At 33.3% G+C, this 72,089-nt stretch overlaps 2 protein-coding genes across 2 annotated transcripts; both read left to right on the top strand.

Moving 5' to 3' along the window:
- Positions 1 to 3,272: 3,272 nt before the first annotated feature.
- On the top strand, positions 3,273 to 6,950 carry LOC128550206 (bile salt-activated lipase-like). The gene is made up of 2 exons (XM_053528737.1): positions 3,273 to 4,975; positions 5,389 to 6,950. Exons 1-2 carry the CDS (start codon positions 3,408 to 3,410, stop codon positions 5,612 to 5,614), a joined length of 1,794 nt encoding a protein of 597 aa, XP_053384712.1. The 5' UTR covers positions 3,273 to 3,407; the 3' UTR covers positions 5,615 to 6,950.
- Positions 6,951 to 47,226: 40,276 nt separating this feature from the next.
- Positions 47,227 to 51,343, top strand: LOC128550204 (bile salt-activated lipase-like). Its single transcript, XM_053528726.1, has 2 exons — positions 47,227 to 48,912; positions 49,368 to 51,343. Exon 1 carries the CDS (start codon positions 47,360 to 47,362, stop codon positions 48,320 to 48,322), a length of 963 nt encoding a protein of 320 aa, XP_053384701.1. The 5' UTR covers positions 47,227 to 47,359; the 3' UTR covers positions 48,323 to 48,912; positions 49,368 to 51,343.
- Positions 51,344 to 72,089: the final 20,746 nt, after the last annotated feature.

Below are 72,089 nucleotides of genomic sequence, written 5' to 3'. Positions count from 1 at the left end.
ACACACGTATTAAAAATCTTAATTTTCAGATGTTATCAAAGTACTCGTCGCATTTAATTGCCTTTAGCATGTTCTTAAAATATCCGTATGCTTTAACATTCTATTTTGATATTTGAGACATTTCTGGCATTGCCTATCTTCCGCGCGACTCGAACAACACGACATGTGAAGTTTCGTTAATTTGTGTTCGTCCATGGCTCTTGTGGCGAAGGGGAAGAGTGTCGGAGTGACTTCTCACCAGGAGGTCATCGTTTCGAATCCTGGATTATAGGGTATGTTGATCGTTCATTCGACAGCCGTTTTCGCTGCTAGCGAATACTGGCTAGAACTTCAAGCATACAAATAAGTTACACTTCTAATAAAAAAAGAACAAGCTTGCGATACAGATCCTCTAGCTTCTTGTTCATAATATTTACGGTATATATATATATATATATATATATATGGGCGTTTACATATGTTTTAATGTAATTTATTGCAGTATTAAGATTGATAAATACAATTGACAATAAAACCATACGCCATGTAGGCAACTTCAGATAACCAATATGGCGCTCATTTTTCAAAATGGCTGCCAAAAGTCAGTATGTTAAGGTTTCTTTGCATACATTATAGAGTTTACATAGTTGTTTTATGTAGTTTAGTATAATATTGTGATTGAAAAAAACATTACTATTTTAAATCAGGTTGACACAATCTCAGACAACCAATAAGACAGCCATTTTTCACAATGGCCATCAAGAAGTCAGTATGTTCAGTTTTTCTAATATACTGGAGAATATGCATAAGGTTTTATGTAAGGGTTTGCAGTATTTTGACGGATAATTAAACAATATACTATTTAAAACATATACTGGGTTTTCAGATAGGATATCCTGGATTGGTATCAATAGTATACTTGGTATAACGACTGGGCACCCAATATATCTGGAGGTATGGGGAAGGCAACTATGTAGGAGGTATATCGGCAGGCACACTTGGCTTTTCATACAGGCCACCATGGATATTCTTAGGATACAGACAGGCAAACTGTGTATCAGTGATATATAGTCAGGCCATTTTTGGTATCATTTGTTTACAGACACTCCATCCGGGCTAATTGATGCCACTATCGTATCGAGGGTATATAGATATGCAACTCTGGGTATCCTGTGTATACAGACTGGCCCTTCTTGCTATATATACAGACATATAGTCAAAGCCTGGCTAGACATATAGGCAACAATACGTAGCCTGGATATAGTGACAGATAAAATAGGTATCTTAGTTATACAGGAAAATTATCCTGGGTATACAGTCATGTACATTCCACTTGGGTATCTTAGTTATACAATCATTCACTCTGCGTGTTTTGTACACCCTGGCTATACATACAGTCCACTAAGGGTACCTTGGCTATACATACAGGTCACTATGGGTATCATGGGTATACAGAAAGGCCTATCTGGGTATTCTGTGCATACAGACAGGTCGTATTTGCTACACATGTATACATACTGGCAAATACTGGTATACTGAATATACAATTCTGGGTATTCTGGGCATACAGAAGGGCCAACCGAGTTTCCTTACAACTCTGGATATTCTGGGTTTACAGGCATGTCATCCTGGCTATACAATTGTATATATAGACTACTAAGGGTATCTTCTATTTACATACACACCATTCTGGGTATCTTGGGTATATAGACATGCCATCATGGCTATACATTCAGGTCACTTTGGATGGCATTGGAATACAGACAGGTTACCTATGTATCCAAGGTATAGAGCCATGCCACTCTGTGTAGCCTGGATATACAAACATGTCATCGTGGCTATATACACTGGCCATTATGGATATCCCGGTTTACATATAACATATAAGCCTTTCTGGGTAAAAAAACTTGGGTATACAGGCACACCATCGATGCTATACACTAGGCCAGTATATGCGTTGAGTATGCTTTGTATATGGACAGGTAACCTGAGTACATCCTAGGTAGGCCACCTTGAGTATCCTGGGTATAAACTCAGACCATCCTGACCGTTTACTTATTGTCACCACTATGAATATCCTGGGTATAAATACATTCCACCGGTGTACCTTAGGAATAGAGACAGGTCTATCTGGGTATCCTTGGTATACTGTCAGGTCGTCTTGGCTATAAGTACAGGCCACTATTTGGTCCTGGGTACCGCTATTTGTAAACTTGCTATACATTAAGACCACTCTGGGTATACTGGGTATATAGGTCTTCCTGGTTATATATACAGAATATTATGGGTATCCTAGGTGTACAAACAGGCTTCCCGTGGTATCCATTGTATACATCGAGGCTATCAATATACATGTATACCGATACGGATATCATTGGTATTCAGAAAGACCGCCAACGTATCCAGGGTATACAGGTCACTCTGGGTGTAATGGATATACATACAGGTCAGGTTAGTGATACAAAGTCATGCAGATACACTATAAATGTCCATGGCATACAAAGAGGCAGCTATCGGTACCTTAGGTTTAGATGCAGGCCATTTTGGGTATCAGGGTTATACAGACTGACCACATGTGTATCCTGTGTAATCAGACAGACTATCATAGCTATAACTATATGCAAGTTTGGACATATACTAATTACGCTTCACAACTTTGCATCGATAGAGTAAAATAATGAATCTAAGTTTGCATGCATACAAAGGATACCACGGATGACATGTATGACTGTACTGGTATAATACCCAAAGTAACATATCATATACTCGTACTAATGTGAATTGCAAGACGAAATGTGGCAGTTCAGTGTGCAAATTTACCGATCCAACCAGGTTCGCATGTTTAAATGTGCATGCGAGGCTATTTATATACCAACTGTAGAAACGAGGACAATAAAGTTGTGACATTTTTAAAACAATGTCCTCTGGTATTGCGTATAGAGAAAAGACTATGAGCAAGATTGAACTGTGTTAACTCCGTTGTGCAGTATTTGAATATAGCTGAAAATCTCTAATACCGTGTCAATGGAATGTTAGCAGTTAGAGTCTTACAGATAACACATTTTTTCAAATCATTTGTTCCTCACTGCAAGCTGAACAGGCAGAATAACTTATTCCGTTTTCTGATGGAATACATTGACTCTAATTAACACAATCTTATATTTATAGACACGAGAAACTATTAATCTTTCAGATATTGCAACTGATTTATCATCTTAAACCACTGAAGCTGCTAGCATTGCATACAACTACTGACATTGACCTTGCTTCGATTAACATGTAGATAAACAATTTCAAGGTTGGTTTACTTACGTGGATCATCATTTATCATAAGACTTCTGTTAAAGGTTGAGCAAACACATTTATCTTCAGTAAGGATATGTAATAAGCCTGTGCATCGTGAAATTGATTTTAAAATTCACTACAATATGGCATTCTATATATCAGTCGTATTACTTTTTCTCGTGAAGTTTACTGCGGCAATGGAAACGGTTACAGTAGAGACAAAGATTGGTGAAATAAAGGGATACGCACGGACGATCGAGCCATTTGGGAAGCCCGTTCGAGTTCGACAGTTTCTTGGGGTACCTTACGCCGAACCACCAGTAGGTGCACTACGGTTTCAGAAACCTGTGATGAAACTAAGAATGGATGGCGTTTATGATGCCACGAACTACAAGCCTGCCTGTTCACAACTCTATATGGATCTTTTAGGAGAGCGGAAGGATGGTTCGATACAGTACTCAAACGACTGTTTAGTGTTGAATGTTTACACACCAGACAATCTAGGATCGAGTGCGAATGTACCAGTTATGATCCTTATTCATGGTGGGGGTTTTGTCATTGGATCATCAAACATATACTCTGGTCATATAACAAGCGCATATGGAAACGTTGTCGTGGTAACTATCAATTACAGATTAGGCCTATTTGGATTTTTGAGCACTGGGGATTCAAGTTTGCCGGGAAATTACGGACTATGGGACCAACATATGGCTATACGTTGGGTTCATGAAAATATTGCAGCCTTCGGAGGTGATCCTGAACAAGTGACTTTACTAGGGGGTTCAGCCGGTGGGGCAAGTGTGATTTTCCAAGCAATGTATCCTGGTAATAAAGGACTGTTCAAGAGAATTATTCCCCAAAGTGGGAGCATAACATGTCCATGGGCTTATCAACGCGACTCATTACAGAATGCCAAAAGAATGGCAAATATTGTTGGTTGTGCGACTGACGTAGATTCGTCACAACTCGCATCTTGTCTTAGGAAAATTCCTGACGAAGTTTACATGGAAGCTATGAATAATCCTGCGAATAATTACAGAAGATTTCCTCTGGAATTCGTAGTTTCTGTTGATGGAGAATTCGTTCCATTATCTACTTGGGAAATGCTTCATAGCGAGGTTGATGTTGCAAAAGAAAGGCGGAATTTTTTCCGCAGTATTGATATTATGGCAGGACTCGTGGAGGACGAAGGATTCATGATGATTACGCCTTTTGTAGGCGTTGATAATACAGACACATTTTCAACGAACAGATCTCACTTTGAAAATGAATTAGTTCCGGAGATAGTACGTGTAATGTATGGAGAAAACGTTCCAGACAGTATAAAAGCTGTCATTGTTTCTGAATACACGAACTGGAATGACCCAGAAAATAGCGATAGTACGTATGACTCTTTCATAACTCTAAGTTCCGATTATGTGTTCAACAGTCAAACAATGGACATTACAAAAATCCATGCCACAAAAGATGGGGACAGTTCCAATACGTATCTTTACCTGTTGAACGCTTTTTCCTCTCAGCACATCCTATGGGTTCCGCCCACGTGGAAAAGGGGATCAGTTCATGCTGACGAGTGGTCATTTATTTTAGGGTACGATTCTGATACAGGATTTACAAGCGCGACAGCTCCATATGGTCAGGAACCGGAGGAATGGGAAATGGAAATGTCAAAAGTAGTTATCAAGATGTGGACGAATTTTGCGAAAAGCGGGTATGTATTATCTGTTCTGTCATAGAAAATTTCAATAGCAATAACACTCGTGTTTCATGATGTATAGTTCGGAAATTTTGAAAATCAATTTGTCTAATTACTTATTTAGAAAGAGCAGTAGTAATGTTTTACTGAGCAATCCAAAAATTGTAGAATGGAGAATATTTTCTATCATAAATGTACACCATCAAAGAAATGTCAAATCCTATAGGTTTCCAGAATTAGTACAGTGTCCTTTAGTCTCTTAAAAGTAGCGGCACACATAATTATGAATTGGTATAATATACCAATAACAAACTGTATATAACGGTATTTGGAAGAATATTTTCCATTTGAAACGAATTCTACTATACTTATTAGCCACACAGGAAGCTCTAATAGGTATCCCAACCATTCCTAAATTTTAATTTCAGGGATCCAAACAAGCCTGAAAGTATTCCGGTTGTATGGCCAAAGTTCACTTTAGAAAACCAGCTGTATCTCAACATAAGTAGAGATATGTCAGTAGGACAACGGTTATTTGAGCGAGGATACAACTTTTGGACAAATGTTCTGCCTGAACTTGTCAAGATGACAAAGGCATATAATACGATAGAGAAAAAGATGTATTGCAATAAAAGCGGTGATTGTCCACCATAGTTACAAAAAGAGCCTGACGTACCGTTAGTGAACAAACAAACATATAAATAAGACTCTCATGGCGCTCTTTCCGGGAACACAAAATAATGCAATAGTTTTTTATGAAGAAGAAATTTATTAGAAATACTGTAAACTAGATCAAATTTGTAATAACACGTGTAAGAAATGTAAGTCAATAGGGACGCTGAAATTTCGTTTTCATTTGGCTGTAAAGAAAATTTAAAACATGCAACCTCAATCATGTCCCGCCAGATGGTGAGATCCGAAAGGAATATTATGTATTCTAACAGGACCAGCTGATAAGCAGCTAATAACCTACATACTTGTAGAGCAAAATCTAACTCTGATTATTCTGCAATAAGCCGACTTTGAATTATGCTGCACGCGCACCGTGTTTCCGCTATGATGCGGCGTAGCACGCAGTTGTATTTTACGTTTGATAAAAATACTCATCTAATTCTCGTCTAACGTTATTTGAAGAAAGTCGTGTTAGAATCGAAATGATAAGTATCTAAATAAGGTTTATCGTAGAATAACCCTCGTTTGTCATTCTTATGCGTAGAAATATATCATATTCATACATATAAGAAATCCAAATTCAAGTTTTTCTACGATAAACCTTATTTTGATACTTATTATTTCTTAAATGACGTAGACAATGTTTTCGCCTTTCTGTCCTTCTGTTGGCCATTTCGTTTCCACTCAAACATTTAAAAAATCTTTGACTTGTTATCCTTAAAATTGATATAAATAGTGTTGCTCATAGGCAGTGAATGGCCCTGTTGCATTTGAGATCACTGGGTCAAATGTCAATGAAAAACTTCGACAAAGTGACACTGTTTATGCTTAATATATCCAGAAGGCCCTGATTTACGATCCTCTGACTTGAAATGCAGATTTTCAAAGCGCAGTCCATGATCCCAACTGATTTGGAGGTCACAAGGTCTGAAGCCAGGATAACAGTCAATGTTGGTACAAAACTCATTTCTGGTGAAATTCTTGTGAACCCTTTTCTCTGAGATCCTCAAATATGGCAGATTTAGTGCTAAGAATTTTACCTACGACTCTCAAACTTTAGTACAAGACGTTGTGTACATTGGCAGTCAATTATCCTGAATTTCTTTGATCAGTTGAATTTAAAATCGCAGTAACAATTACATAAATAGAGATATGGAAGTTTCTTAGTCAAATAATATGGTCATATTATACGATTTTTTCAGACGAACGCATTTATTGTATGATTGTGAAAATATCCATACAGTTTTTTCGCTATATATATTCTTCAGAATGCCTTGACCAATGATTTTCAAACATGATAGGTACATTGCTTCGGAAATATAGGAGAGATCGTGTTTGTATACAAATCCGTTGTATTTTCTATTTTTAGAATTGATAATGAAAAGGTATGGTGGGCAGACGCCAAGCGTCCATGTGTTTTTGTAAACAGTGATGTTTTCTAACAGCCTAAACTTTCTTAAAACACAAATGATATCAATATTTTTTTTTTGATCAATGGAAAGGATATAAAACAAGCAATTTATTGCCTAAACTTTCTTAAAACACAAATGATATCAATAATTTTTTGATAAATGGAAAGGATATAAAACAAGCAATTTATTGATTACTTTTAATAATTATTTCGAAATAAAACGAATTAATTATGAACGCTTAACTTACAGTGTTTTTTTTTCTAAAACTTTGGAGCATCGTTCGCCGCTATTAAAATCATATATCATTTAAAGTGGGTTTTCATTTTAAAAAGTTATTTCAATAAGAAAATATGAAAATCGTAAGCATCTCAAACCTTTTTGAATTTTTAACATTCATAAATTAGCGAAAAAGTTATTTAAAATTAAAAATTCCGATCCCATAACCAAACGATGTAAAACATTTGTTTAGCCCACCACCAGATAAACAGATGTTAATGCGTGACGTCACGGCGATCTCTCCTATTATACACTGCGGTAATCTTGTTTTATTGGATTGGTATGACTGCCTTGTATGTAGCAAAAAAACATGGCGGAGGCTAAAGAAATACGTTTGGCTATAGTAATCTTGTTTAAACTCATCAGTGGCGGTTATGCTCGTGGTCATTGCAAGGTTGTGTTCTGCTATGTTAATTCTTTATGTTGAATTGTGTCGTATTTTTCCTACTTTGTTTTGTTATTACTTTTATATGCATGAGCGACTTGATTTCTTTTGTTGGTTATTTGTCAATGCTTTTTCATTATACCGGGTATCTTCAATTTACGAGATGTTGGAACAGTCAGACTGAACATAAAGACTGAATGTCCGGTAAAATGAATCAGGAACTGAATAGCTAATAACCCATCCCACAGACGGCTTGTAAAGTCTGTTATGCGCGTAGCGTTACTCAGCTGAGTATCATTTAAGATCCAAAAATAAAAGATAACAAGAAATATCGTTAAAAATGATGGTCGGCGAATTGTAATAAGGAAAGAAGTTTATGAATTTTTCATCTAACATTCAGCTTTCATCTAACATTTTTCAAATTACAAAACTAAACACCGCACTTTAACAATTTAAATGGTTCTCTTTTAATTTTTCTCAAAGGTTTCGTAGGGTTGCAATTTTGTTTCGTTTAGACGAATAATTGCAGCAGTAGTTTGATGAAGATTCATGAAGCGGTTCATGAGAAGAGGTCATTAAACGTGTTTATATTTTTAGCTAAATTGGTCCCTATCCTCATTTGTAACAAAATAGCAGGAGACCTTACGATATTGTTACACATCGAGTGTGATAAAAATCCATTACATTTTAGTGGTTAATGCGAAGAAAGCCATATCTACTTTTAGCTATAGTGGTCCCTAATAGGGCCCAAGTTCCTATATAAATAAATTTGGAAGAGGACCTTATAATGATGCTCCAGACCAAGTATGACAAAGATCCACCAAGCTGTTTATGAGACGCTGTATAAAGACATTTCTAGTTTTAGCTCTAGCAGCCCCAAAAAGGGGTTAAATGTCCCAGCTGAACAAAGTTGGCTGCGGGCCTAATAAAGATGCTACAGATCAAGTTTGATTAGAATGCATGAGAAAAAATCAATTAAAGGATTTTTTTATTTATTATTTTTATTTATTTCTAAAATAGGCCAACTGATCCCGCTTTAACAAATGCATATTCGCTATTCATGAATCTTTGGACAATGACGTCACACCTATAAAAAAGTGAAGGTCAAGCAAAACATACAATTGTAATTATTTCAATAGCAAAGTTTGACCGTAGTCATATCACATAGATAAACCTTCATTTCAGCGTAATGAGATTCAATCATTATATAGCATATATATAATAAAACAGATTTCAACCGAGTTCAATATTTGCATCCATACTAAAGAAAAATATTCATATATAATAAATCAGTTAAATAATTTATAAAAAATATATCAAAGCAAACAAGTACTCATTTTAATATGCAATCTGAATAAGTCAAAAAAGCAAGAAACCTTTTCATATACAGACGATAATTGTAACAAGGAAACTCTTTTAAAAAGCACTTCTCTACATAAAAGATTCTTATTCATGTGATACGCAGACCGTATTCAGCTCTTTCTTTAATTTGATATATGTTGGTATTTGAACAGGTTTTTATCATATTTATTAAACTTACTTATCATTTTGAGATATATCAATATTCTCGCTAGATATACTGAGCCAAAGTTAGCTTTAAAACTGTGAACAGCGTCGTTTAGGATAAACGCTTTGTCTACATTTCACTCAGCGTAGCACAATCAACAGAGTGAAAGAAATTGACACTATCGTCCAATCAGGCAGGGTGTTGCATAAATCTTCCATTTTGATAAATTATCTATAATGCGTTATCAAGTAGTTTGATTTGCAAACTGAAGTCACGTGGCATAGGTAACGAAAACGAATTTAGACGGCGTCGCCGAAAAAGGCTAAAAACTCCATAGAAGCAATAAAAAAACTGATCAGGAGTAGGTATGGAGGTAGGGACAATGTCATAGCATATGAGTATGCTGTTGTCTTGGTCCTTGACTTTGTTATATTTTTTTGTGACGGCAGACTGCTGTTGCTCTTTTATCAAAATTTCTATCAAAATTTCTAAACTTTGTTTTTTCTTGCTCCACTTGCACTTGTTATTGTAAACACTTATTTAAATCTAAATATATTTAAAATTCTAAATACACATATGATTTCAGATGCATATATACTATAGCTGCTATTGACCATAAGAACAATTTGCTTAATGTCAATAGTCCATCACTAGTAAAATTTAGAAGGATAAACAGACAGACAGATACTTTATTCACCCAAGGTATATAAAATACAACATGATGATATGCAATATGTGTTTTAACAATGTAATGTTTGTTCCGGTAGCAGTCAACAGAATATAAGCCTAATAATTTAGTAGTATGCACAAGTGTCAAGGGGGAACTCATAGAATCGTATCTCATAACTCATATACATAGGTGCAAATTACTTGTAGTCATTCTATTCAAGATTATATCTGATCATATCCGGTTCATTAACACACATATTTAATTATAAACACATGTATCCAATACACCAGTAAGCAAAGTTATATTACTATAATATGGGTAACTATTTTCTTGCGCGGAGTAGACGAATGACTAATGTAATTAGGTCTGTGAATGAGGACATTTACATATGCACGCAAAAAGCAGAAAAAGTGAGTTTTACATTGCTATATTTAGACTGTGTCTGTAAGAACTATGAATTCCCAAGTATTCTAACATGGCTCGATTTGATTTCCAGTTAAACGAAGAAGGAAATGTTGTGATTGATTGTCTAATTTACCACGGTTCAGATGCTTCAATATTTAACCACTCGGGCTAACGCCTTCGTGGTTCAATTCCTACGCATCTGAACTCTGAACCGTGGTAAATTAGACGATAAACCACTCGAAGGCCTTGATTATTTGTTAATTATTTCCTATTTCGCTACGCTCAAACAAAAATAAATTATTTATCCCATAATCAAAGAGAATCAACGGGAGCAAAAAGAACAAATTCATAAATTAACATTTAGGCTTTGTTTCCCGCATTGCCATAGTATAACACTCAACATCAGTCATTTAAACTATCGGTTCATTAATTTCTACCTTATGAATGTACTTTCTGGCTCATTATGCTAAGAGGCACCTACTTAGCCCTACTTCACCCAGTCGTGGGAAACAAAGTTTCAACACCAGTCACCTTCTTCTTATGCCCTGACACCCATTTCCCAAAATTTATTGCCGGAAAAATACATCAATCAAAATTATTTAACGCATGAAATAATTATACATCCTATACCTCAATACCTTTGAAATACGGTAATACCTCGATTTCTTTAAACCTAGGATACACATATGTAATAAATGCTCATAACCAGCATTTACGGTAAATTCTCTTTTAAATATTGCAGTTAAAGAATAATGTTGTAAGCATTATATTGATTTCTAGACCAAGATTATTGTAGCCATCTGTTGCATGTTTACAATGTTTACAAGTTGCATGTTGCATTTTAATATAACAATCGTCCGTGCCATGAACATTGATTTTCAAAAAAATGTATCTCTACATCCTTGTAAATCAAGTAAATAATGATAGAGAGACAAAAGTCTTGTGACAGATGTTTAGGCCGCAATATAAAATCTAAGTTAACGAAACGATAATAAAGGAAATGTGCAGACGACATTAGTAATTAAATATTTGTACTTGAAGAATGAAATAAGAATTTACTGAAATAGCTTCATCATTATTTTCTGTTTTGAAATTGTACATAAGTCAAAGTTTGTCCTCAGCAGTCTAATCAGTTCCTAGGCAGTTTATAGTATTTGTTGCAAGGTGATTTGCATATATTCCGTTGTAACACGTATGCACACATGTGTACTTTATTTAAGAATTGAATGCTATTTTCTGGGACTTCTTGCAAATTCATGAATCGCGCTAGCGATTCTTTTGATTGATTGGCAAGAAGCCTTCCAGTGTGGTTCATGCCCATATAAACGCACAAAAATACCATTCAATTTTACGACAGCTTGCTACAAAAATAACTGATTTGCTTTCCAGGAGTATCAGACAATCAAAATAAATGTCAAGATATCGATCTTTTAGTCACAGTAAAAAAGACCCGCCAACGTTCAACTATAATTCGCCTTCCGATAAAAATACAGTTCCTGGTTTTTTTTTTAAAATATGTTTAACCCCAGTGATAATTTATATAGTCGTATCATTCAGTTGTGATTTTTGACGTCAGAAAAATTAGTTAAAGCTATAATTAAATGTTCTTTTTGAATGTTTTGGCGTCCAATTTTGAAAGAATGTTTGGAAAGAGGCAATTTTGTTCATGTTTTTGGTGAAGGAAGTCAGATTACGCGTGCAATCTCGCGGAAAAGGCCGTCATTGATATTATTACTGCAATGTTTAAAGCTTTTGTCTTTCCATATAGTGAGTAGGTTATAGGAAAAAGATGTTTCCTTTTGTGAAGAAAGCACCAAACTTTGTATGTAACTATTTTGAAGTATGCTGAATTCAAAAAAAGGAGGAGACACGCAGTTTGCTAACCTTAATTATCTTAAAATGAGGCCCCAAAAAGGGACCTATATTTTATTTATTTTAATCATATAGTTTTGAAATCAATGTCGAAAAGGTTAATTTATAACCTAAATTAGTAACTATTATTGACATAATATTTATTTAGTTACATTTTATACACATTTAATATACAGAACACTGACAAATGACATAGATGAGGCCCTAAAAGGGGAAATTGTTTAAAAATTTCATTAACAGGATTACTTTATTTTTAAGTGTGAATATTATATCACTCAGGTAAACAAAACTAATTTTACTATTAATAATATCAAATTATTTAAACATTCTTTGCATTTTGAGGTTCATTAAGGGTATTTTATAAAACAAGTTCACATAATACGTACATACTGTAATTCATATAATCGATTTTACAGTACTTATACTGTACATGGGGTACCGATAGTTAAATTTCCCTATGGATATTATTATTATGCATTCAGATGAGCAGCTAAAGAAGGGATTATTTTGTGTTTTTCTTGTAATTCAATATCTCTAATTTAAATTCTTGTAAAACGTATTACACAAAACATATTAATTTATATGTTTTTCAAGACAATTAATGACTTCAAGCTAAAACATACTATCATTATAATGCTTTCTTTAAAACTGTTAACAAAAGAAAATGGAATGTGAACTAAATGTATTGTATTTATTATTTCTAATTTATACTATATTCAATGATACTAATTTATTTGAATTAGATTAAGATTTAAAGTTTTAGAATCAGTCTAAATTCCGCTTTCTTGAAAATAGCACTGGTATGATAGATTAACCTTTGTACGGTCTGAACCAACGATCTTCCTATTGATCTGACAACATCTTTACCACTAGATGGTCTCTCCCACTAAACCCCTCCACAAAGCTTATAACTATAATCATTTCTAAAGTTCAGTCATTTACTGCAGACACCCCAAAAACGCAAATAGTTACATATAAAAAATTGTTTAAGATGAAAAGATAATACAGAAATAAAGAAAGTCATACCGAATAGAGTTAGATGTAAATTTTTGAAGGTAAAGATTAATCGATTAGTTTTTAAACATTGTCTCCTTAAAATATACTGAGATACAATTATCTTGCATATTAAGCCTTTTGACAAATAACGAAACAGTGTATTTTCTGTTTTAGGTTCCAAATCGGCCTATATAATGATATCGTGTATCTGATAAAGAAATGTTCATTAAGAACATTGTACTTGTTTGTCAGAGTTGAGTATACTCTGCATCTCGGTATAGCCGATGGAGCTGATTCAGCATGGGTAAAATGACTATTGCAGGCCGTCCTAGTTATAATCATAGCTGATATATGTGCTCTTTGTCCAATACAGTGGAATAGCTAGGAATACCTCCCAGTAGCGCAATTATAAGTCCTAGAGTAATTGCTTGTTTAGGGTAATGTCCCAAGCATATTTTAGTGAACTTACTAAAGTTGAAAGAAAAGTTACGATCAGGTTACCCTAAACAAACAACTTTTATTTTTATGCGTAACAACCTTTTCAATATTTAACTAAAACTGTAATAGATTTGCCAGTATTTCACATATAAGTACACAGGATTGGCTTGATACATTTATATCTGCCTTTGTTTGTATTATTGTAGTTACATTGATGGGTTTCCTCCAACTTACAGCAGCTAATTATGAAGCGTATTACATAATTAAAGCCAAGTACCAGTTCTTTTGACCATTTCCGTTCGACAGGATTAGCAATGTCAATATATGCTATAAATGCCTGTCTACAACCTGCTTGATACAATGTTATTTGCTACATACGTGAACATCTCTCAGGGGATTGCTTTCAATACGTCTGATTGCTTAAAAAACATATTCTCTGGCTTCATTTTGATATTTTTCTTGGCATGATAGAACAACCTATCCATTCAGTAGTCAAGTGCGCTTCTTGAATCTTTTAACATGGCATAACCATAAGTAAAGATATCCTATGCCTTTGCTGTGTCTTTTCAAAGGCATAGAATATCTTTACTTGAAGTCACAACATGTGGTGCACTAACTGGTATGCCAAAAAGACGGCTTACTACGGAATTAGTCAGCGTGTACCAGAACTGTCTGGAACGGCCAAATGAAGCTACAGCTAACAACTAGCAAACTGTTTTACTATAGAAAATACCAGTGTGTATCAATGTTGGTTGCTTGTAACATTTTCCCTTTGTGTTTTTTTTTTTGTTCTGTTTTTTGCATCCACGGCAAACAAATGTGTACCATGTCGCATACCTGTTAGTGCACCACATGTTGTGACTTCAAACTTTTGGAACAATACATGGTCATGTTATAAACAAAGGTATTAAACTGTAAGTCAGTAAATGGTGCCAGATAAAATGAAATATTTACTCAAGGAAATACACAACATGAAATCATCTAAATTACCTGATTTTCACATTTCTAATATTTATATATGAAGCAGTGTTTGGGGAGAGACATTAAGGTATGAACATACTAAATAGCTGACCTTCTTTATTCTAGATAAAACTGACAAATTTCAAATGGCTACAGCACAGAGCAGGACCTGTTTTACATCAGCTTACATTTTTACATTTTCTTAAAGAATATTGTCAGTGCTGAAAAAACATCAAAATAAAATTGGGGGTCATTTACAAATTAACTACAATATCAACTAAAAATAATACCCAAAATTGTATGACCTATATTTCCATTATAAATCTGTCATGCTATCATATGATTGCGAAAATGATTCCTATGTCAAGGATACCTCTGTTATGTGATTTCAGCAAAAAATGTAAAAAAAAAGGAAGGAAAAAAGCTCTACAGAGCAAAGAAAGAGGACTCTTTGAATGCGCTATTTTGCGACTACCATGATTTTTTCCACGCCAGTTTTCTATTTAGTGTCTGTATACCTTAATTATGACCCTTGCATGGCTAAATTCTGTTGATCTGGATTGACCAGTATTGACACTTGACTTTTATTACCATGTACACTTCACAGAACCAATTAAATGACAGTGCAATAACACAATTTCATGTAAAAGAAATATAAATTTGTCAAACAAATGTATTAGAGAAGTACTGGGAAACCTATTACAATTCTTAGATATCTATTAAATGGGTGTTAATATAAGTTTCTTTTATTTTATGAGTCTTTGAATGAGTCATTTAATTTGAAAACATGATTATGTCATGATACTGTTATGTAACATACAAAAATGGTCCATTGAAGGGCCTCTCTATTTTATATAAATCTATTGCCCTAATAAATACAGATATACAGGTAAACTCGTGGACGTAAACAAGTGAATATTTTTAGTTTTTTGATATTTCATACATAATATTCATGCATTCTCTTTCTTTACTTATATTAAGTTCAGTAATATGATAATTTAATGATTGGAAATAAATTAATTTGCCCATAAAATGTGATTTTTAACAATTTCCCCTTTAAGGGCCTCATATTATTTTTCCTGAGTCATGTATATTGAATGTGTATAAAATGTAATTGAAACAATTTTGTGTCAAGGGTTATAATTGGTAAGGGTAATGAATTAACATTTTTGAAATTGTTCTAGGTATATTTAATTGAAATAAATAAAAGGTAGTTCCCCTTTGGGGCCTCATGTTTTGGTCTATTCAAGCCAACAAATTGTATATGTGGGCCATTTCTGATTCGGTATACTTTATGATAATTGAACACAAACTTTCATGCTTTCTTCATAAGAAACATCTTTCACACGCAGTTTTGAAATTAAACATACAGTAAAATCTGATTACTTCCCTTTTTAGTATGTATCTTGAGAAATAAGAGTATTTTGTAGTACACTTTGTATATTTGTCAATACCAAATGGTTGTTTGTCTAGGCTAGTGATATGTTATCCATGTTTAGATCATATGAAACATTACTTTATAGATATATTTCAATTTCAAGGAAAAAAAAATTCAAGACATTTTTTACCTCCCTTTTTAAAACTGATTTAAAAGGAGGTTCAAGGGCAGATATAGCGTGTCTCCTCCTCTTGTAGGATTTGGGATACATTAGTGTAATTTCATGCAAAATTTGGTGCTTTCTTCACAAAGGGGAACATCTTTGCCATTTTTTGTTCCATATCTTACTCGCTAATAGTAAAATGTATAGTGAATGCAAATTTTGTATACAACAAATAAGTTTGGAAAAAGAGCTCATGTTGCTTAATTTGTGAATAACAAATTTCGTCCTGAATAAATAAACAGCCTAGTTCAAGTCCTTCCAAAATGCCAGCCCCACCCCTTTCACCAACCCCGATTTTTATCGTTCATCAACTTATATAGACCTTTCTTTACATTCCGAGCCGTTTGTGAATATTTTGCGTAGTTTTGGTAAGAAAAGTCACCAGAAGCCACCCTGCTTTCTCTAGGTTTGCTCTAAAGTTTCCACAGGGGAGGCTCCCCGGACCAAGCCGGAGGAGGGGATTCCTCCCCCCCGCACTCTTCCCTAGAGTAACATTTTAACTGATCATGCTACGCCCCTGTCTGTGACTGATTGACTGGTGGAATAAACAATAATTATTGTCTGACAAACTATGACTGGCAATCGGAATGGCTAGTAAAGTGACTAGCACGCGATTATCTGTAACACTAGGTGAGAGAACGAATGACTTACAGAATAACTGCTGCCTGACAAAGTAAGTTATGAGTAAGATGCCTGAAAAAAAACAAAAAACAGAATGTTTACAAAACTGTCTAAAACAGGGACTCAAACGTATTTGGGTTCGGTAAAATTTTAAGCGAGAGCAAAAGGTTACTTAAATGAAAATAGAGATAGATTAGGTAGATTTATTTCTGTGTACATGTTCATGGCAATATAAATGACAACATACAGATAACAATGAACAAGTATGCATGTTAAATAAAGTCATGTCATATACATTATAACACAAAGAATGACACAAAAAGGATAGAAATCATCTCTTATTTCCATTGTGGTCCTTGTGTAGTATAATATGATATGCCATGGGAAGACATATCACAGAAAAAAAAACTAAAAGACCTTGGTTATCACAATTCGTAGATATAATATTATAAAAAAAATCATTATCACAATAAATGGATTAAAACATAAGTATTATATATCATTATCTAACATATTACTCTATATAACTGAGATTGCAAAACTATCTTGTAGAGTAAGGTAACAAGTACGCTGCCTGGGAAGTCCAAGCGCGCAGTACTGCATCTTATGTAATACTTGAAGCTAAATCATGAATGTAAAATATGAAACTTACTATGGTAAAATCATGCCATGAAACATCTGACAAAAATGACCAGCAGAGAATAAATCTATACGAATAAAATCGTACTGGAACCTTAAAAATGATTAAAACAATTTTAAACAAATTCAGATAATACTAATCATATAAGAGAAAATTTTTGTTTGGTTTTTCCATGAGTTTGCATTCATTCTCAAGGTACGCCTATTTTACAATGTTTCTGTTTAGTTTTGGTGCAAAATATTGAGAAAATCTAGAGAAATGACAGTTCATTACAGGCCACCCCCATCCTCAGAAATACGCGAAATTTAGCCCTTTGCAAGCAATATTTCAATTTATTTTACCTCATTCGTGGAATTTTCATTTAATATCCATTTAATCGTTATGATGTTTGTCATTTTCATTCAGAAACATGCTAATTTCAATAATATTTAGACGAATGAAGTGCGAAAATGCGAGAAAAGACATTTACTAGGTTCTAAAACGAACCAAAATAGAGCCACCTGGTCAAAAATTCGATCTAAATTCCAAAAACACAAGACATTTTACAGTTTTCAGCCATTTGTTACCGTTTTACACCATAAAGAATAGATTAATGGCATTTCCATTCATTTTCGAGGAGTTTCAGAAAATACCATGTATTGCAACTTATAGGCTGAACAGGGGCCTCCGTGGCCGAGTGGTTAAGGTCGCTGACTTCAAATCAGTTGCCCCTCATCGACGTGGGTTCGAGCCTCACTCGGGGCGTTGAATTCTTCATGTGAGGAAGCCATCCAGCTGGCTTACGGAAGGTCGGTGGTTCTACCCAGGTGCCCGCTCGTGATGAAATAATGCACGGAGGGGCACCTGGGGTCTTCCTCCACCATTAAAAGCTGGAAAGTCGCCATATGACCTATCATGTGTCGGTGCGACGTTAAATCCAAAAAAAAAAAATACATATAGGCTGAACACCACGAAATCCAGCTGTTCTTTATTTCATATAAAATCTACTTACTTCATAACGGGTTTTCGACATTTTCTAGCATATCAGATTTTCATAGACTTATATTCCCATAAAGAACTAGACCGCTACTTTAGAAAAACAAAAAGAAATGGGGGTGTTAACTTTCATATAAGAAAACTACAGTTCGTTAAATATAACCCGCTGAATTAACTACTTTTCGCTTCTTTCAATTTCTCTTTTCGAGACATTAAATTCTTACGCCGCCATTTTTATCTAGCATGCGATAGGAACATGCCGATTTCATTAGAATGCAAAGTGATACATACTGAAACGCGGTAGGGTAAAAGTAAGCACGTTGCTGTCGAGAAAATGCACTAGGAAAGGAAAAAAAGATCAGTACTGTTTATATTTGGACTACTTGTGACTAGACCTGCGGAGGCTTACATTCTATTTGGTAGTGATCAGCCTGATATTTATCAGGTGTTCTTTGACATTTGATTTAAATGTTGAAATTTCTGTTGCATTCCTAACCGTTTGTGACAAGCTGTTCCACAGGTTACAACCATTATATGGAATAGCAAAACGTTTGCTATCTGAATATAAGAACTGTCCATATTGTCTAAAGCAGAATTAACTTTTACACTAAATTTTGTGGGGTACTTATGAACTTCACTAACAGGAATAAAATATTATGTAAGCAGGAGCAATGTTAGAGTACATCTAATAGACATGACATAGAGTTTTTTCTTGTCACAGGTGACCAGTTAAGGCGTGCACAATGTTCCTCATCAATATGTGACCTGGGGTTTAAACTAAAAATAAATCTGATTAATTTGTTCTCGGTTAACTGTCTGTAACTTCTGTTTTAACACTTGAGTTAAAGCAGCATGCCTCCAGATTTGGCTAAAAAATAACCTTTCTTTCAAATTGAAGTTTGGTCATATTATGAACATTAGGATATAATTTTTTGTTTCTTAAATATCTTAAGAGTTCCAAATCAAGAAAGAAAAGATGACCGCGTCGGGAATCGAACCCCGGACCGCCGCGGCAATAAAGACATTTTCTCGTCGTCGTAACCAGTAGCGCTAAAGCCGTTATAGTGAATAATGACTTCAAAATATAGATATTTATAATCGAGTCAGTTTACTTGGAGTAAAAGCGTGAAGAAACGTTTTTCGATTTTCGTCGTAAAAGGTAATAAAAACAGCAACTTCTCATGTGTTTCCGTAACATAAAGTTTGTCAGTAATTAAAGATAATAGGTAAGGGTAGATTTCTCTGAAGCACAGAGCACCAGAAACACAGCCCCAGAGCCACGCAATTACATAGTAGGCCCACAACAAAAAGAAGCTGTAATGGAAAAATATTTCAAACGGGTTGCTTCAAACATCCAACAAGTACATATTAATATAAGCTAAATATTGATAAAGGGGAAGGAAATGGTAAGGGGCGGAATAGGGTCGGGGGTGGGGGAGGAATCCGAAAGGGAAAGTTGAACAAGGACAAATATACAAGGGAATGCCATGTTCTTTGAAAACAGTCGCACTACAACTTAACCCACAATAGCGCAGACACTCATGTACCAAAGACAAACACACAACGACGATCAACTGAATAACATAGAAAAACGAACAAGCAACATATAAGAAAAACAGTAGGGCACCGTTATAGACTCACAAGCTTACAAACGCACCCACACAAGTAGAAAAACAGTAGGGCACCGTTATAGACTCACAAGCTTACAAACGCACCCACACAAGTAGGAAAAAGTGGGATGCAAAAAGTAGCGTAAATGCAAGGGAAAGGAGAGGGCAAAAGGGGAGTGGGGCGGAGGAAAAACGCTTACAACAAACAAGAAAACATACGCAATACACAATACAAGACAGACAAAACAACCTATTGAAAATAGGGGCACCGCTTTCGAACGGTCAGTAACCTAAATAAAGGAAACTGGGGGTTTAAACGCGTTTATGGGGTGGGGGGCGGGGGGGGGGGAAGCATGCCAACCTCGCACTTACCCTATCTTCAACAAGTTGAACAACAAAATGTAAATAAAATCCCCGCTGAGAAAGGCTCTAACATTAGTGCAAAAGTTACAAATAAATAAAGCAAAACAAAAAATTAAAGTAAATTTAAGGTACCATTACACCAATGTGCTCAACAACTTGTCTGAAGTCAGAGCAACTAGAGCCTAACTTTTAAGGGCACGACTAAGAAAACTGTAAGACAAAAATCAACTCCCCCCGTCCGTTGTATGAAGGATTTAGGAGAAAAGCATCATGGAGTCCTACACTTTATTAGTCATCGCACCATCAAATAGGAAAGCGTAGCAATTAACTGTAGAGGGGTCAATCACTAAACATGCACTGTGCTTCACGATTTTCGCATCGTATCCTCTTTTGACCAATTTTACAAAAAATTGATTAGAATAAGGGTTATGTTTAATTTTCCGAATTTTATAAACTACATCTCCATAGTATTCCGGGTGTGCAAGTCCAAGTTTTACAAGTGTTTTAAGGGGCGTATTGTATTTTTCTAATAGTTCAGACGATCTGTAGTAAAATTTACTAAATGTTTTCCGTAGCTTATGATAACGGATAATTTCTTGGTGATATGAAGATTTCTGTCATTAAAATCATCTATTTTTGAGCAAACTCTTGCAGAACGAATAAGCTGTGAAATATAGACACCGTATGATGTTGCTCGAGGGACATCTCCATCAAGATTGGGAAAGTTGACAATTTCAAAACTAAAATCGTCCCTTTTATCATATATTTTCGTTTCTAGATTATTATTCACAATTCTTAAATTTAGATCCAGAAATGACGCTTCTAAATCTGAAATATTAGCCTTGATAAGCTGTAACTCTTTAGGGTAAATATATTTCACCATTTCTGAAAAATATTGGTTGTCCATATTTAAAATATCATCAAGATACCTTGAGGTTCCATTAAAAGCTGCAATAATTTCAAATTGTGTCTCAGTGGATAAACTAAGCATGAAATCTCGTTCATAACAGTGTAAGAATAAATCAGCAATGAGGGTGGCGGGGGGGGGGGGCGCAGTTGGTTCCCATCGGGATACCAATTACTTGTATGTAAGTTTTATTGCCAAATTTGATAAATATATTATCTAGTAGAAACTTTAGAGCTTCACAAACCTGATCACAACTCCATAAGTTGTATCCCTTAAATGCACTGTTAGAATGCTCTAGTTTCATTGCAAGCCAGATAATTAACGTTTTCTCTAGCAAATGTTTTCTCAATTAACGCTACTAGTTTGTCTTTAATAAGATTATGTGGTAAATTAGTATAAAGAGTAGAAAAATCATAAGTACTTATCATCGAACATTTGAAGTGTTTGTTTTTTAGCTTTTTGATAACATCTAAAGAGTTCTTGATGAACCAAAACAGATTAACACCAGAGTTCTCATAAACCTTGGAGCAATACTTCTGTACGTGGTCTTTAATTGTAGTAAGACAGGAAGTCAAAAGTACAGAAATTTTTTTTGTAGTGCATAAGGTTGAATTTGCAATGAATCGAGCTTTATATGGAGTTTTGTGAAGTTTAGGGATCCAATAAAGAGTAGGGAGCTTCATTTGACTGTCGTCAAGTCAAGTAATTAAGTTTTATTGCTTTCTTAAGAAATATAGCATTTTTTTCAAGACATCTAAAAAAATTTTTTTGGTCGAACGATCTGGAGGCATGCCGCTTTAAACTTTGAACCAAGCAGAAGACGCATAATCAAAATGGCATTGTATGAGGGACGCTATACGGAGTTTCCTTGTATGCTGACTATTCCTATACAAAATTTTAACCTGGAATTTGATTTTCTTATTATAGACCTGGCCATAGTTTCAAAAAAAAAAGACTTTGATCAAGAGTTGCACCAACATATTTGACAGAATTTTTGGATTCAATGCTATGATCTTTACATTTTATGTTGAGCTGTGACTGGGACCTTAAACTTTGTTTAGACCCAAATAAGAAATGGCATATATCAGCGAAAGTGAAAGCAGGTAAGTACACATTTTATCTAGTAATTCAAAAGTCGTCCGTACGTCGTGTGACGACTACATTTGAGAATATGTTACAAGTTACAACAACGCACGATGAAGCGTGTTAAAAAGTTATTGAATGCATAAATCGTTGTGTTTGTAACAACACGTGGACACGCCATCTGAAATCATGAACTATTACCATTCACAACGTGTAAGTACATTTATTGGTTCCATAACATAACTGTACGTCTAAAATATGGTTTGTTGAGGCAGATATAGTGTGAATAGAGCTTTAGGAATAACAAGCAAATAGTTTACATTTGAACATATATCTGGTAATATCGTTTACCGCTTTAAATACTGATGCAGAATTTATAAAAACTAACCTTTATATCTAGCTCTCATACTTCTTAGAGCCTGACTTCCAAGAAAAAGCTTAGTTTATATATATATATTTTGATAAAAAACCATTGTGTCTGAAATCAATCGTCCCCCACCTCTGATCCATGTTGACAGTTACGTGCAGAGAACAGGTAATACAGAATGCAGGAACAGCGGTTAGGTTATCAGCTCACCAAACTGTTGTTAAAGTTGTTCAGACACTGGCCGTGCACGTTTAAAAATGTTCTATATCATTACTTTACGGACGATTATTCAAAGCTCAGAGGAAATACACAGCTGACCCATTCTGACATTTTTTGAAAATGTGTTACACGTGTTCAGTTTCATTAACAGTGATTCAGAACAAGTTTTAATAACTTTAAAAGGAAACACTATTTATGTTTTATTATTTCATTTAAATAGTAACATAGTAACGCTTGTGTAGTTGATTTGATTGCCAATGATAAATAAATTAGATAGTAAAATTCAAACAAATTTGCGTAACTATTTGTAAGGTAACGTATGTACAATAGGTAATGTAACATACAGAAAGACTATCATATAACACATTCTGCTAGGTTTTAATGAGGTTTTATAATTTAAAATATATTCATGTCTATTTTGGATACATACTTAAATAACTGACGCAAACTTATATCTGTTTTATATCAGTGTTTTGGGGTAACATTAGTTGTAACGTAATATTATTGTAAATCTTAGAAAGGCCGAAGAAATTTAAATAAAAATGACACAGACATGTAGCTGATAGGTCAGACCATTTAAAGGTAATTAAATGTTTACAATGGATGTCATTTAAAATGATCAAGTTTGTCCTTATACGAATAAACAGTTTTATTTCGCCCACAGCGTCTAGATGTTAGAAAGCAGGAATATGCTTTACAATCATTTGTTTTTCAGAATTCATAATGTACAAAATCAGCATGAATGAAACGGTGGGGTTGCAGTGTTGTCATTCTACTTCATAACCTAATATTTTCGGTTGCTTCGTAAACAAGTACGTAAACAAGTTCCTTTCAGAATTTCTGCATTTTCTTGGAAAATATTAGTTTATACTAGTTTGTTTTAGCTCGATTGTGATGAAAGTTTTAAACTTTTTGTATCCACTCTCGAGTCTGCTTCCTGGAAAACCCAGTACTGGTGTAATATGAGAAGTCATGGTTTTGACCCCAGTGGAACCCACGACCCCTGGACTGAGCGGCCGACACCTTATCCACTACGGAACCGCTCCCCTAGAAGAATATTGAAATACTATGCGAAAGTCAAATTAATTCAAAGGATCACACTTATCTTAAATAGCCATTTATTTTTGCAACTACATTAGCGATTCAAATTCTGGAAAAAAGACGAATTATAGAAATTATACCGGAATGTCAGTTGTAAACTGCAAAAAAAATTAATTAGAAGAAAACAAGGCATGGTGTGTATAATACATGCATATACCATATCGTTTTATTTTGATATACACACATGTGTACAATTTCGTGTATTGTTACCTTCTGGCTACAAAACAATGGCATAGAAAGCAACAACAACTCAAAACACGACTGGATTACTCTCACTAATAGAGAAAATAAATTGATAAATGCAATAAATTCCATTTTATTTTCGTACAAAGTCACAGTACAAATGATAAAAGTCTCGGTTAAATGAGAAAGCATGCGCCAGCTTGGATTGCTCATTAGCATTCTTTAAATAGTTCTTCTTGGAAATTGTTTAAGTTTAAATGTTTGAACATTAAAATATAGCAAAAGTTTGTTACTACAAACATCTGTTATTAAATACCAGTTAAAACGAGAGAATGGCATACAAAACTATGTAAGAATTTACCTGTACAAGCTGAAATGAATCAATGTTTTATAAATAGATTTTTAAACTGATCTAAACATGCATTATTGTCATAGGGTAAAGCCTAATGTTCGAAAGTTGATCAATAAAATTGCTATCTATCAAGTGAATTAATATTGGCGTATTCATTTGTACTTTGGCGGTTGTGTTGGCCGCGACCTACAACAACACTCATTTTCTTGTCCGATCTGAGTAAGAATCATAAAGGGAACTTTCTCATCTGATCTAAGATTACCCGGTGTGTAAGTGTTCAGCACAAGGCAGTCGTTAGAGAACTGCTTCGACCTGTTAAACCGCTTTCCTAAAAGATCCGTATAGTGTTGTAGACAGGCAGGCCAGTAGTTCGTTGCATCATTAAAACCATCTATTCTTCTTTTTATAACAGGCTTCAGAAACCGGGGTGCACCTAAAGATGGTTTGGCGTAAGGTACCCCAAGGAACTCCCGAACTCTAAGATGTTTTCAAAATGGCTCTATCGTCCTTGCATATCCTCTTATTGCACTGATCTTTGTCTCTACAGTAACCTTTTCCATTGCCGCAGAACGCTTCAAGAGAAAAAATTCTGCAATTGAAATGTAGAAAGCCATATTGTTTTGAAATTTAAACTTATTTAGACGGTGCACAATTTTACTACATATCCTACATATCCTCTAAGGTTTATCTGATTGATGATAGGTGTGTTAGCTTAGATAATGAGATATTTTTATCTGAACCAGTTTTAGTTTTTGCCCTTTCTTAGAAAATGAATGTTTTATGCAAGGTGAAGTTTAATACCTATTTATAAACAACCTTGATCCGCACTAGATTTAGCTCCAGACTAGCATCAATCGTATGTGTGCTACATCTCATTCACCTGGTTATGGATGTAGTACAACTTACCATTTGTATATGCGCATTCCCAACGAAAAGTTAATGTGACGATTTACGACAACGTTTACGGCTAATTAAATGTGTTTGTATATTCATCCTGGTAACAAAGTATACATTAACCTCCTTAATATCAGAGTAAACCGATTCTGTATGTTTTGTTTGTTTGGTTTTAGATGGCCATTCCAAGGTTGTTAGGACATAATAATGCTACAATGTTATTAATCGAGTGAATTCTTATTAGCCTCGTTATTTGTGCAAGGGTTGTTGTAGGTCGCGGTCAATACAACTGCCAAAGAACAAATAAATAGGCCAATATTAATTCAGTTGATAGAAAGCAATTTTATTGTTCAACTTTCAAAAATTAGGCTTTACCCTATGACAATTATGCACGTTTAGATCAGTTTAAATTTTTTTTTTTATTAAACCTTGTTTGATTTCAGCCTGTAAAACAGGTAAATTCGTGCATAGTTTTGTATGCTATTTTCTCGTTTCCATTTCCAAGAAGAACTATCCAAATAATGCTAATGAGCAATCTATGCTGACAATGCTTTCTCATTTAACCGAGACTTTTATCATTTGCACTGTGACTTTGTACTGTGACTTTTTGCGAAAAAAGGAACTTATTGCATTTATTTATTTATTCATTCATTTTCTCTATAAGTGAGAGTAATCCAGTCGTGTTTTGAGTCGTTGTTGCTTTCAATGCCATTGTTTTGTAGCCAGAAGGTAACGATACACGAATTTGTACACATGTGTGTATATCAAAATAAAACGATATGGTATATGCATGTATTATACACACCATGCCTTGTTTTCTTCTAATTAAAAAGTGTTTGCAATATACAACTGACATTCGGGTATTATTTCTATAATTCGTCTTTTTTTCCTCCAGAATTTGAATCGCTAAGGTGTATGTATATAAATGTCTATTTAAGATAAGTGTGATCCTTTGAATTAATTTGACTTTCGCATAGTATTCCAATATTTTCCAAGAAAATGCAAAGTTTCTGAAAGGACTTTGTTTACGTACTTGTTTACGAAGCAACCGAAAATATTAGGCTATGAAGTAGAATGACAACACTGCAACCCCACCGTTTCATTCATGTTGATTGTTTACGTTATGAATTCTGAAAAACGAATGACTGTAAAGCATATTCGTGCTTTCTAACATCTAGACACTGTGGCATTACGGAAATGCAAGTGTTACAATACGTTACTTATAAAAGCGAAATAAAACTGTTTATTCGTATAAGAACAAACTTGATCATTTTAAATGACATCCATTGTAAACATTTAATTACTTTTAAAAGGTCTGACCTATCAGCTACATGTCTGTGTCATTTTTATTTAAGTTTCTTCAGCCTTTCTAAGATTGATACCGTAATGGTATTGCGCCAGGTGTAGGCTGCATATTTCTGAGCTCCTAAGTTTTGATTCTTTTCAAGTGTTTTTGCTTTATGTAGAATATTGAAATTTGGCAGTTGAAAATAGCTAAGATTGTGATTTTATGTTTACTTATTGGATTCATTGTGTGCTTTTTGATAAATTCGAATTTTAAAAGCAAATGTTGTATATATTGTGACATTTTATACATGTGCATTTTACCTACAGCAATGATGAGTGAACACGTATCAATGCGGATTAAATATGAAAAATCAACTTTGTACAATATTGGAAAATCAGTGACTGCCCAGGGTAGTCGACCTAATCCTATTGTCATGGAACAAACAAGGCAATTATGCATTCAGAAATACAAAAGAGGAAAGAGAGGTGGTTAAATTGGTGCGAGAAGGACATGGGATAATAATCAAGGAGTGAATGAAAATAATTTGCAAACTTTACCACAAGAAATTCCCGCTGTGATTCAAACAAGACGCTTCTCAAACAGGAATGATAATAAACATAATCTGAATAATATTTCAAAGATAAAATGTGAATCTCAAAACATAACAAAAGGTCAGAAAACACTTAAAATATGTTCTATAAACCCAAGATCTGTAAAAAACAAAACAATACCCCTTTGTGATTTTATTCTTTCAAACGATTTGGGCAACCAAAGGAAGCAAAGACCTTGCATAGCAAAACGCACCATGAGCGTCAAAAAGGTAATGCATGTAGTTTTCTTTACAAATCAGGGTCCTGCTATTCAAATTGCCCTACGAAAGGGTAAATCTGTGAATGCCAAGTTTTACAAAGGCAATGTCCTTCATAAATTAAAGATATATTTCGCAAACCGTCGACCAGCAACTGGTCTCCGTGGTGTCAGGTTGTTGCATGACAATGCTTCGTAACACAAACCGGCCATTGTATGCGAATATCTGAAATAGGAAAAGGTTGTAGAGCTTCCTCACCCTCCTTATTCGCCAGATCTTGCCCCTTGTGACTTTTTCCTATTTTTGATGCTCAAAAAACACATTGCTGGAACAAAAAATAAAACGCGAAAAAATCTCGGTTTGGCTATTTTCCAGTGTCTGAACAGTATACCTCGAAAACATTATGAAAACGCCTTTAAAAATTGGATTAAAAAACTGAAACTTTGTATATCACATGGTGGCGAGTATTGGATTGGAATAATTATTTTGGCATTGTTTGTTAAGCACTTCTGGAAATTGTCCTAGTTGCATTCATATTTGAACACCCCTCGTATTGGCCTATTTATTTGTCCTTTGGCAGTTGTATTGTCCGCGACCTACGACACACCTTGCACAAATAACGAGGCTAATAAGAATTCACTCGATTAATAACATTATGATATTATTATGTACCAACAACCCTGGCAGGGCCATCTAAAACAAACAAACAAACAAACAAAACATACAGAATCATTTTACTCTGATATTAAGGAGGTGGTATACTTTGAGTGGCAGGGACCAGTAACGTACTTTAAATAAAATAGATAGATGTACTTTAAACGAATTTATATTCAACTGGTTATTTACGTTGTTTATAGAACTAAGGATTCCTGCGTACGAGTAATTATTGTGTAAAATAAATATGTGCTTGAATCGATGTTCCTAGCTCCGTGTAGACGGCCGGGTCTACAATCTTACCTGAGGTAACGGAAGTCAGACGAAATGGAAACGGTCATCCATCCATCCACCCAGATTCAGCTCAAATTTGCGGAAAAAGTAAACGGTTATGAGACACTTTTCTTCCCACTATTATTTTTGTCTGGTCACGTTACATGCTTTGAAAATATACGCGTGTTTAAGGTCAGTCATTTGCAGGTAATACGGTACAGGTCGCGCAAAGTGTGCATTTTGGGCAATTTTTGCCTCAAAATGTAGTGCCCTGAAACCGGAGTTTTACTCGTTTTTATCAAAGAAACAACTGAATCGGCAGGCTGAAAATGTCACATAATGAAGTGCTAAGTATATGCCATACATCCGCTCTACACTTTCCTAGAATTTCTTAAAATTGGATGTTTTATGATTTTTTCCGCACTGGTATCAGCGCAGATTTGTGGAATTTTCAATTTTACTGTCCCTTGCCCCCTTGTTACAAGGGTGAATATACAAACACATTTAAATAGTCGTAAACGTTGTCGTAAATTGTCACATTGACTTCCCGTTGGGAATGCGCATATACAAATGTTAAGGTATACTACCTCCATAACCGGGTAGATGAGATGTAGTCTAATATTGATGACAGAGCTAAATCTAGTGCGGCTCAAGGTTGTTTATAAATAGTTATTAAACTTCACCTTGCACAAACATTCATTTTCTAAGAAGGGGGAAAAACTAAAACCGGTTCAGATAAATGTGAGTAGTATAAGAATTGTTTGTTTTGAAACAGTTTCACCTAATTTAACGTTCAATCCTCGGTCCGAACCAACTAATGCCGGACAATTTAAAATCCACAGGTTTTAACTTTACTTTCGTTTTCCCGTATTTTCAGAAAACCCAGCTATAAATAACTGATATATTTACTTTACTTTCGTTTTCATGTATTTCCGGACCGGTTATAAATAACTGACATATTTCCTTCACTTTCGTTTTATCGTATTATCTGAAAATGTTATATCCTTTCGACTACCGCTATCGTATACCGACGCACTACCTGAGACGCCAAATGCAGACTATATTTTTGGGGTTCTCCATTACCGCTACTGTTTTGCAGACGGGCTACCGCAGACGACTAATACGTACCAGAAAAATGGGGGTGCTCATTTCCATAGCGTATAATGCAGTATTTGGGTTAAAATTGTATATTTTCGCAATTGAAAATAGAAGGAATTAACAAAAATATACTACATTTTTATGCTGCGGTAATTTTTATGTAAAACGGTTGCTACACTATGGTAGTTATGTCCATTGTGTGGTTATTGGTATAACTACACTGTGGCACAACTTATAGTTTCTTGTTTCCTGCAATAGTCTACAATGGTATTTATATGCAGATAAAACAAACAGTAATGTTTATTTATTAAAAGTCACATATTTAAACGGCCACTGCATCACTGCGGCAGTACATGCTATTTTGTGTGAATATGTATAACACGCTGCGGCACTCTCTATGGTTTCGCATTCCCTGCATTAAACTACTGTGGTAATCGGGGAATAAATAATGCCTACAGGTAAGTTTTGATTACTAGTATAATCCTTTCGCAGGGTAACTTTCTCAGCACTGTGGAAGTGCATTTAATTTCATTAATATGTATAACTACACTATAGTACGGCCTTAGAATTCTAAAAAGTTTTTCACAAAAGTCTACTATAGTTCTTAGTAACAGGACGAGTAAAACTACACTGCGGTACTACACTGAAATTTGTTCTTCCTGCAAACGTCTACTGTGTAATTATTTGCAGAGTGGTTTGGTTGCTGTAACCACTTCTCCCTATGTCAGCCCCTCCCCCTACCCAATCTCGTCTAACAAGACATATGCATCCCACACCTATACCTAGTTCCTCACTCCCTGTAATTACTATAAGTACTCTTTTTTCCAGGCACCATAGTGCTTTGGAATTCCCTTCCAGTACAAATTGTGCAAGCCCCAACCCTGAACCAGTTTAGGCAGGTGTAACCAAACTTGCACACAATGCTTAACATGATAGACCTGTTTCTTTTAAACTGCTTTTATCTGTAAGTCCTTCTTGTTTTTAACACTATCAACTGTATTCATGCTTGCAATACACATCGTGTATTACTTTTATTCTCCTGTCCATTCTACGTTTGAAAAATCTTGTTCAGGCGCGCAGCTGCACTTAATACGCGTAAAGAGGAGTGATGCAGTATAAAAGATAAATAGATAAACGTTTAATTAATAGTATGTATTAAAGAGAGGCTTTAAAATATTCGTTTTAGCAGATGCAGTTTCTGCATATCTTTGGAAATTTAAAGTTTATATTAGAAGAAAAAAAAAGAAGTAGAGCTAACGAGGAAGGTTGTTGAACATCTGTTTGAACCGTATAGTGCTTCTAGACACATCCCTTTGGCACAGGCGTTCCTTGCCAGCTAAACTCATCTTTGTAGTTCTTTTAATAAGGGCGAAAATTCTTGCCATATGATTTGAAACCACAGAAATTAGTCCGACAGAAGGATGTTTCGGCAGGAATAATGTAATACTTGTAATACATTATAATTCCTGGTTTCGGTTAGTACAATGAACAAAGGACAGCATATGACGCGTCAAATCAAAGATGGAAACATAGTAGCTAGAGTATGGAAGGTTACTGTTCACGAATTAGGAAACCCAAACAAACGTAGGTAGTTAATACCATTGACCGAGAGTTTCAAGGCTCACAGGAAATTATCTCAATGTCAAGGCGAACAAATGCTTGTCAGTTTTACAGTATGAAACTAAAGACCGCCGGTGGTCTTCGAACACCAACGTCATCATTTGGTTGTAAGCAGTGTAAAGACAATTTACACAGGTATAAGAATACTCTTCTTACTAAAAAAGTTATATTGATCTAATGAGTAGTTTTAAAGATTTCATGGTATTATTGGGTCATTGCTATGTTACGTGAACGTACTTTTTTTACTGCATGTATATAAATTGTGTCTGAGTCAACAAGTCGCTCAAATCCAAAAAATGTACTCAAATTATCGTTCTTGAGCAAATTTCTCGAAATATTTAAGCATGTCAGATGAGGAAAAGTCTGTACATTGTAATTGCATTATATATTCGACTGCTTTTAACAGGTTAATCTTCTTAGTACAGGATAAAATGTTTTCGAGAAATCTAGCCCTTAAGTACAAAAGCCAGTTCCAGAGAAGCTGGGCAATAATTGCAGCTGAAAATCAAAATGTCTTGCTTACATAAAAATATTTGTCATCTATTTTCAAGGATAATCCCCGTGATCTTTTAAATAATACTTTCAGGGAATGCTTTATTTCGTATCATGCGTCCAGAAGTGGGATTGGTTAACTAAAGAACAAGTCCATACAGACCCCCAATCCGAAAACGTCCGTAAAACTTATGGCAACAAGAGCAAAACTGGAAACTCCAGGAAATCGATTTCAGTATATATAACCATTGCAAATCACTAAATGTTATAATTTGATACGTTTAATTATTGCTCATTATTACTACATTTTAATAAGAAATCTCTTACTTCAATTTAGCTACATAACGGTTGCAAAAACTCACCCAGGAAGGTACATATTGAAATAGAAACACCCCGTAAAATGCCAACAAAATTATCTTGGAAATCGACGAAGAAGAAATGACTGTCTGACTAGCGGACACTAAGCACACACTGGAGAAAGAAACAGACAGTGTCTAAGATTAGTGACACCATTACATGGTGTACACATTTTTACTATGTGTCGTGTGTATATGTACGTTCTGTTTTTTGTACGAATGAGAAAGTTTGATTAATTCATCTTTTGATAATTAATTTTCACATGCAATATACTTTTCTAATATGAGCTGTTTAAAGGGAAAATGTATTTACAGTTAAAGTTTTGAACTTCAAGAAAAACATGTTTCATAAAGTTTGACTTCTTGTGAATTTTGATACATTGTAATATGGTATAGAAATAATAATCATACAACCGGGCATATTAAATATAGACACATAACTAACTTATTAAAGAGTTCTACCGATGACATGTTTATCACAGTGAATTTTGGACATTTTATCTTGCTATGCGTCATTAACAATGCTAATTACCCTACCCCCCCCCCCCCCCCCCTTCCCCTTGCAGTTAGACGGCTATTAAAAAGTACATGTATATACAGATGAACGGTTATTGTCGTAAGTTGTTGACAAAATTGTTACATTCTTACTCAGTTTAAATGGACTACAGTACAAATTCAACAAAAAAAAAACAGGAATTATTTCATGACTTTCAGTGAACATTTTGTGTAACATTACATATGCTCTATGTTACCTTTTGCGATGATTTGTAAGTAATGAATGATCTTCATCTGTTATAGCTTTCACAACTTGATTTCGTTTAAATATATATATATAAATATTATTTTTTTTCTGTCAAATGTTTTTATTTGCTTTTAAATGTTTTACTTTTAGTCTCCTACCTGTTTCTCCGGATCGGACTATAAGTAACTGTCTATCATGACATTTAGTCCAAAATACGTTGTTCAGGTTGTGTAGCATTTGATATATGATTCTTCTTACTCATACCCGTCATAGGAGATTGTCTGTACTGTAGTGTTTTCATTCATTTGTTAATTTTATTGTTTTATCTTATCATTATCTGTTATAAAAATGTTCTTTTTTTGCATTTTACTTTTAGTCACCTACCAGTTATGTCAGCGGACCATGTAAACGCGTCAAATATACGTTATTAAGGTTAATTTAAATTTGTTCGTATTCATAATCTCTTTTTATGGTGTACACGATGCAAATGCCAAAACAAAACTCAAAAATGTCAAATGACACTTCGTGGTAAAACTTATAATAATAGCTAAAAGTGTCTTTTCCTTAGTTTGTTATGCCTTACTGACTTTCAAACAGATTTTAAAATAACAGAATTTATTAATAGCATTATATCTAAATTAAGCGTATCCCAGTTGCGAGCTGTATTCCGTTGATACTTTTCTTTAAAGTCACAATTAAGGTATCAATTGTTTAATCATATAATGAAGAATTGCAAGATCTCATTTCACCGAGAGCACATTCATGTACGGTTTTGGAAACAGTTCATTTAGAGTCTGTTTTTGTTTGAATTTAAGGTCATTTTCAACATTATTTTGTTATATCAAGTAACCAGTTCAACTAACCATCGTTCCTTGGAAAGACCAGTACTAGACGCCAAAGTCCGTAAGCAACTACCTACTTTCTCACATAAAAAATCTTAGTCGGTAGCACAGCTCGAACCTGCGACCCTCCGTCAGTGAGAGGATTCAGAGATTACAAGTACACGAATGTATCTCCTACATTACGGACCCGGACTATAAATTAATATAATGAGTATACAAAGGCACATGTGAAATACTGAATACTGTACCATATATAAAGCATTCCAGAGTATCCATGCATTATAATGCATAATGCATGGAGCTCAAAGTCAAAATTACCATTGTGTACTTTGGGATAATTTAAATGCATTCTTACCTAAAGTTTGAGTTTTAAATTTGAAAAGTAAATACTTCCATAGTGGATAAATTTACACACTACTGGTTTGCAATTGGAAGAAGCGATGTGTGCATATGTATTACCGTTGCGGCGTAAAAACGATGAAGCGTTCTGTAGAGAATCACCACAGTGTATATATGTATGTTTCAAGTGCAATAACAATTTAAAATATTACTGCCGCAGTGTATAAATGTACACTATTTCTGATTACCACAGTGAAATTTTGTATTTCATGGAAAAAAGTTCAGAACTACCGTAGTGCCATAGTGAAAGTAACTGCTGAAAAGTCTACTAAACGCATCAGTGGCAGACCCGTGGTTTTCAGACTTCCAGAATGCCGGAGCCGCATAATGCAGACATAGTAAAATAGCTTTAAATACCGTAGCGTAGAAATGAGTAATTAATTAAGTTTTAAAAACTGAGTTCGGTAATTACCGCGACCAGCAACCATCAAAACTAATGGGTATTTTTGGAGAGTAATGATCCCTTAATTGTCAGAAAAGGATTTTCTTATCAACAAATTGCGATAAAAATGATTTTAGAACATTATTGCGCACGAGACGTTTGGTTTTGTTTTTAAATTTTATGGAGACCTGGAATTTGTTGCGTAATATTATTTAGTATGTCATATGAATGATTTAACTTATTAGTTTAACTGATTCTATACCGATTTGTTAATAACATAAATGAAAGTTTACACTTCAGATCAAATTCTGCAATAAATAAAAAACACTCAAATTCCCCTCAGATACAAAGAAAAATTAAAAAATTCCGGTAGTCCTACGCTGTACGATGTCGGTAATCTGGACCCTCGTTTTGATGGTACGTTTTAGGCGTCTGCGGTAGTCAGTCGGTGTATGATAGCGGTAATAGCGACCCCCGTTTTTATGGTACGTATTAGTCTGCTATGGTAGCCGAAAGGATATGGGATTTATGTGGGGATTTACATGATATTTTCTGAAAAATGGTCGTATTTTGCAACACAAACCTAATCGATTAACACCAGAACATTCTTTGTTGACTTATAATACATACAACGATAGAACAGAAACAAGGAAAACGATTACAATGTAAGTACTTTTCAAAACACATTTACGTCACTATGTTCAAGCTTTAGCAGATCTTTGACGGATCTCATTCACTAACTTTAGAAAAAATTTTTTTGTGTTTCTTAGGATAAATTCTTTTTTAAACCTGCTTATACTTATGTAATTCTTTAGTTTGGGTGTTCTTTTTAGGGATAAAAATACCACAGCAGACCTGTTAAAAGATTTGACGGAATTAACAACCCATTTAAAAGATAATTACAAAGAAGATTTTGTATGCCAAGAATTGACTACAACATTCAGTTCAAAGTATTACAAAAATTGGTGATACATGTAAGCCAACAAAGCGAAAAACAAGGAGTACGTTAAAAGAAAAGCTAAAGAAGAAATTACGAAACCATTCGGACAAGAGGAGGTTTTAGAAAATTTTAATGTGGATATTTCAAGCGAGGACAAATGTATTGAAAGCATTAGGAATTTAGACAAGCAGACATACAGAAACAAACGGAATATTGTTTATTGTACACATCAGATTGGATTTATTATTAAAAATTTAAGATCAGTTTGCCCAAAGGATTGTGATCTGGGACTTTATTTTCATCCCCGAGGTGTACATTACACAAAATCCTACTGCCCGAAACCTGGCTTTAGTTTATAATTAATTGAGAAACATAAGAATTTATTGAATGTGCTTTAAACCACGGGAACTTTAATCAAAAATAGGAAATTAATCGAAGAAATATGTACAGAGTTGAATTTGTAACAAAATCAGTTTTTTAACAGTAGAAATCTATGAAAGGGATTCCGTGTATAATGTTCGCATTTATTTATAGTAACGTTTACACTGTAAAACGCACGCACTCCGTTCAAGTATTTTTAACATTAGTGGAATTTCCATGTACCAATTTTTCACATTTATTTATAGTAACTTTTACACTGTAAACGCACGTCACTTCCATATACCATGTTCAATTTTATTTTTACCATTAGTGGAATTTCTATAATCTATACTTTTATTTATAGTAACGTTTACACTGAAAACGCACGTCACTTCCGTTCATTTTATTTGTATATATCTATACTTTTTATTTATAGTAAAGTTTACAGTGTAAACGCACGTCACTTCCGTATACGCTTTTGAGAGTAGTATAGAAATAACGTGTATAATACATTTTTGTTAGTATAAAGAATATTACGTTCTTGGTACATTTTAATACATTTAATACATTTTAACTCATTTTATTAAAATAATTTATAATTGTTTGTTCATTTACTCTTTGATTATTAATTTTTAGTATTTTATACAATAAATCATACAACGGTATTTTATCTTGTAACATTTTTTTAAAAAATAAACAATAATATCCGCAAAGCATACTTGTTTTGTCTTGATATTGTATGCTGTTATACTTAACCCCAGGTATAAAATTTAAATTTACTTCCTTTGGTGGAGAAGTCCAAATGAATCAAAGTACAATTATTTAAGTAACAAACCCAATGTGTTCCAGACCCAACAGAGTCATCTAAATTGATTATTCCACACTCGTCCTTTGCTTTTGATTTTAATAAATTTAATAAATTATTTCTACTAAATACGCCCAAAAGTTTTTAATTTTAATTGTTTTACCCATTGTTCAATTTCAAAGTTAGAAATTGGTTTTGTTTAAAATTTTTTTTTTTTTTTACCATAGGAATTCGTCTGTAAGGTCTTTTCTGAGAATCAATCTGTAACCAAAACCTTTGTTCCGGGGGAATTTAAAATTTCCCCACCCTGACCATGTCCCTTACCACTTAACAAAGATGTAATCAAAGGTATCCCTAGACTAGCAGCCAACATACCTAAAAAGCCGCCATTTTGTTTTTGTTTTTAATTTAATCACTCCAGATCCTACTAGTTGCTTTCTTTGATTAGGTGTAAGATAGGGCGATATTATTTTTTCTTTTATTATTAGCTACTGAAATCATACCATTCCCAAGTAACTTACTAAACACCAGTACTGGCCAGCCCGGGAAAAGGGGCTCCGATGCCTAGAGGGGCTAATATTTTTGGAGCTATTTTTGCTGCCATTGGAAGAATTGTTTTTTCCTAAAAAACCCAGCCAAAGCTCCTAAAAATCCGCATTTTGACCTTGACTGACATTTGTTTTTTGAAATTTTAATTTCTAATCCCTTCTTATTTGCAACAGCTTTTTAATTTGATTAATTTGTGTTTTTGTTAATAGTAAAGGGAAGTTTCCATGTAATTGTTCAGTTTTAATCTAAAAGTATGTGGAATTTTATTATTTAATTTTGTGCTAATTTTTTCTTTTGTCCATCTGTTAGGTTAACTTTATATTCAATATAATTTGATGTCATTATATATAATTTATATTTATTTTATTAAAAACAATAACAAGTCATTTCCAATAGTATTTTTTTCAACTGTTTCCTCATATAATACAATTGCGTAAATACATATCTTGCAGCGGGGAAATGTATTTAACTTAATTGTTAATGTAATCTGCTTAGGGTCATCTGTAGTTACTTCCTTTTTATATTCCAAGTTAAAATGAACAAATCCAAATAAACTATTAAAGTTTGATCTATTTAAAAGACTCCAGTAGTCCCTTAATTTTTTGTTTATAATAATAATTACATCATCATAATACTTGATATACTTGTGTATTCTGTTTCTGGATAAAAAACACCATTACCAACTTCAAAAACGACAAAGCTCAAAGACAAGTACTATCATCTGCTGCATCAACTTTAAATGTATCTAATAAATGTGGATTCGTATTTGTGCATTACTTTTTTCAGGTCGATTGTAAATAAACAAATACATGTTGTGGGTTTTTTTACACCAGCCGTTATTCAAAAGTTGTATTAATCTGTTTGTATCATTTGATTGCATCCCTCATTTTCCCGAAGGTATGGCCATCTTGCTTTTGATGTCTTTTCATAAATGAAATTAAGTCCAAATTCATTAAAAACCAAACGTGAACCCACAAAATTAATTTTGTTACAATTACCCTACCTGGGTCTCCGCCAGCTCTAAAAATTATTTCATCATCACCGTAGCTGCATGTTATTTGAATTTGACTTGGAGGTAAAATATTGTTTCAAAACCCCGAAAAAATGAATAATTTTTAATGGGAAACTTAGCATTTACCTCATTACCATCTCCGATTAATACCTTTCTATTACAAACCCCGAATTAATCCACTTTACCATTCCTGCTCTTTAGCAACACCAGTATATCTAAATAGATAAATTCATTTGTTCCAGTTGTTCTTACATAATCTTCAGACAATTCAACCAAACTCTTTACATTTACTACTTTAAAATAAATTATTACAATCATAAACAATATTTTCCATTTTGTTTAACCATAACGATCAATTAATGAAGCTGCATTATTTAAATTTAAGCAATTTGATCTCCACCAGCATAATTATTACCGTTAGCAAGCTTATTACTTTAAAACTTACTTCAAAATAAGCATTAAACCAATCAAAATATGAGCTTCTATCATTAATTGTAAAGTGATATCCGTTTTTTGTTGCTTAACATTATTTCCTAGGACAGATATTAAAGCTGTATCTAATTGAATAGAGTTAATTCAATATCTTCACATATATTTTTTTGTCCTAAACATGTAATATTATATATTATTTTATTTTTTTTATTAAAGTTTAAAAATTTAGTTTTTAAATTAAGTTAAAACTTTAGTTTTTATAAAAATTAATCTGTTAATACGTTTTTTGTTGAGCTGAAGTTCCAGATTCCTGACAATATTCTATTTATTCTCATATGAATATCCTCCTCTTTATCATTATTATTTTTATTATTATTTTTACTGTTATTCTTTTCTTGTAATTCCTTAGCAATTAAATTACCAACTGCCGGAGCAGGTTTCTTTTTAAATTTTTCAACAATTTTATTTACAGCTAAATTTCCAACTTCTGTTCCAACCTTTTTTGTTCCACTTTCAAGTGTTGCTTTTCCTGCTGTTTCCAAAGCTTTTTTTCCAGCTTGCTAATTGAAGATGCAACTCCGCTTGAAAACAATTTCGTAAAAGTGTCAAAGATACCTGTTTTCCCTGTATGATTTTTTTTTCCTGTGTGAGCATCAACATAAATAAATATTTCCTTATTTTTTATCATAAACTTTTTGTACATTATATAAAACTAAAATTTATTAATTATTTAATTATTTAATTAAAGTTTTAATTAAAGTTTTAATTAATTTCTTTTAAAATTAGTGTAAAACTTGTTTCAACCTCATTTAAATTAATCATTCTACCAAAATATATCTGTAATATATATCTAATTGAATTTAAAAATATATTTATTAATTTCAGAATATCTAACTCTTGTGGGTTCTTTGTAAATGGATAAGCCTTGTTTAAATCTGCATACTTAAAGCATAAAAATATCACTGAAATTACCATCAACAAGTGAATTATCAAAAGATCACAATGAATATAAAAATGTATCCACAGATTAGTTATATTTGGGGGTTGTAGTTCCCCATTCAGTATTTTCCAATTTCTTTTTCCAAATCCAAGCAATGTATGAAAATTTTTATATTTCCAAATCCAACTAAAATTATCTGAATCAAAATCTTAAAACTACTTAAATCAAATTCCAAACTTATTGGGGTGGACCATGGTCCCCTGTCGCCTGCGGCAGCAATTTCTGATTTATCAAATTCATAATCACCATTACTTATTAATGTTTCCCTAATATAATTATTAATATCTGTGTAACTGTAAGAACCATTTGTAAATATGATATCTTTTCAATCCTTACCATTACAATAACGAATTCTTTTATTGCCATATTCATCACTAATATTATGCCAAGAATAGGTCATAGTGTTAATACTATCCAAACCAACAACATAAGTTTTATTTTTATCTAAAATTAAAGAACGACTAAATCTGATTTTAAAATCACTCAGAGTATTTTTGTTATTATCTTTAACTGTTTCAGAACTTAATACTATTTTTTGTTCCATTTATATATAATTAAAATCTAAATTCAAGAAAAATAATTTTTATATAACATTTCATGTTGTTCTTGTAAGAGTGAATTCTATAATTTAAGAGTTATTTAAGAGTTAATTTAAGAATTAATTTAAGAGTTAATTTAAGAGTTAATTTAAGAATAAGCTAATGTATTAATACCATTATCAAGAATATATCTTTTATCGTCATAACATGCTAAAGATGTTTTATTTATAACATAACTGGAAAGACTGTGTTTATCAGAACGAATAACTTTAAAGGTGTGATTAGTTTGGGTTGAATTAAACAAAGTATCTTTGTAATTTTTATGAACTATTGTTTTCTTAACAACAAGTTTTTCCTTTACATTTTTTAATGTTAACTTCGTTTTCTAATAAATATGAATACATTTTACTTCTTAATCCGACAAATTCAACAATGGGAATGCCGGCAGCTTCATCTTTAAATTTTCCAATTACTTTTTTATTATTGTCGAAATAAAATTTTGAGTTGTTATCGTAATCACTATTATCAAATAAATCTTTGTCCTTATAAAAATCCTCATATGCATCTTTGGTTTTTATTTCATAACATAATGAATCAGTGTCAGTGAATAGTAATTTACAATTGCCCTCGTACTTTTCCTTAATATAATTATAATGAAAATCATACATTAAATATTTTGATAAATCTAGAATGCACATTCCAACATAACAAGGTCTGTTTAATAACAAACTTTCTTTTATTCTATGAATACCAAACAAATTCTTGTTAAACATCGTTGAACTAACAAATGAAGGTTTGGCTATGTATTTTAATAAAAGGTTTTCATCATGAGTTAATTTAATATTAACCCTCTTGCGTAAATTCTCCATCGTCTTACCGAATACAGAGTTGTTCATTAACTTAAAAAAGTCCTTTTCAAATGAATTTTTTGCTTTAGATCTTTTTTGAGTATTAAAATCAATATATTTTTTTAACCAAGGAGATGAATCAAAGTTAATATTTTGTGTATTTTTGTTACTTTTAACCCTAATTGTGTATATAGTTCAAGATTTTTATAATGAACTACATAATTTTGTTTTTTCATTAAAGTTGGAACTAATTTTTTTACATTACTTTTTCCTATTTCAAATTCTGTTTTAATAGTTTTACTATAAATGGAAAGCCATTCGTCTGGTATTTTAATTTTTTCAGGGGCTAAAGGATAATGGGTTTTATGTAATTCTTTTGGATATTCAAGATCACATTCAACTATAAAGTTACTTTTACCTTTTGCAATTAATTTCTTGAATTGTTTTTCAGATATAAATTTAAAGTTTCCAGAGGGTAAAGGTTGACACATGGCCCAACCGTAAAGGTTGTTGGCGTCGAGGTACATAATGTATTTGCTGTCAAGTTTAGGATCATAATCTTTCTTATATTTATTGTTTGCTTTACTATATCTGTTTGAAATATAACTTATTCCTCCTCTCAGTCCTTTTTCAATAAAAAGATACATATCAATATCAGTTATTAAATCTAACTTAATTCCAGTCATTTTTAACATTGCATCCCAAGCTAAACCAGGGCTACTAAAATAATGACAAGGATCTAATTTGTAGTACTCTAAACATAATTTTCTAAAATTTTCGAATACATCAGCTAAAAGTAATACGTCAGTTTTTAAATATAGATCATGATATTCTCCCATTGTTTTAATTTTAAATTTATTCCAGATATTTTTAGCATGTTCATATTCGTTGTCAGATATGTGTGTTTCATTTAAAATTGAATAAAAATCTTCTTTAGAAGGTAATTTTGTTTCTTTGAATTTTTTAAATGAATCCATGTAATCATATGGATAAACACCTTTTGTTTTTAATAATTCTATGTAATCAAATTCTTGAGATAAGTATTTAAATTCTGGAATATTTTTTACTAGGTTATCCAATGATTGAGACATAAACTGGAATGAATCAATAAAGACCAAGTCGGAAATCATAAATGCCATATATCTTTCCATATTGTTAGGAATAACTTTAATTTCTTTTTTGAATTTTCCTATTTGTTGCATAATAAAATGACCGTCATAACCTCTTAAATTATGAAAAATAACAGGAATTTTGTGTGTTAGTCTAAAATTAATATTACATTCTGAGTGAGCACTTCCTCTGAATTTTTCTGTTATATGACAATGGTCTCGGACAGGATTTTCATTTTCCTTATATTCTTTTTCACAGATATGACAAAACTTTTGTTTTTTAAATTCAATTTCGTCTTTTTTAGACATTCTCAAATCTTTGTTAAAATGTTCTTTAAATATTTCTTTACAATATTTCTCTTCCTCAAGCATTTTTTCAATAAACTTATAAACTGCGTTAGGACCTCTGTTAATCTGGGTTGGTTTAGTAAAACTGTTATCATAACAACAAACAACTTTATAGCCGTAACCACAATCTATATGATTTTGGTATGGTTCAGTAAATGAAGATTCAGTTGATGGTAAAGCAGTTAACTTTCTTAGTTATTGATTCAAAATCAGCATAAATTACAAAAGGTACTGCTAAACCTTTATGATAATTTTTAAATTGTACTTTACTTCCCTCTTTTGGCATTTTTACACCTTGGGTACCATTAATAGTTAAACAATTTGGAATATGTTCATTTAATATTCTTTCTTGAGTAAAATGTTGCAGACAGCTTTTACAGAAGTGTTTTTTATTTGCATGTTTTGTTTTGTTAAACAATAATCTATTAAAGTCTTTTATCCAAACATAATGTTGGACTACAGTGGCTTTAACCCTACCACAGTCATCATCAGTTATTTTATCATTAGTAATTAGCAACATGTCACAGTGTTCTTCGTATCGATATTTTGATATGTACAATGGATAAATTCCCGTAGGTTCTGCATAACCAAATATATTAAATGATATATCATTTAAAACTTCAATTTTAGGTATTTGATTTAATGTAACAGGAAACTTTATTCCAGTATAATCAAGATCGTTTATATGTTTTTTATAATTTGAAACTCTTTCAGAATGTTTTGTTACAGGAAATTTGTAAGCTAAATGACACCATCTAAAACATTCATTATCATCGTTCTTTATATTTATTAATCCTTTCATTGGATGTTGTAATTGTTTTAATAATTCTAAATAACTTGAAGCAGCCAATGGACTATACTTATATCTATTTATATAATGAGCATCAACTGACTCTATTCTCCAGCCACTTCCTTCAGAAATCCAATTACCAATTCTATTTATTATTTCATCAAAAGCTTGACGTAAAGTGTTTTTATTTCATTTCTATTAATTATTTCTAAAGCCTTTGATTGAAAATAAGCTGATTTATATATTGTATCAGTTTTATCCATTTTTGCAAAAGTTATTTTTAAAACAACGTTTATTTTTATACCTTTTAAAGTTTTAAGTTCAGATTTAAGTATTTCATAAGAGTCGTTTATAGTTAAATATAATTGATTCTTTGGATCTTGTCTATATGTAATTTTAATTTCAAATTTCTTATAATATTGTTTTGTAGATCTCTCAATTTCCATCTATATATTATATTTAGAAAATAAAATTCGTTAAGCAAAAAAGGATTAAAAAATAATTAAAAAAATAATAAAATAAATAAAGTTTTAAATTATCTTTAAGAAGAATTAAAATATTTAAACTTATATCTTTTTCCATTAGTTTTTGATATTCCGCATCTTACTCGATTTTCTCCTTTGCAGAACATTGTTATTAACCCAGAATTAATACCAAGGTCTTTAGACGCTGCATAATTGCTTTTATATGTTTTTTCTTCATTAGTATCACAGTCGGTTACAATAACTTTTTTAGGATTGTTTCGAATATTATTTGGTCTGGGACAATCACATAATCTTTCAGCATTTTCTTCTTCAGTTAATAGACAACCACAGTCCCATTCAAATAAATTATTTTTTAAAAGATAAGGATCTATAACATTTTGTAATTTATCAATGACATGATTTTTATATTCATCGCTAACTATTTGATTAAGTTTTGATTTAATAACATTTCTTCTTTTAAGAACATTTTTATATGAATTTTTGTCTGGATTCATTATTTCTCCTAAAGTGCTAGATAATTTTGGCATAATCATTCTATCTATCTTTCTATTAACCATCTATATATAATATACTTATAGAAAGAAATCTTTAAAAAACGCACCTAATGAAATTATATTGATTTGAGAAATTTGTTTATATTATCTATATCTTTTGAATAAGATTTTAAAGTCATTTTTTCTAAATTGTTATCAAATGTTAAAATTTTAATACCTTCTTGAGACATTCTGTTTAACCATTCTTCGTGTAATTTGTGTAGTTTTTCTAAATAATCTAAACCAACTTTGTTTTCTTCCGTTCTGTTTCTTTTTTGAAGTCTTTTAAAACATATTTCTGGGTCGGTTTTAACATAAACAAATCCATCAGTTGGGTTTTTTCCGTATGGTTTTATAATATGATCAGTTAAGAAAAGATTGTATACTGCCCACTCGGGGTCATTTATAACACCATTGTCGTGATGTTGTTTTGTAAAAACGTTACTGTTAGTTAAATAACAACGTTCAAGGACAGAAATACCATCAAACTGTTTAGCAGAAGATAACATTTTTATATGACTGTTTAAAGTTATTAGCTGAAAAGGAAATAAATATTTGGAAGGTTCTTGAGCAGCAAGTTCAAAAAGGTTATATGAATTATAACTTGCGAAGCTGGAACCTTCGGTTGCACGTGGATCCGTAACATTTTGCCATTCGTGAATTGGTTCTGGAATTATATTAAAATTAGGATTATATTCTTTAATAATATCTAAAAACGTACTTTTTCCTGATGCAATATTACCTTCAACTGATATAATTTTTCTCATTTATATAAAATACTTATAGAAAAAATCTTTAATAAATCTTTAATAATCTTTAATAAATCTTTAATAAATCTTTAATACAACTCTTCTTCTTTTTTACTTTTATATCCGTTAAGTTTAAATTCCTTCATATGCATTTCAAGAGGTGTTGAATAATTTTTTTCTTTTTGCATTTCTAATAGTATTGTAAAAATATCCTGAATAACTTTTTTCTCTTCTTCTTTATTTACTTTTCCAGGATCATTAGGGTCATGAACAGCTAAAGCTGCAATCCGTGTTTTTGTTATAAGTTGTTTTATTTTGTGATGATGTGTTTTTAAAATAAATTTCTTGTCGTCAAGTTTTAGTCTATTAGTAAATATGGTAATTATTGTTGGGACAGCGCCAGCAACTGCTACAAATATAGGAATAGCTGGAACAAGTGCTAATGCAGCTGAGCAACCAAAGATACCTGCTGTAATATATAATCCAGTACTTACTCTCCCACAAAATTTATAACTTTTTCTGTAAGCAGCAGCTAGTTTAGTTAAGTGAATAATTAATGGATCTATTGTTTCTATTCCATTATTATTAGAAATTAGATTTTTATTACTCATTTATATAATTAATATTAATATTTTTCAACTTAAATTTCTTCCAATTCACTAAACGGAACCCAACTATTAAATTTTTCATTGTAACCTTTCCATTTTACTAAAGCTTGTTTTTTCTTATAGTCTCGTCTGATAACTCTTTCTATTCTAAAAAGTTCTTGTGTAGTAGGTAAAAGTTCTTGTTCATAAAATGAACCTTTAATTATTTCATCATTTAAATCTTTAATAGTGTATGTTCTGGGATTTGTATTATTGATTTTATAAATTATAAATATTTCCTCTGTCCAGTTTGGTGTATATCCTTTTTCAAAATGTCTTTTAAGTTTACTTAAGCGAACTCGATCACCAATTTTAAATTTTGCTTTACTCTTTGGTATCTTTAAACGACCATATAAATTAAAGTAAACAGTACCTTTATTTAAGTTTTTACTAGCTTCGGTTGGTGTCATTTTTATACTAGAATGTTTTGTTTTGTTATATTTATCAATCATATCCTGCAAATTATCTAAATAAGTATAAGTATTATTTGCTGTAAAATATTTCCACATTATTCTTTTTAAACTTCTATTAAATCTTTCAATAACTACAGCCTTTCCTTCTTTAAATGTATGGTACATGTTAATTTTATTTTTATTCAAAAATGATTCTAACCTTTTATTATAAAATTCTTTTCCTTCATCTACCCATAAATTTTGTGGAATCCTTGCAATCTTCGGGGACTTTCGTCCCTGAATTCTATCTTCTGAAACTATTTTATTAAATGCTTCAGTAACAGATTCCCCAGTTTTATTCTTTAATGGAATAACCCAGGCATATTTACTGAATATATCAATAACGGTTAACAAGTACTTTACTCCTTTATTGTATTTTGAAAAGGCTTGCATATCAACTAAATCAGCTGACCAAGTATCATCAATATCATTAACTATCACTCTTCGTTTCCTAAATTTTCTTTTAATTGGTTTGTGTAATTCTTCTGCTAATTCATCACTCCAGCGGTAGCTCAGAGTTACCGGCTCTGCAGTGATTCCGGGGGTATACTCTACCCCCTTTTCCCGTTTTTTGACTTTCGTTTTTGTCCCAACCCAAGTTTGTATTTCGCTTTAATTACAGGTTTTACAACTAAATGTTTTGCAATCTTTTCTCCAAATGTGTTTGATTTAGTTTTATTTAAGTTGGAAAGCATTTTTTTGTCGCATGTACCCTTTTTTACACCGCTGTCATAGCAAAAGTCATGGTTCATAAATACTGCATCCAGTTCGTTGACAGGAGGTCCGTTATCTAAAGGATTTCCTGGTCCACAATAATTATATCCTGGGAGTGTTACACCTTTCTTAGGTAATAAAGGTAACATTGCTTTATGAATATCTAAATTACCTGCTGTGATAGTACTTTTAACAAACTTTGATTTCATTTTTCCACAAGACGAACAGGTGGCCATTATCATTCTTTTCCCGTTTTTTGCCGTAACATAGTGAGGATTTATATTATCAGTAAATTTTCTTTCTTTCGGACAATATATTTTATTCTGTAAACTCATTATATTATATGTGTTTAAATTTAACTTTAAAACTTTTTACTGGGTTTAAACCTGTGGGTTTTAAATTGTCCGGCATTAGTTGGTTCGGACCGGGGATTGAACGTTAAATTAGGTTAAATAGGGCTCAAAAACATCATGTTTCTAACTACTAATGTGAAAAGTGGTTTTGAATGTAATATCTCATTACCTAAGCTAGCACACCTATCATCAATCGGATAAATCTTAGAGGATATATAGGATATGTAGTAAACTTGTGCACCGTCTAAATAAGTTTAAATTTCAAAACAATATGGCTTTCTTCATTTCAATTGCAGTATTTTTTCTCTTGAAGTGTTCCGCGGCGATGGAAACGGTTACTGTAGAGACAAAAATCGGTGCGATAAGAGGATATGCAAGGACGATAGACCCATTTGGAAAGCCTCTTAGAGTTCGACAGTTCCTTGGGATACCTTACGCCGAACCCCCTGTAGGTGCACTCCGGTTTCAGAAGCCTGTGATGAAAAGAAGAATAGATGGTGTTTATGATGCAACGAACTACAGGCCTGTCTGTCTACAATTCCCTATGGTTCTTTTAGGAAAGCGGTTTAAGCAGTCTAACGACTGCCTTGCGCTGAACATTTACACGCCGGGTAATCTTAGATCAGATGAGAAAGTTCCCGTTATGATTATTATTCATGGTGGGGGTTTTGTCAATGGAGCATCAAACTTGTACTCTGGACATATAACAAGCTCGTATGGAAACGTTGTCGTGGTAACTATCAATTACAGATTAGGCCTTTTTGGATTTTTGAGCACTGGGGATTCAAACTTACCAGGAAATTACGGACTCTGGGACCAACATATGGCTGTACGTTGGGTTCATGAAAATATTGCAGCCTTCGGAGGTTATCCTGAACAAGTGACTTTACTAGGGGGCTCAGCCGGTGGGGCAAGTGTGATTTTGCAAGCAATGTATCCTGGTAATAAAGGGCTGTTCAAGAGAATTATTCCCCAAAGTGGGAGCATAACATGTCCATGGGCTTATCAACACGACTCACTACAGAATGCCAAACGAATGGCAAATATTGTTGGTTGCGCGACTGACGTAGATTCGTCACAACTCGCATCTTGTCTTAGGAAAATTCCCGACGAAGCTTACATGGAAGCTATGAATAATCCTGCGAATAACTACAGAAGATTTCCTCTGGAATTCGTAGTTTCTGTTGATGGAGAATTCGTTCCATTATCTACTTGGGAAATGCTTCATAGCTAGGTTGATATTGCAAAAGAAAGGCGGAATTTTTTCCGCAGCATTGATGTTATGATAGGACTCGTGGGGGACGAAGGATTCATGATGATTACGCCTTTTACAGGCGTTGATACAGGCACATTTTCAACGAACAGATCTCACTTTGAAAATGAATTAGTTCCGGAGATAATACGTGTAATATATGGAGAAAATATTCCAGACAGTATAAAAGCTGTCGTTGTTTCTGAATACACGAACTGGAATGACCCAGAAAATAGCGATAATACTTTTGACTCTTTCATGTGTCTAAGCTCCGATTATGTGTTCAACAGTCAAACAATTGACATTACAAAAATCCATGCCACAAAAGATGGGGAAAATTCCAATACGTATCTTTACCTGTTCAATGGTCTTCCCTCTCAGCACATACTGTGGGTACCACCAACGTGGAAAAGGGGATCAGTTCATGCTGACGAGTGGGCATTTCTTTTAGGGTACGATTCTGATACAGGATTTACAAGCGCGACGGCTCCGTATGGTCAGGAACCGGAGGAATGGGAAATTGAAATGTCAAAAGTAGTTATCAAGATGTGGACAAATTTTGCGAAAAGCGGGTATGTATCATCTGTTCTGTCATAGAAACTTTCGACAGGAAGAGCACTCGTGTGATTGTATTATTAATTAGATTTAAAAGAAATTACATGATATATACATCGGAAATTTTGAAAACCAGTTTGTGACTGTAAATTACCAGTACTTATTCAGAAACAGTAGTAGTAATGATTTACTGAACAATCCAAAATTACAGAAAGGAGACAATTTTCTACCATAAATGTGCACCATCAAAGAAATGTCAATTCCCATAGGTTTCCAAATTTAGTGCAATCTCCTTTAGCCTCTTATATGTTGCGGCACACATAATTATGAATTAGTTTAATATACCAATTACTAACTGTACATAACGATATTTGGAAAAATGTTCTCCATTTGAAACGAGTTTTACTACATTTATTAGCGAGACAGGAAGTTCTAAATAGGTATTCTCACCATTCTTATATTTTAATTCCAGGGATCCAAACAAGCCTGAAAGTATTCCGGTTGTATGGCCAAAGTACGCATTAGAAAATCAACTATATCTCAATATAAGTAGAGATATGTCAGTTGGACAGCGATTGTTTGAGAGAGGATACAACTTTTGGACAAATGTTCTGCCTGAACTTGTCAAGATGGCGAAGCCAGATACGAAAGAGAAAAAATTGTATTGCGATAAAAACGGTGATTGTCCACCGTAGTTATAAAAAGAGCTTGACGTACCGTTAGTGAACAACATACATATAAACAAGACTCTCATGGCGCTTCATCTGTGAACACAAAGTAATGCAATATTTTTTATTAAGAAGATAATTACTAGAAATATGGTAAAGAAGATCAATGATGTAATAAAGAACTGAAAGTACAAGAAATGTAAGTCAATAGAGAGGCTGAAATTTCGAATGCATATGGGTACGACCATTATATTTTAGCAGCTGCATGGATAGATGCACGTTTCTGTTTCACATTGATTTGCTATTTTTATCTGTATTTATAGGTGATAAACATCTCATGTTATGTTATACACGAAATCTTTTACTTAGTGTTACATAGTTTGATTTAACTGTAAAGAACATTTTAAACTTATAACATCAGTTAGGTCCCACCAGTATGGTGATATCCGAAAGAAATATTATGTAATGACATAAGCAATGTATTCGCCTATCTGTCCGTCTGTTAGCCATTTCGTTTCCACTTAGTATCTTAAGAATGTTTTGACCTATTATCCTCATACTTCATATAGGCATTATTGCTCGTGGGCAGTAGATGGTCCCGTTGAATTTGAGATCTCTGGGTCGAAGGTCAAGGCCGCCTATCAACACAGTGACACAGCTTCTGGCAATGATCTTCAGAAGGTCTTAATTTACTATCCTAAAACTTAGTAGTCAAATTTCATACGTACCTGCATGACCCCACTTGATTTGAAGGTCATAGGGTCAAAAGCCAATGTTACAGAGGTTGTTAGTACAAAACCCATTTCTGCAAGGGATCTCTAAGAATTTCAAATTTGGCATACCTAGTGCCCAGGGTTTAACCTACAATTCTCAAACTTGACACTAGGCATATTGTACATGGACAGTCAATGGCCATTCCGTAGTGGTTTTGTCGGTTGTTCTTAAGATTTTAGAAAACATTTGACATGGAGTTTTGGAAGTTTATAAGTCAAACATCAATGGTCACTTTATGCGAATTTATCAGATGAACGTATATATTACGTGATAGACTTCTATATTATCTTTTCACCCTATGTATATTTTCCGTACTATCTTTGCACCCTGTATATTTTCAGAAGCTTTGTTTTTTCCCGCGATTTTAGCCATGCCGGCTTACGAACGTTAATTTCCCACGTTTTGTGTAAATATACTATAATAAGAAGAGAGTGAGAGTGAAAGAGAGAGAGAGAGAGAGAGAGAGAGAGAGTATTTCGTTTTGCTTTGTTTGATCTATAATTCGTATGATACTGTTTGCAAGAAAAATAATATGTCCCAGGCTGTAGATTCAGATGGGAGTACCCAGCTCTCGGGAAACTGTTTTGGTGGTAACTCGACACAGCCTCGTTACTTCCAAAAACAGGTACTCTCGAACCAGATCTGCGTCTATAGTCAGTGACAGATTATTATATTCTTAGATTTGAGAAGCATATTGTTTCTGGGATATAATGCACAGTGCTAATCTGGTAGATCTGGTAGAAATAAGCAATTTATTAGCACTGTCTTGTAACAAAGGAACATGGCGGAGGCTCAAGAAATACGTTTGACTCTAGTAAACTTGTTTTAACTCCTCACTGGTGGTTTTGCTCGTGGCCGTTGCAAGACTGTATCCTTTTATGATAATTCTTCCATGTATATTTGTGTCGGGTTTACTAACGTTATATGCATCGTATAGTTTTTAGGCTTTTGAAATGTAAAGTTTTTGTGTTTTAGACTTTAATCAGACTATAAAAGTTTCAGTGTTGTTTTGTTTTCTGATCATTTCAGTTTTACTGTAATAGGATTCCGGCGATTGGAAGCGTGAAGGGTGCTGCTCATTTTTATTCCTTCTCATGAACAGACTCAGTCAAACAGTATCTCTCATTATTTTGATTGGCTTAGGGGCCTAAACATGTATCTATGCCGCCATAGTATTTTCCTCCAGATATTTTTCAGTATGTAAAACGTTCAACTTGTTTTAAATACTTCTTCTTTTTGAAAGCTTTTAATATCCGTTTTGTTTTATTCAATTCAAGTCTGTCCGTCCGGCCAGCCGTAAACAACATCGTAAATGGATAGCCCTTAACAAAAACGCCTGACCAGTTGAAAACACGGTCATATACAACATGTTTAAGACAATGAGCTGAATGGGGAACAGCTATAGGACTCAGAATTTCAACAGCCTGGACAATATTGTGTCTTTCAAATAAAGAATTCTGCATGGTAAGACCACCGCCAATATATGTACACCATACACAAATCTTAACAAGGCTTTAAAGGTTGTTTCCCCTTATAGTTACATTATGCATACATGTTTGTGTAACTTGAGGATGAATAAGTTCAAAGTTGTACTAAATTAAATGTTATTGCTTGAAAACTCTTCAGCAGAAATTGAGCAATAACTGGAATCTTTTGTACAAAAAGTGTCAGTTAACAAAAGAATTGTAGTGACATGTACATGCCAAAGTTCCTACTCAAACCACATATGTTTAAAATAAGAACTGCAACATTCCACAGAATGCTAAAACACAATGAATGCATTAAGAAATAGAATTATGCTAAATGCCAGAGATATTTGAATACAACATACGTATTCCTAATACACTTTAAATAATAAGAATTTATTGCGACATACTGAATACAGGAGCAAATCATAATGTTGCATATCTGTTGAACGATTTTTTAATCATATCCATATGCATACTTAGACGTGTTCAGATTTGAATTTGAAATAGTTCAAAAGGACATATTCCATTGTTCTGATGAACATTTCGAGATACCAGTCACAACCTCAAAAACAACGTTTCAATCTAATTTTGATTTTATGTACTGAAAAGCAGTTGATTTATGAAATACCCTGAAATCCCGAAAATTAGCAGGTTTTGAAAATAAGCCATCTCGAAAATAAGCCACTATTTCACTACAGGCGAAAAGGGCCCATAAATTAGGCGCATTCAAAAATAAACCATCCGTTTTTTTTTTGTATCAGAAATAGTATCAATGATCTTGTTAGGACATATAAATTTATCTATCACCTATTGTGTAAGTTATTCATACCCGTTTGGCGATTAAATCATAGGTGAGGCTCGTTATTCTTATTGTATGTTCGATATTCTTATGGTTAAAACAGTGTAAATATTTGCTGCTATTACAAAAAGTTTAGCCAATGATTTATATTTAATTGACACTAAATCTCAGCACACCGGTACATGTATATAAACTGGATGTTTGGATGTTTAAGATTTATACCACCACTTCAGGCGAAACATTTTGCCACAAACCCCTAGTTGCGATACTCAGTCAAAAGCGAGATTCTGTTGTGCATGTAAGTTTCTACGGAAACTACCGAGCGCTCGTTTTCTACAAACATTTTGCCCATGCAACCTCGGTATACTCAATTTGGGCATGTCGGAATCTGTTTGCACAAAGGATCACCCGCCTGACTGCTATTCAAGTATCAATAGGATGCAATAAAACAGAGCAGTGGGAGAATAAAAATGATAGTCTTCCGTTATCTCGAGTATGAAAAACCTGACTGTTTACGTGATATCGAAGACTTTATTAATGGTTGCAATAACATCTATCAATCTATATTCAGATCTGAATACAGAAATACTTTTAGCAATTCGCGTAGTTTAAATTTGCATTTGCCAAAATTAGATGTTTAATCTGACTAAAAAATGTTAAGTTTCCCATGAGAAAACTTGAAACGTTTGCAATGTGTGCATAGATACATTAATCAAAAACTTGCCAAAATGTTGATGCAGACGCAGTGCATTAAATTAAACACTGACGAAGATTTCAAATACGATTACAACAAAAAATAAAAAAAATTCTAGTATACCTTCAAAGAGCGAGGTATCAAAAACTTACCAAAATGCTGATGCAGACGCAATGCATTAAATTAATGCATTGACGAAGATTTCAAATACGATAAAAACAAAAACATTGCCTATGTAATCTTGACGTTGTGGAGGACATTAAATGAATAATAAATAAATAAATAAATAATCACAGTGACAGCTTTGCACACGGTTCGAATATGCGATTTTTTCACGTGTGTAGCAGTTAGATGCAGTTACCCAAACTGTCATAGTGTTAGGCCCCTTTGGCGTGAGCGGGTCTTGGCAGTTGTACAATAAAATATATCATAGAATGACACAGTGCTTCAGTGACACAAATATTTTGAAACATAACCATATATCTACTGTTACTATTGATGTCTAATGTACGAAAACAGGGAGTATATTGTGTAGAGCAATTCACAGAACTCTGATTCTTCAACGTTTTAAGTCTCAGCCGTGCTAGAGCGATACACAATTTCATGGTCAAGTTAATTAGGACTCTTAATTGTAAATAAAGTATACGAAAAATGGTTGTATTCCTCAAAATATCATGGGCTGCTCGAGTAGCAGTTTTTGCTTTTAGACAATGTCACGATCCCTGCCATTAAGCATGAGCGGTGTGCTAAACTTTGATTTTAAATGATTACTTCCGTAATATGTAGTACAAATGTGACAAACAAAATGAGATGGAGACCCCCTCCCTCACCTACATCATACTCGCAGCATCGCTGCTTCGTTCGTAATTATGCTGCTCATATCTAGCGTACAGTTCAAAACCATCCAGGTACGCTCCCGTTAGTGACTGATCCATTACCTCCTACAGCCTAACCCCACTTACCCTTCGATTTTTATTGCATATTTGGCACTTTTATTTGTTTACTTTCTCGGATAATCTGCAGGCCCGGGCCTGCAGTGCCTTATAGAAGCTACGCCACTGCCATCTATCAAGTGATTTAATATCGGCCTAGTTATTTGTCTTCGGGCAGTTGTATTTACCGCGACCTTCAGGCTTCGGCCAATACGACAACCCTTGGACAAATAACAAAACAACAAGGCCAATATGAAAACACTCGATTAATAACTCAATTTATAACATTATAATATTATAATATCTCAATAACCTTGGCAAAGCCATCTGAAAATAGACAAACATAAAACAAAACAGAATCTGTTTACTCTAATATTAACCAGGAGTATTTATGTTAGTTCACGAGATGTAGTAGTCTAGTGCGTCTCAAGGTTGTTTATAAATAGGTACTAAACTTCACCTTGCATACTTACTTATTTTGCCCGGGTTACCGCTACTGTACCGATACAATTAACTGTCTGCAGCTGTCATATGTATATTTCAAAAATGGTACGTGAGAAGAATTATATAAACCGTTTATGACAGTTATGCCCGGCAGTCAAAATATCTCACGATGTGTTTCTGATGCCATCTTGATAAGGTGTTAAATCTACTTGCACAGAATTTATATTAACAATGAACTGATTATCTACATTTGCAGACATTTGATGGAATTGGATTTATACGGCATTGATAAAACAACCCCAAAGATTAGAGATCAATGGTTTTGATCACTTTTGTTTCTTATGTTACAAACGTGAGATAATTCGCTTGTGGTCGTTGGTGTTTCACATTTGTTATTGGTAACAAAGGTACCGTTCACAAAAATATAATTAGGCAAAGCAGTAACTGTTGCATAATACTTCTTATAACCTGAAAAGTATGGGCTATATACAGAATAAAACATGAGCCGCGCCATGAGAAAACCATAGAAAACCAGCATCCGTGCAGTCTGGTCAGGATCTATGCTGTTCGCTTTCAAAGTCTATTGCAATTAGAGAACCTGTTAGCGAACAGCAGGGATCCTGACCAGACTGCGCGGATGCGCAGGCTGGTCTGGATCCATGCTGGTCGCAAACCCACTATGTTGGTTTTCTCATGGCGCGGCTCATATGTTTCGGACGTCTCTTCCTTATCTAAGCATTTCGTACTAAAGCAATGTTAAAATGTTTCTCCCCCATACTTTGGGCATTTTGTATTTAGGCATTGTAAAAATGTTTCTCCACCTACTAAAGACTCTTTGCACTTAGCAAAGTTAAAATGTCTCTCCTCCCAGTCCAGGGATTTTGTAAGTTCAAAAGTTATTGCCATTTATTCTAACGCACATGTTGAAATAAGTACGCTTGTAGGTTAACACATCAGATTTATTCTGAAGAAAATCCTACAGTTCCCAACTTGAATGAGGTCTCTTTTCCACTGAGCTATCTTAACAAGCCAAACCCAGCTTAAATGTAGTACATACTCTAAGGTAGTGTATAGATATAAAAGCGGAATACTACTAATAAAAGACGTAATAACAATTCAGTATCACTTTCATTCTTTGCTGCAATGCTTCCTCTTAACTCTTATTCTATGAAATAAAACTGACAATATATTTCTGTATCAATTGATCACTTTACATTTTCTTCGATTTGAAACTTTTTCTGTGAATACAAATTTGTTTTTGAACATCTTATAAATCTTCGAATATTTAAGAATTGAAGTAAACTTAAGACTTTTTTCCCGTTTGGTCGTTGTTAACCAGTTGAAATGACATTGGTATAAACTATAACCTTATATGTAGGAGGTTTGTATCATAATGGAATAGTTACTGTATTGTAAACAATATACACTTAATGAATGACTTTCCGGTCAATAGTCAAAACTATTACCCTAGGTCCGATATCTGAAATAACTTTTCAGTTCTGACTTAAGCCCAGCAAAAATGTATGCGTATGTTTTCGAAATGGTTACATGAATAAATACTGTGCAAACGAAGAGACAACATTTTAAGAGCAAAACAATAGTAAAACGTTGTTAAAGACCTAAGATATAAACTCACATGCGATTACGGCCTAAGATGTCGTGTCAAAATGTAAAAAAAAATATGGCATTTGAAATTTCTATAGGGCTCCTAGTATGAAATATTACCCCTTTATATCACTTAGTGTTAAAATTTGTTTAAACGTCTACTTTCTAATTAAGAGTATGGTTTCAGTCAAGAAATTTACGCAATGCTACACATTTTATCTTCTGTGAAATCATTTTAAAATAAATATTTCGTATAAGTTTCAACTTTGCATAAGTAGATTTATGTTTTTTTATGAATAAATATTATTTAAAGGCACATAATGCTTTGGTATAAAATGTGGCTGCCGCATTTCCGTTATGAACTTGAAATACATTATTTCTTGTTAAATCCTATTTCCGACAAATACTGTCTTTAACACGGTCGAAGGTTTGAATATTGCTGAAAATACTAGAATGCTTTATTGATTCTATTGTTTTTATTACCTCCCTTTATGGCTCTAACTATAATAATTCATGTGCAATATCAAAGTAGTGCTTTTCTAAACATGGAATTACGCTTGACATCTATTTAGAAAACTGTTTAATCTGTTTTTATGATAAAGGTTTAAAGCATTATGGACCTTTAATTATTGGAGCGCGCTTAAAGTCACATGACTATTACAGGTAGATAATTATTAATAAATGTTAAATTAATTCAGGTATTAAATTACTTGACAGGTCAAATAGTTATATGGGCAGTTGGTTCATTCATAGTTCGCCATGGATTCTTTGCCGCAAGCAAACGTCCAGATGGTCCTTATTTAGGTTTACCAAACACCGACATTTGGTGGCAATGTTACAGCAGTCTTGGTTTAAAAAGCATCCCAGGGAAACTGGTGACTTTGAAAAAAAAAAACAGAGACGATCCTAATTTCATACTCATCCGCTCCACTTCCGGCCAGTAGATACGATTTGTATGAAATAAGACATGAGATATATCTTTTAAAGAACATTAGATCAGCTTTTCCAAATTCTAAATTTATATGGTCTCAGATTTTTCCACGCTCAAACTGGAGATATTCTAGCAACATATGCAATGGAAAATGCACGCAAGCGAATAAATTCATATGGAGCCAAACGTGTAATTGACATGGGTGACTATAAACTGAATATTGCATTTTACATACTGACATCGGAATAAAGTTTGAATGTGAACGATAGTTTTCCTTTGTTTCCTTTAGGTCATGACTTGTTTCTAAAAATTCTTGCGTCTTCATAGGAATAAATAATCTCGGGAAGCTTAGGCTTATTCCATACCATTTAAGTACGACTCAGTTTTTATCTGCTAGGCGTTCGCTAAAGCCAATATGTTATTGGCAATGGCCGCCATCTGAAGCCATTGGGCATGCACTCAGTCTTCAGCATGCGGCCAGTGGCGGTCGGCAAATAGTTTTAAACGGATGCCAGCGATAATGGCCTCTGTTTTCTAAGGCATTATCGCATAAAGCATCGTTGTTTATGGACTAGCAGTTTTATTCAATTTAACAAACACTTTACTTGAATGTGCTGGTTACATTTGCTTCTGCTTATTGGAATGCCCAAACGTGATTTTGAAGTAGTGCCCAGTATCCCGACTTTGTATTAGGACTGGAGACGTGCCCATAATAGCCGTTCTTTTAAATTAAAAGCAAACAATTTTACAGAAGTTATTAAATATGGATGTGTAAAAGTTTAAAAAAGTGCAAACTCCACAGGTCGCTTAACACGACAAAACTGAAAATTCTGCAGGCTCGGTTCGATTCAGCCTGTTCATAGACAGTAGTGAAAATGCATGCTACCGTCCACGCCCTCTAGCCCCAGGTTGAGCAGAACTCAACATTTACACATGCTACAAGTACAGAAATAATTTAGAGACATCCACAGACGTGTTCATACGGTGGGGCAAATGGAACCTTCAATGATACACTTGTGTGTAATTCCATGAAAAGCGGCGTCTGTTCCTCAGTTAAAATAATGTGTTTGACTTAAACGAGAAAACAATGAACAGAAAAGTTGATGCTGAAATAAATGTGATCAGTACTTTTGTTGTTTATTTGTGATTGAAGTTTCAATAGGTCACTTCCTTCCTTGCATCTCTTGAAAGAGTCAAAGGTAAAGAATTTTGTTTAAAAACCGGTCTCTCCCCTCTTTTATCATCATGTTAGGCTACGACGTATCCAAAAGAGCCGGTTTTAACATCATACACCTATAATAAGCAGCTACATGCTCTTTATGGACGGTCTTCGTGTATCTCTAGATTGACTGCTTAGCATAAGGTAGACTTTACTTTAAACATTGGTCAACAAGTAAATCATGTTTTTAGATTTTCTGCACCCGCCCGCTTAGCTCCATAGGGAGAGCGCCGATCTACCGATCGCAGAGTCGTGAATTCGATCCTCGGGCGGGCCGTATGTTCTCCGTGACGGTTTGATAAAAGACATTGTGTCTGTAATCATTGATCCTCCACCTCTGATTCATGTGAGGAAGTTGGAAGTTACTTGCGGAGAACAGGGTTGTATTGGTACAGAATTCAGGAACACTGGTAAAATTAACTGCCCGCCGTTACAAAACTAGAATACTGTTGAAAAACAGCGTTAAACCAAAAAAAAAAAATAATAGTAATAAAAAATAAAAAAAAAAAAATAAAAGAAAGAAAGAAAATAAACAAACAAACAAACTTTCCAAGTTTTAATCCATTTCGGATTGTCAAACAGGACGGGTAGTTCGCTATGCATCTTGTCACGTTCTTTCAAGCGGTCGGCAAATAGTTTTAAACAGCTGCCGGCGAAAATGGCCTTTGTTTCCAGAGGCATTATCGCATAAAGCAGCATTGTTTTATGGACTAGCTATGTTATACTTTGTGAAATGACATTTGCAGACAATTTGATTCAATTGAACAAACACTTTACTTGGATTTGCTTTATATTTGGTTTTGCTTATTGGGATGCCCAAACGTGAATTTGAAGTAGTGCCCGGTATCCCGACGCTGTATTAGGACTGGAGTCCTGCCCATAATTGCCATTCTTTTAAGATTAAAAGCAAATAGGTTTACAGAAGTTACTAAATTGAAGTTATGGATGTGTAAAAGTTTAGCGGCCATCATGGAAAAGGGGTTCAGTCCATGGTGATGAGTGGGCATTTATCTTAGGGTACGATTCTGATACGGGATTTACTAGCGCGACGGCTCCGTATGGTCAGAATAGGAAATTGACATGTCAAAAGTAGTTATCAAGATGTGGACAAATTTTGCCAAAAGCGGGTATAAATTATTTTGATCCGTCACTTATTTAAAGCCTACGTTTACTTTAGAAATTGATTTCTTTTTCTTGTATCATAATAAGATTCAAAATAAATTTTATAATATCAAAACGGTACATGTTCCTTCGGAAACGTTGATATCCAATTCGGCGACTAATTATTTTTACAATAGCAACAGTGATAATGGCTGCCAGAGCCAATTTGCAGAAAAGAATTTCAGCAATATGAATTCTTTCAAATTAACAGTATATAATGTTACATGCATTGGAAGACAATTCTCCCGTCAAACCCAGTCTTAATTTAATGTCCTTATTCGATACGTAGGAAGTTCTAAAATTATTTTCTAATATGACTAGCAATACTTAAATCATCACAACGGTACTATGTTGACGACACGTCGACATGATATTTAGCGTCATATATTTATCTAGAAATAGCGCTTTCGAAATTGATCAAATATTTTACTAAATAGCATGTTTAAAACGAAATGTCACATTGCGCAACTGTCTTGATCAATTTACTCAAATACTGAGTTGGTTATTCGCTTTGCAGAACAATTCGCCATCAATTTCGCCCAAACTAAACTCTCTTACCATTTTCTGTCCTGGCTTGTATCAAAAAAAAAAAAAAAAGTAGCGTGATGACTTGCCATTTGGCGCCATGCATGCGCGCAGAAAATATTCTATCAAATTTTATCTAAGTTATACAATAAAAGACATATTACAATCGAAATAATTTATAGCAAAACAGTGTTTTAACACTTTTTATATACTCGTGCAGTGTAGCCTACATGAACATTTTGCTGCCTATAGCCGTACCAGTACGTGATCTTTTATACACTTTCGCGTCTTTGCTACAATATTTATCTCGTGCTTCGCCCTCGTGAAATATTACTCCCGACGTATAACCTCCTATCGTATACAAATAGTATTAAAACATTGTTTTGCTTTAAAATCATTTCTTAATTCTCACAGTTTCAATTGAATTTCAGGAATCCAAACAAGCATGAAAATATTCCAGTTGTATGGCCACAGTACACTTTAGAAAACTAGCTAGTTCTCAATATTATTAGAGACATGTCTATTGGACAGCGGTTGTTTGAGAGAGGATACAACTTTTGGACAAATGTACTGCCTGAACATGTCAATAAGACGAAGCCAGATACGATAGAGAAACAGTTGTATTGCGATAAAAACAACGATTGTCCACCGTAGTTATAAAAAGAGCTTGACGTACCGTTAGTGTATAAATATACATCAAAATGAGCAAGATTATTCAGTCGCTCTTTCTTGGAATTCAAAATATTGAAATTGTCAATAAAACTTAATTTAAGCAAAACCCGACTATTTTAGAAATATGGTAGAAGAGATAAATATTGTAGTAAAGACGCGAAAGTGTATAAAAGATCACGTACTGGTACGGCTATAGGCAGCTAAATGTTCATGTAGGCTACACATGCCAATTTCACATTAATTTGATTGTGATACTTCATACTTCTACTTGTTATGATAAATAACAAGTATGTGTTACTGTACTGATAACATTAATAGGGGCTTACTAGGATACGTGGCCCTTCTTAAAAAAAATGATAAGATAAAGCAATTGTATTTATGCTGGTCTGTATCACAGGGACATCGTGGGGATAAAGAGTGAGTTTTGACGCCATTAAACCAGCTTAAACTCCGCTGCCTGTGACCGCTCCAATGCTTCATTCCTCATGTATATTATTGTCGCTTCAGTGCAAAAGGTTGATAAGTGCATTCGCAGAAAGGTACACTGATCCAATTTTGCGCTAACGTGACGATATGTTTGTGTCTGCTTTTCGCTACTTTATCATGTGTGTTTATGTATGCGTCAGTCGGTAGACGTACCACTTTTTCCGTGCGGAGTGCTGTATGAGCGGCTGAGAGTAGTTTTTCCTTTTGGAATTTTGTCCTTTTGACTTTGATTTACAAGTTGTTTGTACGGCCAGACTGACCCTGTCTGGTGACCATGACCTGTTAGAGGGCGTGAACGGTTGCTCGTATATCCATTACCATGAACAGGCCCTGCTACAGTTTTATTACTAAGTGATTGACAAACTGAAGGCCTGCCAGTTGTACGACTGGTAAACTGAATGGCTAAAAGTGACCGCTCCGTATATGTAGTTTTATATCTTTATTTACGTCTCATTCTTGCATACAACACATACTTACAGTGTACAATTACAAATAAACTATTGCAAATCCATTCTATTAAAGAATTATAAGAGACTGCATGTAATATAATTTCTGTACATATCACATAAAATATTCTAATAAGTTACAAATAAGATACATAAGTAACAAGAGCTGTCCGTAAGACAGCACGCTCGACTTTTCTCAGTGCTTGACTCTCAATTAGAGCTTTGCCAGTAAAAGGGGCATAAAACTGTAAAAATTCTAATCAGAGTTATGAGGATTGTTTCTTATGGTGTAGCCTTTGATAGTAAATAAGTATTTTAAGTTTCAAGTCAATAGTTTTGATAGTAACAGAGATATTTGACTTTATATAAAACTTCAAAAAAAATTCTAAGTTAAAAAGGGGCATAACTCTGTCAAAATTCAAATAAGAGTTATGGGGATTGTTTCTCCTGGTGTAGACTTTGATAGTAAAAAAACATTAAGTTTCAAGTCAAAAGCTTTGATAGTAACAAATATATTTGACTTTATCAAAAACTTTAACCAAAAAATTCTAAGTTGTAAAGGGGCATAAATCTGTCAAAATTCAAACCAGAGTTATGGGGATTGTTTCTCCTGGCGTAGACTGTGATAGTAAATAACTGTTTCAATTTTCAAGTCAATAGCACTGATAGTAACAGAGATATTTGACTTTATCAAAAACTTTAACCAACGGCGACGTATGAGTTATCTGACACATAGATGGCAAGCAATCTATCTGAAAAATGTTTACTAAGCTGTTTGACATATTAGGATGCCTGTAATTACGTTGTCTGACAATCAAAGTGATTAGTTAGTTGTCTCAGAAATTGAATGTCTCGTAATATGCTACCAGAAAATATGAATGTCACGAAGGCTGTTTGGCAAACAGGATGTTTATTTGGCTGTTTCACAGAATGGATGTTTCGTTAGTGGATAAGTTTTTTTTCAGAGACCTAAAGCTTCAAAACTATGTGATAATGTATCATTTTCAACAAACTGAATGCGGGTGAAAAAATAACAAAACTGTCAACATAAGATATGATTAGCTGTAATTTCAATTAAGAATGAAATGCTACTTTTTGTGCATTTATACGGGTATAAACCATATTAGGACTTCGAATAAATGAATCTCACTAGCGTTTGGACGAGCGTGTTTGGAGAAATAATCGTTTCGTGTTTAGTCGTATGCAATGCGTATATTGCCGTACTACGTTTTAACGTTTTAAAAAGGTAGTAATATCTAGCCCTTAATACCTGACAGTGGGACTGAATGGGTTTCAAAGTTGGTCTGAAGAGCTATAAATACAAATACACCCAGTCGCTTGTACAGTTACAGTAGTTACCTGGTGGTAGAACTGCTGACAGTAGTAGCCGTTATTAGCTGTAACTGATGGTAGTACAAGCTGTTAACTGTTTCTACTTTTGATACTGCTGTACTGCCGACGCCAGACGAATTATGCATGATTGTTAAGGGCCGGGATTCGGGGTGGGGTGGAGCCGGGGGAGGGGTTGAGTTAGGGGAAAGAGAATAAAATATATGTGTACTACAATTCTATACTATCAAAATATGCTACTACTTCTTTTCTGGAATCAATAACACAAGACAAACTCCTGAGCAAAGACATATTTAATATTATGTCTAATATTATATTTTTTGTGCCCAATGAATTATAAATTATCAAATATCATAAATAATATTCTTCAATCGATCTTCCTCTGAAGAAGTTTTTTGATGATGTCTTCTCCACTCCCATACCGAAGAATATTCCTCCGGCCACTAATCGATAGCGGTCAGATTTTCTATATAGAAATAAGAAGGGCATGTACACATTTTACTTAATAACAAAATTACTAAAAATAAGAAACCTTAGGTGCAAAAATATTACCAAAGTTCAACATTTGACTCATCACAAGTTTTTTTTAAATTAAATTCTATCTTAATTTTTGATTCGTTCTTAGCATGAAGTTTGATGCCATCATTTCGTCATTTTTTCCCTTCTTTATTTCCATATAAAATGTGCAAAAATCTCATACATCCGTTTCTTCAAAGCAATTTTTGTATAAAACCGTTGATATGAAAGCTTAGGTGCAAGAACTTTCCTACTCTCATTGAATTTATCTTTTGAATGATATCTATTTCATTTTTGTGAAATAAAAATTTGATTCGTTCTCAGACGGTTTATTTTCACTAATTTCGAAGAAAAATTAACTCCAGCGCGAAGTTGTTGTTGTAGCGTCATAAGCAGACGATATTATAGTATGCCGCGTGAACATGCGGTATTGTGATCAAAACGTTAAAGTAATGATTTAATCATTTAATGTAATTTTACTTCGCGAGTAATTCATTTTGTGTTAATATCACAAATTATCAATATAAGAAATGCAATTAAATAATGCAATTAATATTTCGGTTCTAAAAAGAAAGAGACGCGCATTTCTTCTTATGTTGTTGTTCTCACCTTATTTCATATACATTTAAATATCAGTGTCAATTATGCCAATTATGTCAATTAAACATTAAAAGAGATAGCTTTCCTAACGGCCCTTGGATCACAAATGCAAACTGTCGTAAAAAAGTAAAATACAGATTTTTTTTTGTGTATATTTTACTTAATAATTTTTAGTAAATAAATTCAAGGTCCGCCTTAATCAAATTAAAGCTGGAATATTTAATTATGTCCGGAGCATTTTTGTGTACAAGAATGTTTTTGCAATGTAAATAATATCTGCATTTAAAACAGAATTGAATTTTACTTCAGTAACTTAATGATATATTTTTGTTTTCGTGAAAATTTTACCTGGTTTCATGATCTTTTCAGTTATCATAAATGTCGTCGTGATTAACTTACTTTCATAATTTATTGTACATGTTCAATTCAAGATAATTTTACATAAGACTAATTTCTATACTGTAATCCTATTGAATGATAGTTTATAGAAGTAATAAAATATTATATGCATCACGCATAAATCCTTTTTATTGGACCTGTAATAAAACTTGCCAATTACCTCTAAATAACAAACGTTAAAACAACACAGACGTTTATAATACTGATAAGGCTAAAATTGCGTTTTGAATTACGGGTATTTTCTTTTTGTAATTACAAGGTATAATTATCATGCGATTTTAATCTTTCGCATGTTTTTTATTTTGCAAGCAGTTTTGATATATTGGTGGAATATGTGTAGTTATGTTAAAATGAATAATGTCTGCTTGAATACGGCAAAATACCTGTACCACGCTGATTGCCACTATCTTTTTTTTTATTTTACAAACTTCCTATTTTGCCAATATTTTAAGAATTACTGAATTGATATACGTGTGATGTTCAACCATTTCAGAATAAAATAATTCAAAACCACACCTGTGTAATTATAAATTGTAAACAGCTGTTTAAAAGAAAAAAACCAGAATAACTTACATATGTATTTTTGTGACATAAGAATGGACGTGGTAGTGGCGGGAGGTATAATACATATCAATCAGACAATTTTAAAATATATTCGTCAAGTTTATTTGTATTTTGTGACTTCCCTGTTTGGATCTTCTTTTTTTTTGGGGGGGGGGGGGGGAAGGGGGCCGCGGGTGGTACCTATGTCTTTTAGGTCTTTTACACATATTATACTTAAAGACAGCGTTATTTAAAACAATGTAAAATCGGATCATATTTCTTAAATATATAAGTCAGATTTTATTTTTCAACGACAGCGCATTTTATAGATGGGAGACGCAGTAAAAATATTAATGCTAGTGCTATATACATATAAAAGGAAGTGTCTATGGGTACGAACCTCCTTTTTTCTAGAGATTGAGGGTCATTTACATTTCAGATTTGGTTGAAAATTAAAAAAAAAAATAAAATAAAAAAATAAAGGACTTCAACGATATTTGCCTTTAACTTGAATCTAAATGGTTTACAAATAGTAATGTTCACCCGATTTGTTACATTGTTTTTCGAAAACATGTTAAAATATACATTCTTCTAATATAAGAATACGTATGAAAATAATTTTATATGAAAATATGGTTTTTATTGCTGATAGATATGTTATATTGATATAAAAATTAATTCAATTATTATAAAATAACATGTTAAAAATGCTATGGTTCAGAAAATTACATATTAAACATTCTTTTGATAAAAATGAATTGTTTTATTTCTAATGAAAAATCCCTTTTCCATAGTTTGTAACTACAGTGACATTTCAATTAAGCTTGTTTAATTATCTTATGAAAAACCTTCTCTTTTATTATACTTGATATTGAAATAAACATCCAGGTGACAATACCCGGAGGCAGTAAATATCGACATCGCAATACCGGTCACCTGTTACCAATACCAAATAGCTGTTGTCTCCCCTGATATCGATTTTCTGCAATATCGGTCATGAGGTCAATTCTTCCTCATTCATACTGTGGCTTTTCGATCCAGACTTTCTGGCATGGTATGTTATACAATCATGAAAAGATCAAACACAATAATTACTTTTAAGAAATTTTGTTTGTATATTTGAGTCCAGTTTTAACCTTTACCCTGCTGAATTTCTGAAATAGACTGATCAATCATTGAATTTGGGCAGTACCACTTCTTATTCAAAGGGGGTGTTCACTGAAAATTTACTGACTGAATAGCGAACAGTGCACTGGTCGCAAACACAGAATCACTTGCTGCCAGCTAGCTAAATGTTAATGCTAAGCTCTAATGGCAAATGTTTTTAAATGTTAAATTCAATGTTTCTGCCTAATTTGAATTTAAATTTCGAATTACATTTTTCCTCCAAGTTTGGTACGTTAGTGAAAACTATGACATTATAAAAAAGAACAGAATACGAAAAATATTGGAAATTCCAGATTTGAAGTTGAAATCAGTTACAACCAGCATACCTGAGCTTGAATGAACTTGTTTGAACGGCTTGTCTGTCTGTCTAGTTCCTGTGAAAGTTTGCCTATATCTGTATCTTATGCAAATGCGACTATCGATCGTTTCAAGTTTAGCCTGCTTTACTTCCGGAAATAGCTGAAAGTCGAGTGGCCCCATTTTTTGTGTTGTCAAAAACATAACTATGCCTGGGGAGATTGCATGAAAATGTGTCCGGTGTCCTAAGAATATAAAAAGGATGAAAAAAAGGATAAAGATATGCAAAAATGGAAAAAAAATTACAAAACATATTATTATTATATTGTGTGTGGGGGGTGGGGGGGGGGGGGTCAAAAAGTCTACTCCTGATAGCTAATCACATAAAATGATATCGCATGAAGTAAGTTACAGTCGGGACAGTAGAGAGTTTGAGATTTCAACCTTCGCCTTCCCCTTCAACGTCTCTTGCGAAGTTAACGTATGAAGTTGAAGTTCGATTAAAATTCCTTGAGATTTCAAACTTTAGACTGAACCTTACTTCTTTTAATCCGCCCATTCAATTTATCCGTATTATTATATCAATTGTCCGCAAGGGCAGGACTTTTACAAGAGGTTTTAAAAAAGAAAATTATATAAAAACATATCAATTAATATAATCATCGCATGGATATTAGTGCGATTACGTTAAAAAAAAGAGCGCCGCCAAGCGGGGCAATATACGACAGAAGGGTTACATCAGAGGATGGGAGCAAAATTTAAAGAACTTGACTGTTGAAGCCCAAAGGACAGGAACAACAAAAAGAAGAAATTCCAAAAAAAAAAAAAAAGATGTCCAAGTCCAAGAAATAATTCTTACTTGGTAAAGTTATGTCAAAATACATCTAAAAATTGGATGTACCATCCATGTTGTACCGCAGAAAAGTGGTCTCAGTTTTTCCCTACTGCCAATAATAAACAAGATTATTAGACTTGGAGAATTTCCTCCCAGAATCTGTATGGATTGAAATTAAAGATAAAAGTAAATCTTTTTTTGATATGTACAGTCTTTAGACCACCACACTATACTGTAGACTTCTGGGACAAACTAAATATTTGTATTGAAAAGGCTTCAGAGAAAATAAATAACATAATATTAGTCGGAGATATAAATGAGGACCAACTTAATTCACTTAATAGAAAATTTAAAGATACTCTTAATCTGAATAATATGAGAAATATTATAGAAGAACCAACTCGTGTAAGTGACTATTCAAGTACATTAATTGATCCAATTGCCATTTCAAACAACATTATCACATATGAATCTGGTATTTTTGAAACAGACCGACATATAAGTGATCACTATGCCACATATGCTCATATAAAAATTAATTTTAAATTTAGTGCTCCTTTTAAGCGGCGTGTTTGGAACTATAAAAATGCAGATTTTGATAAACTAAACCATACTATAAGATTAAAAGACTGGTCATTTCTTTTAAATGGTTCAATTGATGAAGCTTTCTCATCTTTTGTCAGTAAATTTCTTGACATGGCAAAATCATGTATTCCAACCTACTTTGTAACAGTACGTCCCTGTGATAAGCCATGGTACAACTCCGAAATACGCAGAACATCAAGAAAACGCGATAGACTTAAACAAAAGGCTGTGCAATCAAATAATATTTCAGATTGGAATAACTTCAAACGAGTTAGAAATAAAGTAAATAATATGAAAAAGCATGCCCAAGAAATATTTTTTAATAACATTGAGTTTTCACTACATGATTTAAATAATACAAATCCTTCACAGTATTGGAAACTGGTAAAATTGCTTATTAAAGAAAATTCGACCAAATGCGACAAAATTCCACCACTTAAGAATGAAGATACCTCTTATTCTGTTTCTGATGACGAAATAGCCAATACCTTAAACAATTATTTTGTTTCAATATCTACAATTGATGACTCTCAGTCTGAACTTCCAGATTTTGTTTCAAAAACTGATGCCTCTATTAACAATATAAATATCACAGAACAAGAAATTTCTGATGTTCTCTCCAACTTAGTAATTAAAAAGGCAAGTGGACCTGATGAAATAAGCCATCGTATGCTGAAAGAAACTGCTAAAACATTATGTAAGCCTCTTTGCATTATTTTCAACAGGTCAATGCAAGAAACCTCATATCCAAGTAGTCTTAAACTAGCTAATGTAATGCCTTTGTTTAAAAAGGGTGACAAAGATATTCCATCCAACTACAGACCAATTTCATTAATCAGTTGTCTTGGTAAGACCATGGAAAGAGTAATCTTCAAACACTTATACAATTATTTTCATTCAAATAACCTCATTTACAAAAATCAGTCAGGTTTTCTTCCTGGTCACTCAACTGTGTATCAACTAATTGATATATATCATCAAATTTGTAAAGCATTTGATGAAAAAAAATTTACTTGTATTGTCTTTTGTGATATATCAAAAGCATTTGACAGGGTTTGGCATTCTGGTCTTTTACACAAATTAAGACAATATGGTGTTACAGGCAAACTTAACAAATGGATTGAAAATTATCTTAGTGACAGAATGCAAAGAGTATTTGTAGGATCTTCTTTTTCTGAAACAAAATATATAAATGCCGGTGTTCCTCAAGGCTCTGTGCTTGGCCCTCTCTATTTCTAATATATGTTAATGACATAGCTGATTCTTTAGTAAGTACTGCACGACTTTTTGCTGATGACAGCAGCCTTGCAGTATCATCTTTCGATACAAACACAATTGAAGAAACGCTTAATTCAGACCTTCAAAAAATTAATGAATGGTCAAAACAATGGTTGGTAAATTTTAATCCGCTAAAAACAGAGGTTGTTACGTTTTCTTTGGCTGATAGATCACTCCCAAAATTAGTCTTTAATAACACTAATCTGTCTCCTGTCCAGCACCATAAGCACCTAGGGGTAACGTTAAGTAATGACGGCTCTTGGCATGAACATATATCTAACATAACGTCTTCAGCATCGAAAGTTCTAGGTTCAATGCAAATGTTAAAATTCAAATTAAAACGTGCTACACTTAATCAAATATACATTTCCTATCTAAGACCTATTTTAGAATACGCATCCGTGGTTTGGGATAGCTGCACTGTCTTTGAAAAAGAATCCTTAGAAAAAATGCAATATGAAGCTGCAAGGGTAGTAACTGGTCTTACACGTTCTGTTTCAATCAATAGATTGTTAAATGAAATTGGCTGGGTGTCTCTTTCAGACAGACGTGAAATGCAAAAACTTATATTAGTATACAAAGAAAAACATGGTCTATTACCAATATATCTTTCTGACTTATTTCCGCCTATTGTTAATGAAACTAATCCTTATAACCTGAGAAACAATTCAAACTTTTCATCAATTCAAAGACGGACAGAAATTTACTCCAAATCAGTGATACCCTCTTCTATTAAATTATGGAATGAACTAGACCAAAATACTAGAGATTCATCTACACTTTCAAACTTCAAATCATCATTAAGGGACCATTTTAAATCACCGGATGTACCAAAATATTTTTTAAGTGGTGAAAGAATCTCTTCAGTTTACCATGCTCGAATCAGAAACCAATGCAGCAATTTAAATGCAGACTTGTTTAAAAATCACTTAAGACAAAACCCTACATGTGACTGCGGTAGTGGTGTTGAAGATGCTGAACATTATTTTTTCAAGTGTAAACAATTTACATTACAGAGGCGTAATTTATTCTTAGCAACTAGAATCTTTCATCCTTTGAGCTCAGATAAGCTACTGTTTGGAAACGAACAATTAACTGATGCTAAAAACGAATTCATTTTTAAAGAGACCCAAAAATTCATAAACTACTAAAAAGTTCAATTTAAAGCTTTTAAAAACTTAACAGATTCAATCATCAAGTTTTAGCCAGACCAACCGAACCTGAGCCCTTCCAAATTTTGAGGGGAAAAAGTCTGGTTCTCTTCCATTGAGTCCCTGGCTTTTTTTAAAAACTTGCACTATCAGCTGATAAATTTACAAACTCTATTTCTTATTTCCCTTGTTAAAAATTAAAATAAATTACATGTTAATGAGGGGTTACTGATTAGTCTATGTGTCACAAATTGACATCGGGCCCTTATTTTTTTGTAGGTAAATGCAGGTTTTTCATACTTTTTAAAAAATTTTTGAGTTTTTGGGGGTAAGTCAGATTTCACGGCGGGAAATCCTCTTTTTTTTTCTTATTTATACATAAATTCCCCTTTAAAAATTTCATTAAATTCTTTCAGAATAAAAAAGTGAATTTTAAAAATTCTAATTTATGTTTTTATCCCCAAAACCCACTAAAAAGGGCCTAAAATTGCAGTTTAAATTTCCGCCAAAGTATTAGTTCCCGGGGCTTTTCGTAAATCCCTGAAAAATGACAATAGTCAAGCCACGGTTTTTAGAGTGAATCCCATGAAATTTATATTGGGGGGGGCCCTTACCTTTAAAAAAAGACTGGACTATTGCTTGCCACACCACCTTCCGACATTATAACAAATCTATTTTAAATTTATTTTCTTGCAAAAATTTATGCTCGAGGGGGGTAAAAATTTTTTGTTAATTTTTGTATGATTTTGCTTACTTTTTTTTGGATAAATTTTTGTTCATTCTACGAATCGTAACTTTACTTTTTGGGGCATATATTTTTGCTATTTGGGAGTGGTGATTTTTAAATTTTTTTAGATTTGAAAATTATTTCAAAAGAGGATCAAAATGTTTCTTTTAAAATTAAGTTTAAAAATTTGACTAAAAATTGAAAACTGATATTATAAAAGTACTTTTTTTTCAAAACTTTTTCAAACTTTTGTTAATTAGGGAACCCTTTACTGCATTATGGTTATTTAACAAAAGGAAATCTAGTCCCATGTTTGGAATATATTTTTTTAAATTTAAAAAATTGGTGTCAGTCTATTGCTACAAAAAAAAAGCCGTTTAGTTTGGTTAATATTAATGGATCCCCAAACTAATATAAGGGTTGTTTACATGAATTTTTTTAAATTTTGTAGTTGTAAAAATGGCTGCATTTTACAGTCCGTATCTAAAGTTCCTATATATTTTTCATACATTTCAACTTTAATTTTGTCTTTTTTTAAGAAATTTTTGTAAAATGGAAAAATAAGTCGTATTTTAATCATTGACGTTTGAATTATGGCACATATATTTTATAAGTACCCTTTATTTATGGGAGCCTAGGGAGTATGGATACCAAAGGAGCATTTTATGCCCGATTTAATTTGTTTTGCTATGGGTTTCCCAATTTATATATTTTAGCTTTTCCGCCAGACTTTTTCCTGGTGAGTAAATTAACCCCGGAAAGTACAATGCCCGAGTTCCTTTTTCTTCACCCCCGGAGTGATTTTCCCAGCGCAGAGCTTGTCCCTGGTGTGCCGTAAACCGAAAAGACGATGATTTTGTTACCCTTTAAAGCACTCAGGGATGCAATCCCCTACCCCCAAAGGGGAGCCAAACGGAATCA

The sequence above is a fragment of the Mercenaria mercenaria genome, chromosome 2, assembly GCF_021730395.1.
Source record: "Mercenaria mercenaria strain notata chromosome 2, MADL_Memer_1, whole genome shotgun sequence".
In the NCBI taxonomy this organism is placed as follows: domain Eukaryota; kingdom Metazoa; phylum Mollusca; class Bivalvia; order Venerida; family Veneridae; genus Mercenaria; species Mercenaria mercenaria.
This window is presented reverse-complemented; position numbering and strand designations above follow the sequence as displayed.

Excerpts from the sequence above, each read along its gene's own strand:
- LOC128550206 (XM_053528737.1), top strand. The coding sequence starts at position 3,408 with ATGGCATTCTATATATCAGTCGTATTACTTTTTCTCGTGAAGTTTACT. Across the intron at positions 4,976-5,388 it reads ACGAATTTTGCGAAAAGCGG|GGATCCAAACAAGCCTGAAA; the intron begins GTATGTATTATC and ends TTTTAATTTCAG.
- LOC128550204 (XM_053528726.1), top strand. The coding sequence starts at position 47,360 with ATGGCTTTCTTCATTTCAATTGCAGTATTTTTTCTCTTGAAGTGTTCC.